Raw genomic sequence first — 69,331 nt, 5'->3', positions numbered from 1 at the left:
CTATATTAAGGGTTGGATCTGAAGGGCATCTTTTATTGGCTCCATCAAACCCATTCTCCTTATTGCTCATCTCATGGGTTCCAAGTTTTGGGGTCCTGCTAAGGGCTTTTCAACACTGATCTGATTTGTGCTTAGTTTTCCTTTTGGCCTCCCAGAGGTAACAGACTGCCAGCCAGCACTTCTGGCTTATCTTCTCTTTTGTCCACTTTCATTGCCAAATTCAAGGAAAATGTAGGTCCATATAGGTTTTCCATTCTAACTCCTCTTTTACATAAACATGTTCACTCTAGAAGGCCATCTCACCCTCAGATGCATACCTTATTACCTATAGTAGAAGCCATGCAACCATCACAATGGCTTGCTGGCAATCTCATTCCATTTGGGCTACTGTCAGCAACTACAATTCAGTCTCTAACCCTTCAAATATTCTCAGGCATCACTGTACAGAACCCACTTATCAAGCATGTATACCACTCCATGCCATATACATGCCCCCACCCCACCACATACACATACAGACACTCCACTTTTTGTGACTCTGCCTTAGTTAAATGGCGTACTACTCATAACAAGACCCATGCTACTGCCATCACTACATGAAGACTCACCACCACACACAAAGGGTGGCCATGCTGGGACTTCCCCTATAGGTATTCCCCCCCTCTCCGACCATTCAGCCTCAGCTGCATGCCTTTACTATCCATTGCTAGGACCATGCAATCATTCCTCCAAAACTCATCTTTAGTCCTGTTGTGCCCCATGTCAGGCATCAAGTGTTACAGGAAACTTTCACTGGAGAGATACAAGCACCACACCTTTTCACCAAAGACAGGGCACAGATGACAGATCAAAGCCACAAATGCACCAAAATCCAAGTTTGGTGGGCCAATGGGTTGATTGGGGTTACTTACAGAGCACAGGTGAGGAGTTACCTATAGGAGTATAGGACTCAAAGGCATTCACGTCACTGCAAAGTCCACCCCGTGCTAGTTGGCAACCCCATGGAAGCTGCATCATAGAATACCCTTTCTAATTAATCTATTTCCTACATTCTCTCACTTCTCCCAAGATGACTTGCAGCTGATGGGGAGGGAAAGGGATAAACAGTAGCTGGAATCCCAGGTGAGGGAGTCAGTAGGTCCACTATAGTAGCTGTAGACCTGTTGGAGCTTTCAGTGTCATCATCTGGGCTCCAATAATCTTGGGTATCCCTGCCTATCTGGTTCTACTACTTGTAGGACACATAGCCTGTCTCTTAGCTAGCTCTAGTTCATGACTGCATCTTTTTCTGCTGGTGTTCCACAGCCCTGGCATTTCCAACCACCTGAATCTCCACTGCAACTTAGGCTTTAACTTCACAGCTTCATGTACTAACCTCTCAGGGCCTCTTTTCAGGAAGTCTAACCCTGTGGTGCATGACCTTGCCTCAGCAACTTTCTTGAGCCACTAGAACCCTGTATCTTTTGCATTTTGCATGTCTGAAAATCCACATGGATGACACTGCTAAGTTCTGCTGCCATCTTAGAAATGTAGTCTGGCTCCCTTCTGCCACAGGTTCAATGGCCTCTGTACACCTTGGCAGCTAACCCTGGGCAAACACTTATCTAGGTGATTGGCTTCAAGTAAGAACCCTTTCAGTAACATTCTCAGTTCCTTTTTATAAGCCAGAGTCTTTGATGGGTACAGGCATGCCTTCAGGTTGCTTTTCCTATTACAGCATGAGACTTCTCTTTAATGGCAATAATCTCTCTGACAACAGATATGTTTTTCCCCCTCCTTCTCTCCAACTTTAAACTACATTATGCTCCTTCCCTTGCCAAATTACACATTTTTCATGTATTGCTGTTCTTTTAATATATTTTATTTATTTTGCAAGTAGAGAGAGAGAGAGATAGACAAGAAACAGAGAGAAAGAATTGGGCCCCTAGCTATTGCAAACAAACTCCAGATGCATGCACCACTTTGTGCATCTGGCTTTACATGGGTACTGAGGAATCAAACTTGGATCCTCAGGCTTCACAGGCAAGTGCCTTAATTGCTAAGCCATCTCTCCAGCCCGTGCATTTCTTCTCTTTCTCTCACACTGTAGCTCTGATTAAGTATAGTAATAAAGATGTTATGGCCTGGAGGTTATCATATCTTGAAATTTCTGCCATTTCATTCATTACTTTTTAAAATATTTTTTAATTTATTTATTAGGAGAGAGAGGTATGGACAGAGACTGAAAGAAAGAGCATATGGGCCTGAAAACCTTTTGCCACTGCAAATGAACTCCAAACACATGTGCCACTTTGTGCATCTGGCTTTACATGGGTACTGGGAAATTAAACCCAATCTTACAGGCTTTGAAAGCAAGCATCTTCAACTACTGAACTATGTCTCCAGCCCCATTTGATTAAGGATTACTAGAGTTTGGGGGCACAGGAAGAAAGCAGCCAGATTTTATTTGCCAGAATGTAACACTAAAGGCCTCTTGACCAATTCCCAATGTAGTCCATGTCCCCCTGGTAAAACTCATAAGCACAATCTTTACTGTCCACTTTTCTGGAAAGATTATGGTATTCCTTGTTCCCTCCAAAATGGCCCAGTAAGCTCTGCTTAGCATTTCAGGGGTTTCCTAGACTACAGCTCCAAACTCCCCCACTTCTCCTATGAACCAGTGTCAAAGGCCTATGAACCACATATAGCAACAACCCCACTCTTGGTTCAAATTTTCTGTTACTTTCCTCATTACGTAACAAAATATCTGACAAACAGCAACTTAAGGGAAAAAAGGTTTATTTTGGCTCAGTCTGAGCATGTAATGCATCATGCTGGATAAGGTACAGGTGGTAGGACTATGGGACAGCTTGGTCATATTGTATTCACCATCAGGAACCAAAAGAGAGTTGAATAAGTATGCTCTATTATCTTTTAAACAGTTTCAAACATGAAAGAGATAATTATGTAAGTTTTAGAATCCAACAAATCTGGCTTTGAATCCTAGTTTTATTTGCTAGTTATGGGTTGAAAGAAAGCTATTCAATGACTATAAATATTATATTTCTCATATTTGAAGTTTGAAGTTACACTTAATACATATATACTGTATGAGGATGGAACAATAAAATGCATATAGAGTTGCACTGAAATATATGAGTAGCTGGACATGGTGGTACACTTTTATAATCTCAGTGCTTGGGAGGTCAAGGCAGGAGAATCAGGAGCTCAAGATCATCTTCAGCCACACATTGAGTTGCAGGCCAGCCTGGCCTATATGAAACTTCTCTCAAACAAACTGAATAAATAATTACTAAATAGTAAGCTAGAAGTGGTGGCTCATGTCTGTAATCCTAGTCCTTGGGAGTCTGAGTTAGGAAGATTGTCATAAATTTGAGTCTAGATTGAGCTGTATAGCAAGTCCCAGGCCAGCCTGAGCTACAGTGTGATTCTCTTTGTCAAGAACAACAACACAGAAAATAAAATGAATAAAGAAATACATCTGTAGTAACAATTGCAGTCAAATGTACAGTTTTGTAGCTTTTTGGTTTTCTGGGGTTTTTTTTTTAGAGAATGAAATTGAGCTATGAAGAGAGTACTATGGATTAACTTTATTCACCTACATTTTAGCTAATAAGAATATTTAACAAATTTTTCTTTAGATAAAAAGACATTCTTCATATTCTTTAAAAAATTTAAATTTATTTTTACTTGTGTGTGTATGAGTGTATGAATACCACAGTCATCTACCACAAGTAAAATACCTAAAACCCACCCATGCATTGCTTCTCTTTGAGGACAAATGTGACTTCTACACAAAATCCTATGGTTTGCCTATATATGTCATTTCAGATCAAAAAATATTTTTTCAGATAAAAATTTTCATTTATTGCTGGGCGTGGTGGTGCACACCTTTAATCCCAGCATTCAGGAGGCAGAGGTAGGAGGGTCGCTGAGAGCTCAAGGCCACCTTGAGACTACATAGAGAATTCCAGTTCAGCCTGGGCTAGAGTGACACCCTACCTCGAAAAACAAAACAAACAAACAAAAAATTCATTTATTCTGAAATTTGTTGAGTGTGTAGATTTTATAAACCAAATACAGAGTAGTAGGATCAAATAGAGAAATTGTGTATCAATTGTCAAAATGTACAGGCCATTGTTCTAACAAATAGTGTCTTGAAATCCAAGTGTTAAACATCAGGAAAAATGAGTAATTAAAAGAGAAGACAGAACTACCTCTTGTCGTCTTTGGCACTAGAGTACAAATACTGGTGTTGCCATTGCAGGGCACTTTATGAAACAAAGGTCACTGGTAGCAAATGCAGTTCCCTGCGTGGCACTGGCATGCCTCTCCACCCTTCACATTTCCTAAACCATGCCTGGGGAAATAAGTGACTTCGCCAAGAAAAATAAATAACTCACTCATACCAAGCCATAAACCAGGCTGGATGTGCAACCAGAAAACCTTGGCAGGGAACGACTGACTGCACTTGCCCTGTCTTTGCCTCTTGTGTCTGTTGCCTTAATTGACTTTCTTGATAGCAACAGAGGCTGAGCACATAGGAAGGGTAAGGGTGACTGCTAAAAGGAACCTGGCACCGCACGCGGCCAAACAGCATTGCAGGTCAGTGAGAGCACGGGCGGACTCGACCTCCCTGAGCCCGCCGTCACCCCCTGAGTGCATGACTCAGGACTGAGTGCTTTGACTTTGGCGTGAACTTTGATGGCCTTCATGGACTTTTCACATCCAGTGGCACTGGTCATCACTGTCACCGCTGCTCTGCCGTTTGAGGGACAACGTCCAGATCCAAAGACAAGAAAAAGCCAAGGATAGAATTTTTGTTATAAATTATACATACTATGAATTTTGTGACCACAGAGTGCCTGATATGAATAAATTCAGTTGGAAGGAGCTATATCAGTTGAATATAGTTTAAACGGACTTATCATTCAGAAAAAAAAAATTATTTTGTTTTTCGAGGTAGGGTTTCCCTCTAGTCCAGGCTGACCTGGAATTCACTATGTAGCCTCAGGGTGGCCTCGAACTCACAGCAATCCTCGTACTTCTGCCTCCTGAGTGTTGGGATTAAAGGCGTGCACCACCACACCCAGCCAGAAAAATTTTTAAGAAGAATATAATCAGAATTATGGGGTTGAAGAAAATTACTTAATTCAGTGCCTTATTTCTATGTAAAATCTTAGAAATTTATCAAAGGCAAAGCCTATGTTAATTATACAGATAATATACTGGCAGGTCTGAATACTGGGGTGCTGAAACCAGTATGTGGCTTGTTCGATACTAATTTATTCTTACTATTATGAATGGCTCAGAGCAGTGTTGTTTAAGAGGGGACAGGGAGATCAGACAAGCAAGAGAGCAGGGACATGGCTGCCAGAGCACAGGGCTGTGCTGACTGATTGTCAGTTTACCCTGCCAGGGAAAGGAAGAAAAGCCAGAGACGCTCAGAGGAGCAGGAATGCTTCCATGAGCTGCTGCTATGGCCCTTGCTGCTACTTTTGAGTTACAAAGCTGCTTTTTAGGGTAAAGTGTTTAACCAATTCCTAGTTTCTTTACCCATAAAGTGAAATATAATAATAGTTCTTACCACATATTACATATATTTAAAACACTAAGATATGCAAAGTATCTAAAATAGTAACGATTAAGAGATAGACAAAAAAATATTAGGATAGGGGCTAGAGAGATGACTCAGTAGTTAAAGCACTTGCCTACAAAGCCTAAGCACCCAGGTGTGACTCCCCAGAGTCCACATAAGCCAGATGCACATGGTGGTACATGTCTGGAGTTTCTTTGCAGTGGCTAGAGACCATGACATGCCAATTCTCTCTCTCTCTCTCTCTCTCTCTCTCTAGTAAATAAATAAATTAAAAATTAAAAATATTTTTTAAAATACTAGAATAAGAATCTGAAAGAGCTGTGAGTTAGCCACACCTTTATTAACCAAAAAAGATAGAAATGTGCCCATCAGACCAGGGGACAATATTAAAAACTTGTCCAACCCTCTCCTAAGTTCCACTTACCTCCTGCATCTGATAAGTTCATTAAAGTCTCAGAAGCCTCTTCTGTTCACTCATAAGAAAGAAAAAGCCTATAACAATCTACCAACAAGTATGTGAACAAAGCCAAGCATGCCACACTCCAAGCTGACATTTCCTGTGATCTCTGGCTCTGGCTCTTCCAACACTTGGTCATAAGGAAATAAAAGAAAAGATTAAGGTCATTAATGAAAAAAGTGTCTTCACACTGTTATGGGGTCCAGTGTCGCACAAGTAAGACCATCGACTCACTGGAACGTGAGGCAAAGTTTTATTGGGTAAAAAAGGAAAGGAAAGAAAAAGAAAAAGCCTGGTGTTGCAGTCCGGTTCGCATTGCTGGTAGAAATCACCCAACCAAGAGCTGCTTCTGGGAAAAAGAGATTTATTTTGGCTTACAGGCTCAAGGGGAAGCTCCACAATGGCAGGGGAAAATGATGGCATGAGCAGAGGGTGGACATCACCCCCTGGCCAACATAAGGTGGACCACAGCAACAGGAGGGTGTGCCAAACATTGGCATGGGGAAACTGGCTATAAAGCCCATAAGCCCGTCGTCCCCAACAATACACTCCCTCCAGGAGGCATTAATTCCCAAATCTCCATCAGCTGGGAACCTAGCATTCAGAATACCTAAGTTTATGGGGGACACCTGAATCAAATCACCACATTCCGCCCCTGACCCCCATAAACTGATCATCATACATGATGTAAAATGCAGTGCATTCATCTCATTTTAAAAGTCCCATAGTTTTTATCAATCCCAATGATGTTCATACATCCCCATACTCCAAGATCTTTTAACTGAGCCATAATACCAAAAAATAACCTCAAAAAACCCATAATGGCACAGAATAAATACTCATACTGCAATAGATGGCATTGGGCATAGCAAAGAAACATTCAACCAATACAAGATTTAAAACAACCAGGGCAAACATCTATAGCTTCAAGTCCAACAACTCTAGCCAGTGACAAATCTTCAAGTCCAATAAGTCTAACCAGAAAAAGTCTCTGGCATTCCAATTTTGCCCCTCCAGCTAGGCTACTCACAGTCCTGGGAAACTTCATTGGGGCCGGCAGCTCCTTGGCAGCCATCTCCTGGTCCCGGCATCTCCACGGGGTCTCCACTGCAAGCCACGGTTCATCTTCATGGCCCCATGGGGGTCTCTATGCAGGCAACCAGCAAACCCGCTTCACACTGCCCATGGCCATTTCCAAAATACAAGACCATGTTGCAAACTCAATGGCCCTCTTTCCAGCATTTCTTATACTCCACGATACCAGGTAGGGTGCCAATTTGTTAATCCAGAGGGGAATAAAGCAGACTTTGAAGAAAAGGACACTCCTTGAGCACTCAGGCCCCTTCAAAAGAGTTGACATTCTTCCTGTTGCCCCAGCACAGATCAGCTCGCCCAGTCTCAAAGGTTGTAATCTTTCAGTTGCAGCTGAACAGGCAACAGTTCACCCAAAGATTTTTCCTTCTGTGCCATATTCCTCTGCTCACACCAGTTCATTTCTACACAAAGCAACCCTGCACAACTTCTCAGGACATGGGCACAAGAGCAAGCTTCTCACACAAACTGCTAGCCCAGTCCAGGCACAGCTCTTTCTCACCCTCATAAGCCAAACCTCACAGTCCATAGTTCTTACTGCATTCAGGTCTTAGAGCTCAGACCAGAATAGTCCATTAAGCTGTACTTACAGCATTGCAAGGCATCTCTTAAGCCAAGGTTACAAATCCTCCCACATTCCTCTTGAAAATCAGCTCCAAGCCGGCGTGGTGGCGCACGCCTTTAATCCCAGCACTCGGGAGGCAGAGGTAGGAGGATTGCCGTGAGTTCAAGGCCACCCTGAGACTACAGAGTTACTTCCAGGTCAGCCTGGACCAGAGTGAGACCCTACCTCAAAAAAACCAAAAAAAAAAAAAAAAAAAAAGAAAATCAGCTCCAAAAGGCCAAAGCCACACAGTCAGGTGTCTAGCAGCAACCCCACTCCTCAGTACCACTTTACTGTTGCAGTCCAGTTCACATTGCTGGTAGAAATCACCCAACCAAGAGCAGCTTCTGGGAAAAAGAGATTTATTTTGGCTTACAGACTCGAGGGGAAGCTCCACAATGGTAGGGGAAAATGATGGCATGAGCAGAGGGTGGACATCACCCCCTGGCCAACATAAGGTGGACCACAGCAACAGGAGGGCGTGCCGAACACTGGCATGGGGAAACTGGCTATAAAGCCCATAAGCCCGTAGTCCCCAACAATACACTCCCTCCAGGAGGCATTAATTCCCAAATCTCCATCAGCTGGGAACCTAGCATTCAGAACACCTAAGTTTATGGGGGACACCTGAATCAAACCACCACACCTGGTATACAAGGTCTGCATCCCAGAGGCAATATCAGGGGGGCAGCAGCCCTGAACGATTTGGAGTGTCAGCTTTTATTGGAAATAACCACATGATGTTAGAAAGAAAAAAAAAAAAACAGGATGGGAATTAAACCCTAAATCACAATTTACATGTGACAGTTACAGCCATAAAAATTAAAAAAAAAAAAAAGGAATTTGTAAATAAATCTGTTGGTCAGTTCAGTTACAGGAAGTCCCACCTGGGGGTGGGGGTGAGAGGTAGGCCTGTGACCAGGAGTCCCACTTAACACATTTGCTCAACAATGCAGGCCCAAGGAAAGGCTGTTCATCCCAGCAGAGCCTCTTGTTTACCAGCCATTAGCAGAGCCTCCTACAAGGAAGTGGCTTCTATTTTTCTCTAGGCTAGGTATAACGAAATGTAGAGAAATACAGTACTTTGCTCTCTTTACATCACTCCTAATTCGCCATGTCTGGCTGGGAGCAAGGTGGCCTCATGTTCACAATGGACACATATAGCCTTGACCTTAAGAAGTCAACACAGGGCTGTGTTTTGTCTTCCAGCCTGTGATTCTGGACAACTTCCAAACAAATTTCAAAGATCCAACATTTTTCCTAATAGATATCCTAAGTTCTTTCTGTTCCTTTTACCGAGTACCCACCAAACACACACCTATTAGGGTCACGTGCACATATGCAAGAACTATTTAATCAAAACACTAAGAGCTGTTAAATTATTACAGATGTCTGCTTACTGATCTTTCTGTCTGCCTGCCTGCCTCTAATCTTCTTATACAATTCATACCATCTTTTAATTTTTTTTTTAAGTTGAAACTTTGTGTGGATACATCAAGTATTGGTATCATTATTCCCCTCTTCCACTAGCCTTTGGCCAAAAGTAAGGCTATACCAATCAAAATCTCTCCAAATTAACAATGCTTATATCCCTTAACTGATCTTGATCTCACTCTCCATTGGAGAATCTGTTTTTCTTTTTCAGAAAGCAGCGAGAACAGAGGACAACCCAAATCTATCAACAGGACGATAGCTGACTCTGTGTCAGCAGATGAACCACCCCTAGCACAGCAGCTAGTGCCTACCATCTTCATCTAACTTCTGGACTATTACCAGGGTAGCATAGATATTTGTTTGCTATTTTTCTTCCTGCTTGCATTTTATAAGATACTGTCTAAACACTTTTGCAAACAGTACAAGGCTCTTCAAATTTGTTAAATACTCCGATTAATCAATGCTGATCTTTTGCCTAGAATATTTTCCCTCAGGGACTCTTGTGACTCCTACCAACTTCAATTGAAATGCTGCCTCCTTTATAAAAATGTCTTGCCTCTTAAATGTATGCTTAGCTGCTACTCCCAACCAGTTTTAAGTGGTCTTTCAATATGTATCTACTGTAATGATTGCCTCATTGTTGTATAGCTGTTGCTGACATGTCTATCTTCTCACTTTAACCACAGCAATGAGAACAGGACCCACTGCAAAGAAAATAGCAGAGTAAGTATTTTAGAATAAGTAAGTGATTCATTTTACCATCCCAATTTTCTTCCATTTCTCCATCTATTGCCTGAAAACCATTCTTCTGAGTTATTGTAATAAGCTCCAGTTGGTCTCCTAACCTCTGCTTTCTTCTTGAATTTATCATCCACACACCTGCCACAATCATATTGTAAGGTTAAAACATTTTTATCATGTAAGTTTCAATAGCTTTTATTGCCTCTGAAATAAAACACAATTTAGTCCTAGTTTACTCCGGAGCCATCTTCTGTTTCCCACCTCCATCCTATAATTGGCATCATCTAGATAGTCAGGCTATACCATTTGCAGCTCTTAAAATCAGGCCATGGTGTCACACTGTACGTCTACTCAGACCACTTCTGCTCACTCAGTCTTGCCCCACTCTTCCTCATTGTGCATTTGATTCAAAGCTGACGCCATTATAAAATTGCAGATTCTTTGATTCTCAAACAGGAAAGGGTTTTTTTTTGGGGGGGGAGGGTATGTGCGTGGTGCATAGCATATGTGGTATGGTGTATGTGCAGTGTATGCATGTCTATGCAGATGCATGCAGCCCATGCTCACAAGTGCAGAGGCTGGAGAACATCAGATGTCCTATTTTGCCAGTATTCTGTGGCATTGCATTTATCTTGACTGAGTCTCTCACTGAACTCAGAACTGCTTTTTTCACCCAGGCGGACTGGCCAATGAACCTCCACAAGTCTTCTGTCTCCACAGTTTCCCATGCCTGGGATTGCAGGTGTGTATGGTCACTTCTGTGATTTCACATGGGTGCTGGAAATCAAACTTAGCCTGTCTTAGGCCCTCTCAGGCTCTCATGCTTTGCAGCAAGCATTTTTACCCACTGAGCCATTCCCCATCTTGTGATTTTTCTATACCACACCCTAAACTAAACAATTCCATATCATAGTTGAGGCTGCAGTCGGACAACTGAGCACTAAACATTCTTCTTAAAGCATGACTCAGAATCCTGTAGAAACAGCCAGAAGTAAGACATGAGAAACCATACTTTCAGTATTAAGTCAGTCTTGGGACATGATTGGGTCTGACCTTTGAAAGTGTCAGGTTTTGTTTCTTCAAGTTTTGCAAAATAGCCTGGAAACAGGAATCAGAAGCATAAAATAAGACAAGAGCACACATTATTAAATATAAACAAAAATAGAAAGGAAAAGACATAAATTCATTTAAGTTGACCTCTAAATTGATTCTAACACTGTATTCTCATGAAAACAGTGCCAAGATGAGCAAACACCATGAAATGAGTTATGAGCAAATACAGTCTGTATTCAAGGAGGCAGAAAGGGTCTTGATTGGCTCAAATAATCAGAACCATTTTCCTGGAATGTTGCTATTGGTTCCAAGCAAATCACTTTGAAACAAATTCTTGGGATTCTCCAAATATACACAACTCCATTTGAATATTTCAGTTCAAAGCAATACTGTGTAAAAACCATCCCCCTTTCCATTTGGATATAATATGCTCATTCAAAGAATAAATACTCAGAAAATAAAGTGCATTAATAATGAGTCTTTAGGATCAAGAGCTGCAGAAATGACACACAGTTTGGCTTTTAAAAACTTTTTAGGGGCTAGAATTAAGGTTCCATTGGTAAAGTGTAAGAACCTGAGATTAGATTTACATCACCCACATATATGCCAGGCAGAAAGGGGTAGCTGCACGTGCCTATAATACCAGCACATGGGAGGGAGAAACAAAGGATCCTGGGCCCAGCTGGATAGATAGACTAGCCAAATCACTGAAATCTGGGTTAAAGTGAGATACCCCCACCTTTGTAACTAAGGTAGAGAGCAATCTAGAAAGATACCTGACATCAACTTCTGCCCACACATATGGGAACATGCATACATGCACCACACACAGGAACATACAAACACACACACACACACACAAAAGATCTTCAAGACAATTCTTTTTAGCCTATCTCATAACATATTACACATGAGAAGTAATATTTGCATGGTACATTGGGAAAAATACTTGAGTCTAGGGGCTGGAGAGATGGCTTAGGGGTTAAGGCATTTGCCTACAAAGCCAATGAATCTTGGTTCGATTCCCCAGTACCCACGTAAGCCAGATGCACAAGGGGGCACGTGCATCTGGAGTTCGTTTGCAGTGGCTGGAAGCCCTGGTGCACCCATTCTCTCTCTTCCTGTCTTTATCTCTCCCTCCCTCTTTCCCTCTCTCAAATAAATAAATAAAAATAAAATTTTTTTTAAAAATACTTGAGTCTAAAATTGATTAGCAGGAGCTCAACTTACCTGACAGCCTGCAGACTAAAGAGCTCAATAAATCCAAAAGATTGTCTGTAGCACATTCAGCTTTGGAAAATATGCTGGATAAGCTGATACATACTGGTAAGGAGAGCATTAAGCCCTGAAGGGTGGCTTTACACCACATTAGTTAACAGGGTCACTGTGACAGAATAGGCTCCAGGTATTCACAGGTCTCATACAGTGATGCTGTTCAGAATACATCACTTCTGACATGGTTGCAGTCATTTTAATGGACCCACAACTAATTGATATACCCTTTACTGGCAGTAGGCAGAAAAACTGATGGTCGCCTACGCATATCTGTACTGTGTTTCAACTGTTGTTTTTAAATGCAATTTGAGAAAAATAAAAGAAAAAGTCATTTATAATTATCTTAACCCATGGAGTAAAAAATGCTAAATGAAATGCCAAAAACTCTTACAATGAATGAGTGAATGCCAGGAATTAAGCAGGAATGTGAGACTCAAGAAATAAGAGAACTGAAGCAATCAGGCTCTGTACATCAAAATCACCTGGAACTTGCATCTTCAAATAAGAGTTCCATCAGTGACCACGGAAAGAATTTCCTGGAACAAGTAAAGAAATAACCCTCACAGAGGCAAATGGCAAGAACTGCCTTATCAGATGGTAAGACTGTGAGGGACATTTTTAGGACCTCCTTGGGACTGGCTCTCTCTAACTCTGACTGAGACAGGAAGATGTGTTAGTTTCATCTTTCAATGCTGTGACAACTACCTGACAAAAACAACTTAAGGAAGGTCAGGCTTATTTTGGCTTATGGTTTTGGGCACACAGTTACGTCCAGGAAGGCATAGCTCAGGCAGGTCATGTACCCACAGTCAGGAACAAGAGAGAGATGAACAGAGGTATTCTCTGGCTTCGTCCACATTCCCTCTTTATTTAGTATGGGATGCTAGTCCACATAAGGATGCTGCCAACATTCAGGGTGGGACTTTCTTCCTTTCTTTTCTAGAATTATCCTCACAGACACATGTGTGTTTCCTAGGTGGTTCCAAACAGAGTCTAGTTGACATTAAAAATGAAGGTGACCATCACAGGAGAGATTGAAACTTAGATTGTTTTAAAAATACTTATTAGATTAATATAGAGAGAAAATGGGTATGCAAAGGGCCTCTAGCCACTACAAACAAACTCCAGATGCATGTATCACCATATGCATCTGGCTTACATGGGTTTTGGAGACTTGAACCTAGGTCCTTTGGTCCTTGGTCCTTTTTGTAGGCAATCACCTAAACCACTAAGCCATCTCTGTAGCCCTGGAGCTTTTTAAATAGAGAAGTAATAGCATCCAATTGAACTTTTTTAAAAGGTTCTGACTACCTTGTGAGGATGGACTACAGAGAGGTACATGTAGCCATAGTAAACCAGTTATGAGTTTATTGCAACTTATCTCAGCAAGACAGATGGGTCAGGGCAAGAAGGTGGTGGGTCTGCTGACCAGACTTGCCAAGGAGTGTGAGAGAAAGAGGATACCAGGAGACGATGGTGTGGGCAGAAACAAGAAGAGATTTGAAGGCTGAAGCCTGAGGCATTTCCACATTAAGAGCTTGAGTTGCATAAGAGGAACTAGCAAAAAGGATCTCATCTAGTCTGAATGATTTAAATACACAGTATGTAAGTGTTTAAAAACCTCAGATTTTTATTTTTAATCCCAAACTTCTTCAGAGAAATTCAATATGATAGACTCAGTTTTTAGGTCATATCTCTACTTGGATGCTTTACAGACATCTCAAAGTTAACATTCAAATTTGAGTATCTGACATTACTCCCACCACCACCACCAAAATCTCTCAGAAACTTCAAGATCTTAGAGGACAGCATCCCCATTCTTTTCTTTTTTCTTTTTCTTTCTTTCTTTTTTTGCCTCAGTTCCCCAGACTTGGTTTGCCTCTCACACCCTCCATTCATTCCCCCTCACCAAGCAATAATATGGCTTTTGCCTTCCAAACTCTGACCATTTCTTACCACCCACAATGAACCAGCCACCACTACCTCTTCTTCCTGGCAACCAAACGTCTAACTGGGAGTGGTGGCTCACTGCCACTAACAAGCACATCAGGAGAGCATTACGCAGCATATCCTGAGCCAGAGAAATGACGAAACTTCAAACATGAAGTACGGTTTCCACTGAATGAACCTTCCTTCTGCATCATCCTAAGGTCAAACTCTTATCATTCAAACCATCTGTAATTGGGGACCATCTGCGTAGTTTCCCGTCTGCGGCTTAAATTTTCTATCCACTCATCCTGGTCTTAAATTTTGTGCTCAGTCAGGGGTGGTAGTAAGAGCTTGTAGTCCCAACACTTGAGAGGATGGCTCAAGTTCCAGACTAGCCAGGGCTTTAGATTTGTATGTAAGAGGAATAGATCTTCTCTGGGGAAAAAAAAAAAAAAAAAGTTTCAGTATTTTTGACTGTATACAAAAAAAGCACAGGCTGGCTAGAATTGTGAAAGGAAATGTGACAACTTTCTCGGCAAACATTGGGATTATGCAAACAAAGGGGAAAAAATGGTTTGCTTTGGCAATTTGGTTTTCTGTATATGTAGCTATTTCTTTTTTTTTTTTTAACTCTTTTATTTATTAATTTATTTGAGAGAGAGAAGGAAGGAGAGAAAGAGAGAAATGGAAACACCACGGCCTCCAGCCACTACAAATGAACTCCAGATGCATGCTCCCCCTTGTGCATCTGGCTCACATGGGTCCTGGAGAGTCGAACCATGATCCTCTGGCTTTGCAGGCAAATGCCTTAACCGCTAAGCCATCTTTCCAGCCATACGTTGCTATTTCTTTCCAATTTCCCAGCCCTATTGCTTTAGTGTCTGTCGTTGGCACATTACTGGTCATTGGATTTGGCTTACCACGTCTTCTTTCCTTCCCTTACTTTAAGGCATAATTTAAGCATTTAAGGAACCACTTAAGTAAGGGAAGGAAAGTTACAAAGGAAGACAGAGAATGGGAGTTCCCTACAACAAGGTTGTTTTGATGGAGTTTGATCTGATGCTCAGTGCTGGCAGTGGAGGCAGAGGGTGTGTGTGATGCAGGGAGGAAGGCCAGCTGAGCAGTGGAGGGCTCATGCTTCCATTTGTTTATGTTCCCGGCTTTAATAGCTGCGGTGTTTGCACAGCTGAAGGAAAGGAAAGCATGCTGAGAATAGAACCCCTAGGACCTCTGAAAGTTGGCAAATGAGGAAGGCATGAATTGGAAAAGAGCTACGAATGTTGTAAGTACAAAACATGTCAGCCAAAATAAACCTAGTCCTGGGGTTTTTAGGTTCCAAAGGAAAGCTACAAAAAGAACATTTGCTGTAATTACTCAGGTCATTCTCAACCCTATCTTTTTATGGATAAAAATGTTTGGTGGGGGGGATGGTTAGGAAAATCTAGATCTCTCCACGATATAGTGAAAATACAAAACCTTTGGGTCAGACATCTCCAACTCGCGATCAGGATGTTATACTTACTCCCAGAACCTCAGATCCCTGTCTTTGAAGCAGTCCATGTCAGGCAAACACTACTGTGGTGGTTGCTACCTACCATTCCTTGCACTACTCTCTGCTCTTGGGCCTATTTGTAGTAAGACCCATTTCAGACTCATCTATGTTTCCTGTGCCTTCCACAGGGACCTGTAGAGGGATCAACACAGCATTGTCTAGTATTCCATGTTTGTGGTGGCCAGTTAGATAGGTTATTTGTAATCTGCAACCTTCTCAGCACAGGAAAATAGCAACCGTGGAAGACACAAGAGACCAGTTAGTCATTAAAAGTGGGGGCTGGAGAGATGGCTTAGTGGTTAAGCCACTTGCATGAAAGACCCATGTTCAACTCTCCAGATCCCACATAAGCCAGATGCACAAAGGTGAGTCAAGCAAGGTCGCACATGTCCACTAGGTGGTGCAAGAGTCTGGAGTTCGATTGCAGTGGTTGAGGCCCTGGCGCACCAATACTCACTCTCTCTCTCTCTCTCTCTCTCTCTCTCTCTCTCTCTCTCTCTCTCTCCCTCCCTCCTTCCCTCTGTCTCTCTCACTGTCTCCAAAAAAAGGGGGAGCATTTTGCACAAATCAAAGCCAATGATCTTATGGACAGCCTTGCTAGAGGTGGGCTGCTGGCACAACGTGTTATTTTTTCACACAGTTCTTTCCCTCCAGGTACCGTGTTAACTTACTGTCCCAGTGGTCCCATGGGACTGTGGCAACAGCTGTCTTGTTCAGATTTTACTCAAGTCAGCCTAGAGCTGATCCTCGGTGGCCATAATGTGCCGTGTGCCCACCCAGCAGTTGGTTCCCACATCCTGCACCCTGCAAATCTGCCCTAATCCCAGACTGCCCACAGCCACCTAATATAGACGGTAAGTGAGACAAGCAGAAGCACAGCATGGAAACACAGTACTCAGTGAGAGCAAGATCAGGCAGGCCTTGTTTACAGTTGGCTGAAGTGCCCCAGTTTGCCCCTGGGTGAATAATGTCGCCTTTCACAGGCTTCATGGTGTGGGGCAGTAAGTCACCTTACTTCTTCTTTCCTTCTCTTCTAACTAATGAAGGAATTGGAAACACTGGCTCAGCAGTGGAAACAGTTTGGTTACAGGAACGTTCGTTCACAGTTCACAATGTTCAGTTTAGAATTCCATGCTTTTGTTGTTGTTGTTTGTTTGTTTTATTTTGTTTTTCTAAGAGCTAGGATGTAGCTCTGCTTTAGAACATTTGCCTACAATGCATTAGGCCCAGGTTCAATCCATAGTACTGCAAAACAAAGCAAATGTTCTTTAGAATCCCATGATTAGGCCTATTAGGAAAACAAATATCTTCTGTTTTTTGCATCATTGTTTTTCTCAAAATGCTTAAGATTTAGAACCTGAGGGAAAGACTTAAGCATGGCTGTTTCTATAGTCAGGAAGAGGCTCCAAGGATGGGAGCAATTTGTAGGATAAAGTAATAAAGGTAGGCACTGTGTCCCTTGAGTGAAGACATCTTTTCTAGTTTGAACAGTGTTGGGAGAGTACTGAGGTATGGAATATCCTGGGTCAAAGGAAGTGAGGCTGTGGACAAAAATCAACCATGATATGACAATTAGGGTGGTTTTCGTAATTTAGTTTAATAGCAATCCAGATTTCTCTGCAGATAAAATAGGAATATGTTAACTGTGATTTGACTTAATGTTTAGAGGCTTTCAGAATGGAACTTTGGCCAATGTTTTATGATAATCATAAGGTACTATATATGAAGGTCAGTATTTGTGTCATGCACTACATAGACAAGATGCATGCTCTGAAAACCAGGACAGTACTTAATTGTGCTTTTCCAGAGCAAAACAAACCCAGAAACCAGCTAGTAAAACCAGCACTGATCAGACAGTTTTAAATATATTTTAAAAATCAAACCAAGCTATTATAATAAAAAAAAAAACTTTTAAAATTTTCAAACATGTCTCATGTTGGAAAGTATTGCCTATTGAAATATTACTTGTGCCTTTATAACTGCATATAATATAAAATTGGAAGCAAGATAACCAAGGAGAGTCTGGAGAAATGGCTCAGCAGTTAAAGACACTTGCTTGCAAAGCCTGCTGACGCAGGTTCCATTCCCCAGTAACCATGTAAAGCCAGATGCAAAAAGTAACACATGTGTCTGGAGTTTGTAGTGGCAAGAGGCCCTGGTGCACCAGTACACCCCATGCTTTCTCTCTCTCTTCTTTTTTTTTTTTTTTGGTTTTTGAGGTAGGGTCTCACTCTAGCTCAGGCTGACCTGGAATTAATTATGTAGTCTCAGGGTGGCCTCAAACTCAAGGTGATCCTCCTACCTCTACCTCCCAAGTGCTGGGATTAAAGGCGTTCACCACCACGCCCGGCTCTTTTTTTTTTTTTTTTAACTATTCCTGTCTTTATCTCTCTATTTCTCTCTCATAAATAAATAAAAAAATATTTTTTATAAAGGTAACGAAGTAGGAATACTGGGCCTTCCCTAATCTATATTTATTTATTTATTTATTTTTACTAAATAACTCATTGACTCCTCTAATTTCTAAATTCTTTATATTACAGGAATAATAAGAGTAAAACGCAACAAATGTTCACTAATTTCTACATGTATAATGTCTATATAGTAGATACTATAATCTCCATTTTACAGATGAGAAAACTAAGAGTTTAAAAGACTTAACTAATAACACACTAAACTAAAGCAAGTGCTAAAGCCAGGAATAAAGAACAATTGAAGGATTTGTCTTGTTCTGTTTGAGACAAGGAAGGAACACTTCACAAGCAGACTAGGCTGGCCTACGACTTGCTATGTGAATGAGGATGGCTTCAACTCCTGATCCACTTGCCTCTACCTCCCACATGCTGGGATTATAGGTATGTGCCACCATATACCAGAACATTGAATGATATTGAAATGGAATTCAAATTCAATGGCTTTAACTACATGGTTTATTACTGATACCTAGTTAATAATATTAAGGCAAATATTTGCTTAGAAAAGCAAGTGCATTAGGTTAGCCGAGACTTATTGCATACTGCCTAAAATTTCAGTACCATTAGGCATTTATAATCTCCATTGGTGTCTGTATTCGTTACTTTTCTCATTAGTATGACTAAATACTTAATGGAAATCAACTTGAGGCAAGGTTTACTTTGGTTTATAGTTCCAGAGCATAGAGTCTACCATGCTCAGGATGTAGCTGCAGGTAGAGGAGATGGCTGGCCACGTTGCAGTCACAGTCAGGAAGCAGAAAGGGCTAAATGCTAGTGCTTAGTTCACTTTCCGCATATTTTAATTTTTAAATTTATTTATCTTGAGAGAGAGAGAAAGAAAGAAAGAAAGAGGGAAAGAGAGAGAGAGAGAATGGGCAAACCAGGGCCTCTAGCCACTGCAAACGAGCTCCAGACATATGCGCCACCTTATGCATCTGGCTTACGTGGGTCTTGGGAATCAAACCTGGGTCTTTTGGCTTTGCAAGCAAGTGTCTTGAACACTAAGCCACCTCTCCAGCCCAACTTTCCACTTTTTATTCAATCTAAGACCCCAGCCCATTGAATGGTGTTGCCCATAGCTAACATGAGTGTTCTCACTTCAATTAGCCAACTCTAGAAATTCCTCACAGACATTGTCTCCTAGATGATTCTAGATCCTGTCAATCATCAGTGTCCATCCACCTTTCTCCTAGCACATTTAATTCATTTATTTATTTGTGGTGCTAAGAATAGCACACAGTGCCTCACATCCATTAAGCAAATACTTTTCCATTGAGATACACTCCCGGTCTACTTCAATGTCATATAGTACAACTTCTTCCATTAATGACATCATCTTATGTCCAAGTGACTATTAATTTATTACAACTTCATTTGTTGCCAAGTATTTGACAAGAGGATAACTCTAAATCCATGTCAAACCTTTAAGGCATTCTACAATTAAACTCTAGACTGCTCACCTGTTCATTCATTCATTCATTCATTCAATTGACATAAAATACTAATATAACAGATACAGTTCTAAATTCTGATGATAAAGACAAAAATCAAGGTCTTCTGGAGTTCAAAGTGAAGAAAAAGATGTGGGGCTATAGAGATGGCTCACTTATTAAAGGCACTTGCTTGCAAAGCCTGACAACTTAGGTTTGATTGGCCAGTACCCACAAAAAGCCAGATGCAGTGGTACATGTACCTGGAATGAGTTAGCAGTGGCAGCAGACCCTGGCCTTCTCATTCTTTCTCTGTCATTCTCTCTTCTCTATCTGCTTGCAAATAAATAAATAAATATTAAAAAGAAATTAAAAAAGATGTGTCACCATATGCTTGAGCTGTAGACCACTGAGAAATCAAGCCGAGGCTGAGCTGGAAGCCTCCTCCCTGTTGGCTAGCTGTCATGATGCTGAAAGGAACCATGCAAGCTGTTTGGGGAGAAAGTCATCAATAGTATTATCCAGCAATCAACCCTACAAGCTTTATAGCTGGCCAGCCAGGACAAATGTACCAATAGGTGCGATAATGGCATGTCTGTTGTGGGGGAAAGAAGTTGTTCTCTGATTAGACTGCAGTGAATTCATGACTGTACTGAAACCTGAATCAAAATTGTATGTCTGGGGAAGTCACAAACCTTAGGGGAAAAACTACTATTATTGTCTGGCTATATGGATATATTATGCCAACCAAACTTCCCCCTAAATACTTACGTTTATGTTCATATGCTATTCTCACTTTTGGTTAGAGAAACTTCTCTTTTCAGATGGCAGTGACCACTGGAGAGACTCAAAATGCACCAAGGTGCTGAGAAGTGTCAGTGAAGCAAGTGTTCAGCACTAGGTGAGACATCTCTATCACAAACTCCAAGGCTTAGGGATCACTGAGGAAGAGTTGGCAGAAAGTACGTACAAGCCAAAGGAAGGGGAGGAATGCTTTGCAATATTGTCTTTCTGACACAAGTGGCTGCGGCATTCATGACCTCATAGTGGCTGATGCTACCTACACAAGAGCTTCATAACAGGAAGGAAAAAAGTGATGACATCAAAATAGAGGAGATGCTAGTTGGAAAGAAGAAGAGATTCAGTACAGGGGCCATAAGGGAGGGGGAGGAAAGGAGAGTAGTGGGAGGGGATTATGACCATGATGTATTGTCTGTATATATGGAAACTGTTAATGAAAAATGTAAGAGGGGAGATACAGAGATGACTCAGTGGTTAAGATATATGCCTGCAAAGTCTAAGGACCCAGGTTCGATTCCCCAGTACCCATTTACAGCCAGATGCACAAGGTGGCACATGCATCTGGAGTTTGTTTGCAGTGGCTAGAGGCTCTTCCCCCCACCCCTTTCTCTCTCAAACACTCTCTAAAATAAATAAATAATAAATACATAAGTAAAAATACTTTTTAGAAAAGAAAAGGTAAGTCAGATCTGTCCATGACTAAATATATAGTTCTGAATATAGAAAACTATGTTGCCATATTAAAAAACTGAGGCTTATAATGCAGAAGCCTGGTGACCAAAATGCAGGCGGTCTGTAGCTTGAACAGCCACCTGGGCCCCAGAGGTCAGCGCTGGTTGCAGTTAACTTCACGCTGCTGGCACATGGCACCTGGCCTGAGCCTGTGGGAGGAAAGAGTTCATTTTACATTTTATGGATAATGGAGCAAGAAGTTAGAAAATAAACGATAGCTGTATTATTGGGTCAGTAATACCCACCTTAGATTACTTACTTCTAAATTAAACTTACCAGTAAGAGAAAAATATGTCTATCTTTTTGTTTTGTTTTGTCTGTTTGTTTCAGTTAAGAGTATTTCCTATAACACTCATGTGTTTTAGTCTCAACTAATATCAAAACACAAAAATGAGTAAGGGACTGGAGAACGGCACAGTATAATGCTGTGGGCAGGAGGGAAGTTTTCAGGAGGACTTACCACTTTAGGCAAGCCCTGAGTGCGTGTAGGGCTCATCCATGTGGGGAAGAAAGCATGTTCCAGGATGCAGGAAACAGTAAAAGGGAAATCCTAGGGACAGAATATGCTGTTGCACTCACAGTCTACCAAGGAGGCCAACATGGCCAACCTTCCTAAACTGCATTAGTTACCTTCTCTTTGCTTTTACAAAATACCTGACAAGAATTAATTTAAGGGGGAAAGGGTTTACCTCAGTTTACGGTTCCAGGGTATAGTTCACCATGGCAGGGAAGGCATGGAGGCAGGAGCTTGAAGCAGCTGATCACACTGAATACAGTGAGGAAAAAGCAGAAGGCAATGACTGTTGGTTCTCAGCCAGCTCAATCCTTCTTATACCATCCAGGACGTGGCCCCATGGAATGGTCCCACCCAGTTAAGGTGGCCCTTCCTATCTGAATCAATCTAATCAAACTAATCCTTCCTTGATATGCCCAGAGGCTGCCCTAATCTAGATAATCCCTTAGGGTGATTCTAGGTCCTGTCAAAAATCAATAGAAACCATCACAGAACCTCTCATTCTATCATTTCCCCAGACTTCACCCTAGGCCTTGAGGAAACTGGACAGCTTTGTGGAAAATAGTCTCCATGAGATGGCTTCAAAAATGTGACCTAGGCCGGGCGTGGTGGCACACGCCTTTAATCCCAGCACTCGGGAGGCAGAGGTAGGAGGATCGCCATGAGTTCAAGGCCACCCTGAGACTCCTTAGTGAATTCCAGGTCAGCCTGGGCTACAGTGAGACCCTACCTCAAAAAAAAAAAAATGTGACCTATTGCCTGGTATGATGACACACGCCTTTAATCCCAGCACTTGGGAGGCAGAGGTAGGAGGATCACCGTGAGTTCGAGGCCACCCTGAGACTACATAGTGAATTCCAGGGCAGCCTGGGCTACAGTGAGACCCTATTTCAAAATAACAAAACAAAATGTGACATAGTGAAAGATAGAAGCTTTTATTTGGCCTCCTGGCTCAATACGTAATGGCTCATTTCACAATTCTCCCTGACCTTACTATTGAAATATGTGCAATGTGAAATATGTACAATTCTCTCACCCTTGCTAAAGGGTGACTATACTGATCATCTCATCACTGCTTCTTTTCTTCTTAAGCCTCCATATATATCTGTTCATACTGTGTGTTTTCATTATTAACAACCAATCATTCTTTTAATTCATGTCATTCCACTTAAGGTATAAAGGAAGAACAACATCTTTAAAAACTTTTGAAATCCATTTTGACCTCGTCTCTTCCAACAGAAGGTGTTCAATAAAACTTTCTGAATATACAATTAATTTTTCATTCATTTATCACACAAACAGAAACACAATAGGGAGAACCTAATCTTTCCCTGTTCTTCCCTTTTGCCAGGAAGATATGAGTAGCTAAAGTATTTGGTGCTATATATAGTTAGTTGATGTCAGCTGGATGCCAGTCTCTTCAGAAAAGCTCAGTCCCCTCTTTGAGTCAGAGCTAGGGACCATGCCGTCCCAAGTTCAAGGATAAAACCCATCGGGCCCAAGTGCCATCATATTCCACCTCCACAGCCTTTCTCCACAATTGGGATTTGTCCTTGCTGAAAAGTGCAGTCTAACAGTGAGGTGAGTAGACTGTTTCCTAAAATGTTTTATTAGTCAGTGGTCAAACAAGGTTCAGAGTTCTGAATCATAAATAACTGTTCTTTGTTTTAAAGGACAGCTGTGGATGCCACATTAAAATGTCACTACTAAAGGGTTCTGGCTGAATCTGGTGTCTTCTTCATTCTTACAGTTTGCTAGAATTGATGTGCTATGGTACTGGCACAAATGAAGGCCAGTAAAGAAACAATTGCAGATTAAAACTAAGCTATGGAAAAGAGAGAAGAGCAAGGAGACTAGCTCTTTCATTGCTCCTCACTGGCTAGTGACCATTGTACTAATACACAGATAAGGCCGGGCTGAAACTGTCATCGTCTGCTCACTGGGACATGGCCTGTTGATGAAAAACAGGCTCTGTCACCAGACAAGTAATGTGAATTAGTCTTTCAATGGGAAGCAATGGCAAATTCTTAATAAAGAATAAAGGTATTCTCTTTCAGAAAGGATGATTAATAAATACCAAATGAGTTTTACACGTTGCCTCAATAAAGTCCCTTTATTTTCCACAGGGAACAAAAGTCATGTTATCTCATAGTACCATGGTGAAGCAGAAGAAGCAGCAAGCATCTGCCATCATGAAGGAAATCCATGGAAATGGTATCGATAAAATCCTTCCTACCTTTAATGTAGCTCAACATGAATACAGAAACTTTCTCGTGTGAATATTCTGTAGTTTGCTTCCTTTAGATACATGTTCTGTCATAACAAACCTAGAGCTCTGTGAGGTGTAGAAAAGCCTATGGTAACTAAGCCTTTTGTAGTCATCCTTCCTCATAGGAAAGCTATTTTCAGCTGAACAACTGCTGTGAAAGGAATGAAGCAATCTGACAGCTGATGTACATTCTCTTGGTTTGCCTCTCATGTTATCAGTGAATGTGACTCTTTTTTTTGTTTGTTTTTGAACTAATATCATACTACTTTGTCTTTTTGTCCACATCACTTGTTCTATCTTAATTTCTTTTTTTTACCTTATTTTATGCAAAAAAATCAAAACATTTTCTTCCATCCTTTCAAAATCTTTATAAATAGCTGATTTGATAGGATTTCATAATCATTGTTTGTCTAACTCTGACACCAGTATTCACATTTAATAATAAATTTACTAATATATTTTGGGTGAAAAATATTTCATTTATCATTTATGGAAAAATAAAGTTCTTATGGTCTTTCCTGAATACAAAATTCTAATGTATTACAGATGCATGATCTTATTCCATTCCATCCTTTAGAAAGAAAACCTAGCAAATAACTCTAGAAAGCATGCCTCATATCTTATGTTTTGATTGTTACAAAGGAAAATCAATTTTGTTCATGATTAAAAGATAGCATCAGGGCTGGAGAGATGGCTTAGCGGTTAAGCGCTTGCCTGTGAAGCCTAAGGACCCTGGTTCGAGGCTCAGTTCCCCAGGTCCCACGTTAGCCAGATGCACAAGGGGGCGCACGCGTCTGGAGTTCGTTAGCAGAGGCTGGAAGCCCTGGCGCGCCCATTCTCTCTCTCTCTCCCTCTATCTGTCTTTCTCTCTGTCTGTCGCTCTCAAACAAATAAATAAAAAATAAATAAAAATAAAAAATAAGCAAAAGATAGCATCATTTTACAAGGTGACTATCCAATTTCTCTGAAGGGCTGATTTGAGCCATTGCAGATGTATTTGTAGGGCTTGTAGAATGCTTCCTTATTTCCCCTGCATTGACAGTGAGCACAGTTTTTCACCGTCGTTATGTTGAGAGCTAGAGGCATGAGACTTGCTGGGAACATCTGGAAACTGGGTTGAGAGGAGTGTTTATTGTCCCTTCCATAAAGAAGCCAAAAAAGCAGCGACTTTTACATGCCCACCATACCATGTCATAGTGAAGGGCTCTTGCTCTTCAGTTCTGTTTTCTGTTTTCTATGGCAACCCTGCTCTGGGTTCAACCTGGATTCTCATGTCTTTCTATCACACCAGATTTGTTTAAAATACAGTGAGAGTTATTCTGAACCAGACATCAGAGCTGTGCCAAAGCTAAATGCCCAGCTTCCTTCTTCTTTTAGATCTGAAGGCATCTTTGTGTTTCCTACATCAGGTAATTTACTTAAAATTCTCCGCATAGCTTTTCTGGTCAATCAGGTAAAAATCAGATAATCACTGAAGTTTGAGACTAAATTGGCTTTAAAACTAGACTTTTGGGGGTGGAGAGGTTGCTGAGTGGTTAAGGCACTTGCCTATGAAGATTAATGACTCAGGTTTGATTCCCTGGTACCCACATAAGCAATATGTACATGATGGCACATGCATCTGGAGTTTGTTTGCAGTGGCTAGAGGCCCTAGAGCACCCATTCTCTCTCTCTATGTGTCTTCTTTCTCTCTCAAATAAGTAAAAATAGAGCCGGACATGGTGGTGCACGCCTTTAATCCCAGCACTTAGGAGGCAGAGGTAGGAGGATCACCGTGAGTTCGAGGCCACCCTGAGACTCCATAGTGAATTCCAGGTCAGCCTGGGCTACAGTGAGACCCTACCTCGGAAAACAAAAAAAAATAAAAATAAAAATAAAAAATAAGTAAAAATAAAATAATAAGAAAAGAAAATTGAGAAATATTTTTTAAAAATCTAGGCTTTGGGTAAGTCACTTTCTAAGGGTATCATTATCATAAATAAATGAATCCATTTTATATATTCTCACTCTAAACTGTGAGGTAGGCTGTACTCTGTATTAGTCTTATCATAGACCTTTGAGAATAAAATCATGTTATTTTCATGTTTATGTGACTATTAAAATGTATGGAAGTTTTATTTTTAGAAACTATAAAAAATGCAATAGGGCTGGGCGTGGTGGCGCACGCCTTTAATCCCAGCACTCGGGAGGCAGAGGTAGGAGGATCGCTGTGAGTTCAAGGCCACCCTGAGACTACAGAGTTAATTCCAGGTCAGCCTGGACCAGAGTGAGACCCTACCTTGAAAAACCAAAAAAAAAAAAAAATGCAATAGGTCCAGGAGGGATACTACGAGCTCCTCCTAGGAAGTTCTGGCTGTGTGAATCCTTTCCTCCAGCAATGATGAGGTCCAGTTCCCTACAGAGCAGTCATATTCTCTGTGATGTCAAATATTTCAGGTAAACTGGATAATCACTCATACCAGATGAAACTGACGCAGCACCTTACAAAATGGTTCAAATGTTTAATGTCCTTCTCTTATTTATGGTGACACCTTACATGGAGTTGTACTCTTAGTGCCTGAATGGAGTATAGAGATATGGTGCTGAGGGCTGTCATTTCTAAGGATGCAGAAACGAGATATGGAGTTCTGAGACACAGCTTTTGAGATGAAGCTCTGAACTTTCAAACATGTTACAGTCATAAAGTTATGGATAATCTAAGGTAAAACGTGATTGTTGTGGTCTTAATTATGAAACTACTCAATAAAATTTTGACTGGATTATCCTTTATAAAATGGAAAAGACATTTTCAATCCCCTCTTGGTGCATAAGAATTGTTTGTAGCATTTTCAGATTAGTATCACCGGCCACAAACATTTAATCAGGAGGAGAAAAAAATGAGACAGTGAATGAATGAGCTTAGCCAGTCATCCTCTAAACACTGTAGTTCTTACAGAGGAGAGAGACTAAAGGTAGTGAGACTTTGAGGTGAATAGGGAAATAAAAAAGCCAAAAAGGGACAGATTTTCTTGTTCCATCAGAAGGAGAAACAACTTGAAAGTATTAGTGAACAAAAAAATCTGTTCAGGGCTGAGGAGATTGCTTACTGGGTAAAAGCTCTTTGTTTTCAAGCGTGATGGCTGCAGTTTGGGTCTTCAGAGCCCTCATAAAAAGCCAGGTGCAGTAGAGAGTGTCTATAATCCCAAACAAATGGGAGGGAGAGGCAGGAGAATCCCAGGACCTTGTGGACCAGCTAGCCTGTGTACACGGAGGTGAGCAGTAAATAGACCCTGTCTTGAATAAGATGGAGGGCTCCAACATTTGAAGTTGTCCCCTGACCTCCGCACACACATTGTAGCATACACATGCCTGCCCTCACGCATACAAACACAGACATACAGACAAAAAAGATTTTAAAAAATCTGCCTACTAGACTACCATGCTAGCTGGACAGAATGAGTTTTTGGAAAGTAAGTAACTCTAGTTTCTACTTTATTGCACCCTGGTTGTTGCTCATTAGTGACCCATTATGATATGGTGTCACATACCAGAAGCAAATATGTAACATGCCCACAAATAGTTGATAAAAAGTATCTCCTGTCACCTAGGCCATTGGCTTTCCAGATTGACCTCATCACCATATGGTAATTGTGACCACTGCTGTCATCTTTTTGGCAGTACTGGAGCTGATGGGGAAGCTGTCTTATGTTCACTTGTGGTTGTGACATAAACCGCTGTGCTTTGTACCATAGCATCCCAGGCGCAGTCAGCATCCGACAAGTGCTAGTGTACGATACTGACGAAGATACAGGGACTTTGCCATTATCAATGCATGAGTTGTGAAGCAGTAAAAGATGAACCACAAGGCCACATTCCCTTTTATCAGTCCTATACCATTTACCCTGAATCTGTACACATTTTTCAGCATGAATAGTAACCCTTGCTTATTCAGTAACTCATTTGAAACTTGATGACTAAAGGAAGAATAGGGAATGATAACAGGATAGAAATGATTGATAGAGGAAGAGATGAGAAGATCAGAATGGAGGAAGAATCAAGAACACTTGGCATCTGTTTTGATGGGAGGAAACAGAATTGGAATGAAAACAACCTCCAGGTGAACTGGAAACATGATGTTCCCTAACTTCAAAACCAGGTACTGCTGACAGCTCAGAATGAGAGCTTCACAAATAAGGACAGAGACCACAATGCCTCAGACCTGCAGTTTGCACTTTTCCCTGGACTACGGAAGGCTTCCTCCCCCCTCCTGTGCGTTATTTTTCTCCTGAAGGCTGGCGAACAGCTTTCCCCAGCACACTAAAAAGAACTGGGCAGATTATTTTTGTAATTTCAGGAAGAGTGTTTAGCTTTGTGGTCTGAAAACAGGAAGCCCTGGTCTAAATGGAGTGCTGCTGTTGATGTGGAAGCAGGTACTGGTCTCCAGAGTGGCCAAATTCCTCATCAAAACAGGGAGGCTAGTTCCCTGATGTGTCTAATAGTCCTTCTTCCAAAGTTGCTGGGCTTGCTGAATTCAAACAACACTCTATGTGTTTCTCTACTAGTAACAGAAATGATAATATTGACATAAATCACAAAGATGTTTGAAAACTTACAGAGTCCAAGATGAAACACTGCACAAACACAAAGAGCTTTTTTTTTTTTTTTTTTTTTTTTTTTTTACTTGTTCCTTCGATCAAATTGTCTACATCAAAACAAAGATTCCAGGGAGAACAATGTACCTCAAAACCTGGGGTAGAGGAGGACAATGCAATGTATACACACTTATGAGTTTTCCTTTTTGATTTAACTTTTCACATTAGCATTATCATAACCCCAAGAAGAAAAAAAACACAACAGAACTAGAAAGGTTTGCATATTTTACTATAATGTTTTATCACCTTATGTGACTTCATAAATTTTCTAGCGTCTAACCTTAACAAGTTTTTCAGAGAACTGGTACCAGAGAACTTGGCTGAATCATATTTGACACCAAGGTTGAAATTGTAGAGTCAAACTAGCAACTCTATTCCATCGTCCTGGCTTTCTTTGATGCCTTTTTCACTCGGGCATGCTCTCCTCTTTCATTCTCTAAGCAGCCCTCTGTGATTCTTTCAAATTATCTTAGTTTTTATGATTCAACATATTGGTAATCTCATTTCCTAAATGCTTTTAGATTTTCACAGCTCCTATGCCTCATAGTGTTTCCATTAATGACACTTAAAAAAAAAACTTTACATAATCTCATAACTCAGATTGACATAAACATGCATGTAATAGAAAAAGAAACATTCCTGGATAGGCCCCATCTTTATTTTTACCTAAGAATGATTTTCAGTAAACTTAGATTAATTGGAATCTTTCCAAGTGTTGTTTAAGATCACAGTATGAACTATGATGCTTTGTGTCACCTGTGGCATATAGCTTATGTTACATAAGCAAATATCTAATTGACTATTACTCTAGCCATAAAGACCAACTGCCTGCCTATAGATAGAGTCCTATGCAAATAGAGAATCTCTTTTTTTAACTTTGATTTTTTGTTTTGTTTTTCGAGGTAGGGTCTCACTCTAGCCCAGGCTGACCTGGAATTCACTATGTAGTCTCAGGGTGGCCTCGAACTCACAGCGATCCTCCTACCTCTGCCTCCTGAGGGCTGGGATTAAAGGCGTGTGCCACCATGCCCAGCTACAGAATCTCTTAATATAAAGGCAACACTAAAAAAAATATATATGCACAGCCACCTCTTCTCCCATAGTTTATCCTTTTTGTTAGAATTGCATTTGCCTATTAACCATGAAGAAACGGTACTAAAAGGTCTTTTCTCTTACTACAGTCATTTGTCAGTGGGCTGGATTCAGCATGGCTCCGACTACAGTTCTAGATCACTACAGATGACAGCAGTTGGAAAGTATGCCTAGCAATTTTATTTTCAATAGATGACCTAATGCCACAAAGACAACCTTCAAAGCCACGAGGGCAAGGATGTGTATCCTGGATAAGACATCTCATTTGTCAGGCATTCAGATTGAACATACTGTTAAGACCCTGTGCAGGGGTTTGCCATAAAGGGCAAGGGGCAGCTGAACTTGGAATAAATATGCTCATGAAAGTTTGAGTGATGGCAATGATGGCATATTAGATTCCCAGCTCACAGACGGCCCTGGAACCCATTCTTCCATGACATCAATCATAAACTTAACTATTTAAATGGCAGGGTAAGGAAACATTAGAGAATTTAGTTTGTCTTTGTTGTTTGTTTATGCAAAGTATGTTGACTTAATATATTCCTAACATTGTTGGATATGTCCAGTAGTATGCTAGTAAATATTTAACAACTGGCTCTTTCTCTGGGGAAAAATGTTTTGATTTGTAGTGTCCAACTTTTACAGTATAAATGCTCCTTCCATGGTCTACTTAAAGCTGCTGTCATAGAAGCACTAATGCAGAATGGGAAGAGCTATACTGCAATATGACATTATAAGTGCACTTCTAGAGCAAGGATATAATAAGTACTACACAATTCTCATAGTTTCTACACATAGCTACAATAGACATATATGAGCTCAAGGGCATAGGTAATAGTAAAAAGTTGCAAATGAATTATACAGTGATACTTTTGAGTAATTATTTCTTTGTTTTTAAATGTCATTTATGTAACTATTAAATTTATCCAACTTTTATTTTTAAACTCAGGGTCTCATTATTATAGCCCAGACTGGTCTCTTACTTATATTTCTCCTACTTCAACCTGCCAAATGCTGGAATTAAAGACCTATGCCTGGACAAATATATATATATATATATTCATGGCTGGGTATGGAACAAAGAAAAAGGCCTCACTCACATATGCTAAGTCAGTACTCTGCACTGAGGTACATCCACAGCTCTATGTAACTTTTTTTTTTTTTTTTTTTTTTTTTGAGATAGGAGTCCATGTAGACCCGGCTGGCTTACAAGTCCCTAAGTAGCAGAAGATTACCTTGAACTTCTGATCCTTTTGCATCTGTGTTATGAGTGCTGGGATTACCAGTATGCACCACAATGCCTGACTGCTTGACTAGTAACTTAATTTAAAAAAATATTTATGGGCTGGAGGGATGGCTTAGCAGTTAAGGCATTTGCCTGCAAAAGCCAAAGGACCCAGGTTTGATTCCCCAGGACAAGGTGGCACATGCGTCTGGAGTTCGTTTACAGTGGCTGGAGGCCCTGGTGTGCCCATTCTCTCCTGTCTTTCTGTCTGTCTGTCTGTCTCTCTGACTCTTTCAAATAAATAAATAAAACTTTAAGAAAATTTGTTTATTTATTTGAGAGAAAGAGAGAGAAAGAAAGAAAGGAGTACACCAGGACTCAAGAGGCATGTACCACTTTGTGCATATGGCTTTATGTGAGTACTAGAAAATCAAACCTGGACCATCATGTTTTGAAAGCAAGCAGTGCCTTTAACTGCTGATCCATGTCTTCAACACTACATCTTAATTTTCAAAATGGATTTGTTCACTGCGTAACTACTGTTAGTGCCTGTCAACCAGAACAAGTTCTAGTCCATGTCTGGATTTATCAGGCAGTGTTTCTCAGCCAAGACATCCAGAAGGTCCTGAGACAGTCACTCAAGGCAGTTATTGTGTGGTGTAGGAAAGAGAAAAGTCAGGATTAACAGACATGGATTGGAATGTAATGAATAAAAGGTTGAGAGCTAGTTAAGTTTTTGAGCACCTTTTCCTTTTGGGCTCTTGTTTCTTCTACCCAGTGGAAGAAAGTTAAATAACAGGGTATTGTATCTGCTGATTATTTCTTTATCTGCCCCTTCACAGAGGACAGGTGGTTCTAGTGGCCGTGGCTGCACATTTATCCTCATGGCAGTGTGTAGTTAGTACTTTGTGAAAGAGAAGTGACTATTTCTTATGAATCCAAAGGCGTTTGATCCAGGGATTAAAAAAACACACACATTTTTTGGAAGTGTCTCCTGTCCCTTTTCTTTTGGCAGACCTCATTATAGGACTTCTAGGCAAGCCTCCCTCTTCTTTCTATAATTATAACTTTAACTCACATTTTGGGCTTACATTAGTGTGAATACATAGAAAAAGAGAATAACTATATGAATTGGCATGATTTTAGTTGAAAAAACAGAAAATTAAAAAACAATTAGCTTAAACAATAAAGGAAATTTACTGGTTTGCATATCTCCAAGGTCCAGAAGGGAACTATAAGATCTGCTCCAAAGGATTATACATAAACTTAGGATCTGATCTCTCTACTAATTACCTCAGCTTTATCCCAAAACTGGCTCTGTCATTCGAAAAAAAAATTGTTAGCAAGGTCCTAGTCATATTTTTTATAGCTCAAAGGAAAACAGAACATCTTAGTTAGCACGGAAAAGCACTTCTGCTCACTCACTAGCCCAGGCCAGTTGCACATACTTCCCCTGAGCCAATCCAGTGATCAATTCCAGTCCAACACATGGCAAAAGACTATTTTAAGTCTCAGGGCCAATTGATAGAATTGACTTAAGTGACACTGTTATTTTAGAAACCATGTTGGAGTCATTAATACTGAAGGCTGTTAGAAAGAGGAAAATGAGTTGAACATTTTCTTACATTTTTGTTTGAAGATCCCTAAATTAAACTTGAAATTTTGAACTTATTTGCGTCACAATAGTAGCTTAGAATGATTCAAATTTTTCTAATTGGTGGGAGAAAGAGGGAGAAGTTGCATTTATATTCTGGTTTCCTTATGGAAAGATTTTGTAGTTTTAATTGAGAGGAGGACTCCATTGCTATGAAGATCATCACCTCTTCAAGTGCCCTACCACTGAGCTACATCCATGGCCCTACATAACTTTTTTTTTAAAGACAGGATTTCACTATGCAACCCAAGCTGACCTCACACTCACTTTGTAACCCAGACTGGCCATGAACTCGTGACTGCCCTGGCCTCTGTCTTCCGGGTGCTAGGTTTATAGGCATGTACCAACACTTGCAGCTGAAAATAACACTGACTACTAAACTTCTATATTTAAGACACAAGTGACAGAAAGATTAAAATATAAAGAAAATCCAAACCATAAAATGAATGTGATTCATGTTATATGAATATAAAGGAAGCATGAGTATAATTATACACAGAGATTTTAGGACAGGGATTCACAGAGATGGCATTGGAGCTTGTTGAGAAAGGTGACTATTCAATACTTGTCATCTGCCTCTTTTATAAAGGCTGTTTGGTGCTGGATAAAGAATGAATAATATTTCTACCAAGACTGGAAAAATGGAATATCCAGGTGGTATATGTTTTAGCAATGGGCTCAACTTTAGCTGTTATGTAAAAATGTGGGGAGCAAAGCAGAGCTTAATGATACAATTATAAAGCAGTGTTGTTTGAAAACTCACTAAATATGAAATACCTAAACTGCATTAATAGTAATGAAAGCTTACTCCCCCCTCTTATTAATAGACATTATTATTATTAGTTGGACATTAGAAATGAGGAAACTAAAGTAAAGTTTAGACATCAATAACATACCTATGATTATGCAGTGAGAAATGCAGAGCTAGAATTTAACCTCAAGCCATCTGTCTAAATAGCCCACATCTCAATGACCACTGTAACTTATGACAGGAAGCAAATCATGGAATTTTTAAAAACACTAAAACATGCTTACTGTAAGGTTTTCATGCATGTGAATATTGTTTCACAGATGTGGATGGCATGGACTTGGGCAAAAAAGTCAGCATCCCCAGAGACATCATGTTGGAAGAATTATCCCATCTCAGTAATCGTGGTGCCAGACTGTTTAAGATGCGTCAAAGAAGATCTGATAAATACACATTTGAAAACTTCCAGTATGAATCTAAAGCACAGATAAACGTAGGTATAACCTGACCATGAAGTCTCTATGAACGGGCAGCATACCCAAGTTAGTGTGTGTCCACTAGGTTCTCAAACAAGTTGCTTCACATAATTTCAGTTGATTGTTACTTTTCATGATAATGAATGGTTTACATGGGTAAGCAAAAGAAGCATTATATATGGTATCAACTTTTAGCTCAATAAGGCCATTGTGAGCTGTGGCTTTGGCACTGAGGAACCGGTCTGTTCTGCTAGGAGGAGGGAGCGGAGAAGTGTTACTAAAAGTTTCCGAGTCTTATCATCACCAGTGAAATGTTTGTGATGGAAATACTTCCAAAGCACATAGTGCTCCACAAAGTAAGGATAAGCATTGTATTCACTGGATACATCCTGGCCCCCAAAATGCTGGGAACTGCAGACTATAGAGTCTCCTCTCAAAGGATTTATTCCTCAGGGTATAGGGAGATCTGGTGCATAAGGATGCCAAAACCAGTGTGGACCTAACTCACTGGGAAAACATCTCCTTAACTGAAGGCCAGTAGAAAACAAAACTTAATCTACTAAATTACATTTGCAGCTGAGCATGGGGGCACACACCTTTAATCCCAGCACTCAGGAAGCAGAGCTAAGAGGACCACCTACAAGTTCAAAGCCAGCCAAGTCTACACAGTTCCTGGCCAGTAAGGGCTACAGTGGAACCTTGTCTTAAAAAATAAGTAAAATTATATATAATTTATATATTATATGTGTTAATAGTGTGCTTACTTGAATTATAGAGAAGGAGGTTCATAATAGGAAGATAACCAGCTTTGGAAAAAAAAAATGGCTTATCGACTGATTGATTGATTGATTGATTGATTGAAACACAGTGTCACCCATCAGCCTAGGCTGACCTCCAGTTTGTGGCAATCATCCTGCCTCTGCCTTTCCAGTGTGGAATTATAGGAGTGGGTCACCATCTCTGGAAGTGAAAATGGCTTTAAAATCAAGCACTAGGGGGCAGGAGTGGTGGCGCACGCCTTTAACCCCAACACTTGGGAGGCAGAAGTAGGAGGATCCACATGAATTCAAGGCCACCCTGAGACCACAAAGTGAATTCCAGATCCGCCTGAACTAGAGCGAGACCCTACCTTGAAAAACAAAACAAATAAATAAAATAAAATAAATCAAGCATTAGGCATGAAGATTCAAAAGAGAATACTGTACTGGTCCTGAGTTTGAAGATGATGTAGATTATGACAACTATGTTTTATTTACAAAAGGTTTCTCTTTATTGTGATGAAAGGTCAGTAAACTGATTTACAAATTTAAATATGAAAGCCAACCAGGTGCCTGCCTAAGTTGTTCTAAATGGATATCTCAATTCTGTCCAGCAAACCAATTTTCCCAAGATCGTCTATCAGTAGTATTAAAAGAAACTATTGAAAGTAAATCCGTACCCACAAACAACAAAAATTTTATTACTTCCTAAATTTCTATATTCTTTGTTATACCTATTATAGTTTGATAAAAAATTTTGAGAGCTGAGGATGTAGTCTAGTGGTAGAATCCTTGCCTAGTCTGTATGAGACCTTGTGTTCAATCCCTAGCATTGCAAAACATCCATAAATCTAGTTATAATCATGAATTCCGTTAGACATAAAACCATACTCATCTACAGTATTTACATTTGTGAAGGATAGTTTTTCACTTGAAGTCATGGATAAATACATGTTATGTTACTCTATAATTATGCACAATATCCTCTTATCAGAAAATATCTGTGGTTAATACAGTATGAGCCTAAAATAATCCTTCCTCCATCTGACAGTCTGATTATGTAATCACATTCATTAAGTAATGGCAGCAAAGAAACCACTTTATAAAATAATGTGAAATAAGGTGGCTTAAGGAATGTCTTACAAAATCATCTGCAAGTCTAGACATCCAAGCAAATAAATAATAGCAGTTTTCATAACTTCCACTTACATTTCTACCAGCAGTACCATAATATCAGTTCTGAGGAAGACACAGTGAGATTAAAATGTCCTTATAAATATAACACATTCTCTCATCACTGCTATCTTAAATTGTTAACGATAGTCATATATCTGTCAGGTGTTATGGTTATCCACAAAATGTATAAAGATATTCCTTAATAAGCATACTAAAATAAATACAGATAAATAACTCAGAGTACTAAATAAGAATAAAGTATGTAATGAATCTTATATTGATTACATCAGTACTTTGAGGTCTGATGTAAGTTACACCCTCTTCTTTAGAGGTGGGAAAAGTAGTATTCCAAGAAGCATGCTGATTTGACTTAAGCAACAAGTTAATAAAGGAGACTAAAACCCACTCTTAACTTCTACGCCACTGGAACCAACACTGTCATGGTGTAAAGGAAACTCTGGCCTGGGAGCCAGGGGATAAGGTTTTAGTCTTGGCTCTCACTCCAACCATGGGATTTGGAGTTAATTTTGAGGTTTTCTTGCCTTTCTGAATTTCTTATTTATAAAATATGGATTTGCACTCAAATGCTCTCTGAGGTGTCTTCTGACTTACACAGTTGGTATATTCTGTGATCTTAACTTCTAAATAGCAAATGCCTGCCCAAAAGAACTTTTCTGTGGAAGATGCCATAAATGTTGACATAGTGGCTTTGTCAAGGTGCTAGACCCCATTTTGGAGCACTGTTCATTGATAGGAATTTTTAAATGTCTGTTCCACCAATTCACTTACATTTTTGGCAAATATTTATTGAGGGCCTACGGTGTTCTACATACAGTGCTAGGAATTCAAAGATGATTAAATATAGCCTTTGTCTCATAATGATAAGAGCAAATAACTCTGAAAGAGAGAACCATTATTTCCTTACAGTCTAGCTCTTGAATCATCTTTATATGTTTTATACCCCCTTACCTGTATGCGTCAATTATATCTTCTGGAGCATGCTTTTGCTTTTACTGCTTCCCTTGAGCTGTAGATATTGTTTAAATAATGATTTAAATTAGCTGCATATTTCCTATTTTATTATAATGCTTAAGATATCAAACTGATAAAAGCCTGAGCTAAATCCCCAGCAAAATCAATGAATACCATTAGTTCAAATATTACATGTTGTTTAATTTTACTATTATTTTTTTCAAGATTGGATCTCATGTCACTCAGGCTGGTCTTGAACTCACCACATGGCAGAAGCTGGCCTGATCCTCCTGCCTTCACCTCCCAAGTGCTTAGATTACAGATGTTCACCACCCAAACAAAAATTATAAGTGCAACTTTGAGCTCACCCTACTACATAGTTAATCCCAGGTCAGCTTGGACTAGAGTGAAACCCTTTCCCCAACAACTCCCAAAAAAGAATGAGGACACATTGTGTGCTATATGAGTCAATTCTGAAGGCCTGGATGATGAATGGATTTGTGCCCCAGACAAAAGACAAACAAGAAATGGATATAAAAAATACACATTAAAATGAAAATAAAATGGAAGAGAAATTAATGATATTTAAAATTCTCTTCTATAAGTCATTGCAAATAGATACTGAACTCCTTGAAATCTTGAGAAATCTTAAATAACTGGATAAAGGGAAAGTGTACATTGTAAGGTGATTCGAACTAAAACCAAACAAACTATTTGGGAGTGTGAATATGTACTTATTTTATTGAAAATAAGTTCTATATACTTTATACAAAGTTTACAACAAACCACAAAAGCTCTACTTTTATTTCTATTGATATTTCTGCAGAAATAATATGCTGTATGTTTATATTTAACTTACATGTTTAGAACCTGTAAGACACTATTTTAGTTTATATTTTCCTTTGGGTTGACCTCACTAAACTAAAAAGAAACACATTTTCATTTGTCTCTCCACGTTTTCTGAAGGGAAGCACAGATGATGTTGGGACACTATAATTTAGGGCTTATGGCAAAACTAAAATAAGTCATGCATGAACATTATGAGGCTTTGTTTGGGTGCTTCCCAGTGATGATAGAGGGATGGGGCACTTCCTGGTACTGAGGAACCAGAAGAGTTGATTTTCCTGCTCATCACTAATCCCCAGGAAAATGTTCTAGAAGGCTATGCTCATCAGTCCTAAAATGAATGTAGGTTGGATGATTTGCATGTGTGGCTGAAATGCATTTCTTGGATCCATTCTAGGAACTTAGAAAAAAGTTAATTATTTATTGAGCAGGGTATGTGGTAGTGGTGGGAAATTGGAATCTGTAAATGTGGCAGGCATAAGAGGTAACATGCATTAGAATAGTATAAGATCTTGATTACTCGGTTTGAGTCTAAATGTTACCCAATAGGTAGTAAGAAAGGATTTCTAAAGAGTAGAGTCCTGCCATACTCATAAGTGTTAGTGCTCCCTGGCTAAGAGAACAGAAGGGTAGATGTCTCCCTGAAAAAAGTAGGTGTAATAGGGTGTGCACATGCAGACTAAAGTGAAAAAAATGATATCTTATGTGGCACATTTATACAATGGAGGTCTACTCAGCGGTAAAGAAAAATGAAGTTATGAAATTTGCAGAAAAATGGATGGATCTGGAAAGGATTATACTAAGTGAGGTAACCCAGGCCCAGAAAGCCAAGCGCCACATGTTCTCCCTCATATGGGGATCCTAGCTACAGATGATTGGGCTTCTTCGTGAGAAGGAAAATACTTAGTAGCAGAGGCCAGTAAGTTAAAAAGGAGATATAAAGGGAAGAGAAAGGAAGGGAGGAGGATACTTAATAGGTTGGTATTGTATATATGTAAGTACAATGATTGAGATGGGGAGGTAATATAATGAAGATGGAATTTCAAAGAGGAAAGTGCGGGGGGGGTGGGTATTACCATGGGATACTTTTTATAATTATGGAAAATGTTAATAAAAATTGTGAAAATAAAAAAAACTTTAAAAAAATATATCTTAGGGCTGGAGAGATGGCTTAGCGGTTAAGCGCTTGCCTGTGAAGTCTAAGGACCCTGGTTCAAGGCTCAATTCCCCAGGACCCACGTTAGCCAGATGCACAAGGGGGCACACACGTCTGGAGTTCGTTTGCAGTGGCTGGAAGCCCTGGCGCGCCCATTCTCTCTCTCTCTCTCTGCCTCTTTCTCTCTTTGTCCCTCTCAAGTAAATAAATAAAAATGAACAAAAAAATGATATCTTAGATACTACTACTTAGATACTACTGTAACAGATTATAGTAAAAAAAATTCAACTGGATTTTGTGATTTCTTCATTTAAAATTCAACAAACATTCACTGAGTACTTAGGTTATATAAGACACTACACAAAACTTTGTTTCAAAACGAACAAGGCAAGCTAGACTTCTCTATTATCAAGGGGATAACTATTCAGTAAGTAAAACAGCAACTAACTAAAGGGTGGCTGGCAACATCAGAGAAAGAGTGGCTTGAAAGTCAGGGCAGACCTGATCTGGTGATGAATGAAGGGGGGGGCACTGACCTGGAGAACATCTATGATGACAGAATCAAAGGAATGACACTGCACTGAGACGGCGAACTCACACGTGGTTTAGTTTGAAGCATAGCTTACATCTTCAAAACCTGATGAGACACATTTAACCACTCAATGCTTAATAAAGAATAAACACAGGGTGGGCGTGGTGGCGCATGCCTTTAATCCCAGCACTCAGGAGGCAGATTTAGGAGGATTGCCGAGAGTTCAAGGCCACCCTGAGAGTACAGAGTTAATTCCAGGTCAGCCTGGACCAGAGTGAGACCCTACCTTGAAAACCAAAAACAAAAACAAAAACAAAAACAAAACAAAACAAAAAAAAGAATAAACATAATAGTTTGCAATTAATGGTTAAGCCTTTAAAAATTTTTAAGTTTTAATATTTTTTTCTGTAAATCTGAACCTTGAGTAGGGTGGCTATGAAAAAAGTATTTCCCAAAGTATCTTAAGTTCTCCCAAAGAGTCAGTCCTTCTTAAAAGGATATTGGGGGCTGGAGAGACGGTCCAGTGGTTAAGGCACTTGCCTGCAGAGAAAAGTCAGATGCGCAAAATGGGACATGCATCTGGAATTCCTGTGCAGAGGCTACAGGCACTGGTGAACCCATTCTCTCCTCCTCTTCCTCCTCCCCCTCCTCCTCCTCCTCCATCCCCTCCTCCTCCTCCCCCTCCCTCCCTCTCCTTCTTCTCTTATTTCCCTCTCTCCTTCTCCTTGCAAATAAATAAGCAAAAATATTTTAAGGGCTATTTGTAAATGTACACATTCCTGGAAAGTTAGTTCAAGTCAGGTTATCCTTTTTTACAATGCAATTTGCTTCTGATAATTTCATTTTATCATGGTCATTTGCACTAAATAATGGACTATGACACAGAACAAAGGGTTAACTTAGACTACTGATCTGAAAAAGACATCTTGATAGGCTACAAAAATTAACATGAACACTGGGAGAGTGACTGTGGATGAAGCCAGAAAATAAAGATAAATTTTATTTCCTTTGTAACTTTATCAGATGAGACTCTTATTCTATGGTCTTTGTTTCTGGTATTTCAGGACAAAATGAACTTTTTTCTTTTTTTTTTTTTGTTTTTCAAGGTAGGGTCTCACTCAAGCTCAGGTTGACCTGGAATTCACTCTGCATTCTCAGAGTGGCCTCAAACTCAGTGATCCTCCTACCTCTGCCTCCTAAGTGCTGGGATTAAAGGCGTGCGCCACCACACCCGGCTAAAATGGACTATTATTATCAAACTTCTATAAAGTTAAATAAATGTCAAAGAAATAAGGGTATATTTCACAAAAAGCCTAACAAATAAATATACAAATGATGAAACATTAGTAAATATTTCCTATACATTACAAAGAGAAAAAGAATTTAACATTGGTCTCTGCATGCTATGTTTTTTCACGAACGTTTTTTCTTCTGAATTTGGTCTTATGTAATTATTTTTTAAAGTACACATTTTAATATGTAACGGAGACAATATTTTAAGTATAAGCCCTATCTGTATTTTATATTTATTAGAATAAGATCCATTATAATGCATATTTTTTCTTTCTTAAAATATAAATTGAATGTTTTGTAAGGTGATATATTGTTGCCACAGAATAAATCCTTAATTATAACGAACTTAAAATATAAATGTCTCACTGGGCATGGTGGCACATGCCCTTAATACCAGCAGCACTGGGGAGGCAGAGGTAGGACTATCTCCATGAGTTTGAGGCCACCCTAAGACTACATAGTGAATTCCAGGTCAGCCTGAGCTACAGTGAGACCCTACCTCAAAAAAAAAAAAAAAAAAAAGAAAGAAACAAACAAACAAAACAAAAGACATATATATAAATGTCTCTTTTCAGCATCTTATTTTCTTAAGTCACAGTCTGTCTTGTGTAAATCCATACAAATTATCCATACATGCAGTTTTGTGGTTGTTTGAGGGGTGGCATGTATGACAGCTATTCAAATTTCATACCAAATTCTAAAACTTTCTACATAATAAAGAATCTAAACCCTAACTACAGAATACAATGGTGATGTGAGAATCCCTAGGACAAATGTTTAGCCAATGTGCTCTATACTACTAGATTTGTAAAGATTTAAAACCTAAATACATGTTTCTTATCATGGTGTTGTGATTAGAAAAGTGAACAATTGGCACGAAACATTGGATACAGGGTCTGATATACAATAAGGCTCAATTAATCTTGACTTGTCATTAGCAGATGATCTTAAGTTACATTGGTAAAGTTCTTCCTTATACTGTGTAACATTATTACCATATAAATAGCTGAGGCCTTATGCAACAATATGGTGGCATGCATCAAGTTCCAGGTATGAAAATGGAGTCATGAGTATATTAATGGGTATAACATTTTAGATTTTTTTGTGTGTGTGAAATACAGCACAACATTGCTATGCAGAATGGGAAACTAGATGGAAGCAATCTGGAAGGTGGTTCACAGCAAGCCCCCTTAACTCCTCCCAATACCCCAGATCCACGAAGCCCTCCAAATCCAGAGAACATTGCACCAGGTAACTAACCTCCAACAAATACAATAGTAAACTGCTTTGTATTTAAAAACATGCCTCATTCAAAGCCTTAACTAAGTGGTATTTAAATGATACCACTTATCTTATGAAATATCAATTTTGTAGATAAGGTACATGTAAACCATCAGATTTAAAGGAACAATGTCAAATACTGATAGTAATATGTTCTTTCAAATAACTGAATAAAAAAGCTGGGCGTGGTGGCGCACGCCTTTAATCCCAGCACTCGGGAGGCAGAGGTAGGAGGATCGCCATGAGTTTAAGGCCACCCTGAGACTCCATAGTGAATTCCAGGTCAGTCTGGGCCAGAGTGAGACCCTACCTCGAAAAACCAAAAAAAAAAAAAAAGATACACATATCATTTGAGAGCAAGTAGTTTATATACCCTTAAGAGGTATAATTGCTAATACTTAGTGACTTGTGGGGTTGAATGTGAGGGTAGCAGTAACATTTGCTAAGATAATCAATGTAGACCAAGGAGCAGGGTATATTAGAAAATAGCAGCACTTGGGTGTACACAGTTTTTAAAAGTACAAGTGCAATATCCACTTGGAAAAATCTAATAAATTGTTTCATAGATGGTCTTAGAGAATAAAAAGACAAAAGTTGAACTTACAGTACATTGGTCACAAAGCTATTGAAATAAATGGAATTTTCTACTCAGAGTGCGTAGTATAAGGGAAGACCTTTGGATAACACCAACATTTAAATAGCAACTAGAGAGAGGATGCCTACCAAAATAAATTAGATACTCAAGAAAGTCAGCAAAAAATAATCACCAGTAATACCTAGAGATAGTTATTATTTTTTTCTTTTTTGAAGATAAACATTTTTGTGTAAAGAGACCATAGTCATGGTTTGAGAGAAGAAAATCAAAAGCATCTTACAGCTAGGAAAAAAAGATCAAGGGCCGAGTGTAGTAGTGTATGCCTTTCATCTCAGCACTTGGGAGGCAAAGGAAGGAGAATAGCTGTGAGTTGGAGGCCAGTCTGAGACTGCACAGTGAATTCCAGGTCAGGCTGGGCTAGAACAAGACCCTACCTCGAAAAAAACAATACATATACACATTTATATACATATTTTTTTCCTGGGTGGTGTGGTAGAGTAGATGCAAAATAAACAGTGTGTGTGTGAAGACTATCTCAGGGTAGTAAGAACAAAAGCAGAAAGAAAAGTAAGAAATCTTCCGAAAAAAAAGTAAGAGTTGGATATATTGAGGAGTAAGAATGGGGTCTTAATCATGGAGTGGGAACCTGTGACCTTATCTAAACATTCCACTTCCCACTCAGCCACTTGAGATAGGTAAGACCCAAATGGCAACTCTAAAGAGTAAACTTAGAAAGGGAGCAGATTTTGTCTTCATTGTTTCTTCCTTGAAGCCCAGGCTTCTCAATATTCACTTTAAAATTAATTCATTATGGAGTCAAAAGCAAAGTAATATAATACACAAGTTTGAAAAATATAAATAAACATTTCACCTGGCTAAGTACATATTAAGGTAGTCAAGGAAAATATAAGACAAAATATGTCTTCTTTTTAAAATTCCCTAAGCTTGAAAGAGTGGCCTAACATTTCTCAACATTACTTTTGGATGGGCCATAGAAAGGATAAGTCTTCATAAATTTGTCCCAGCAAGAAACATTAAATTGGTAAAATGTGGTATTTGGTAATTCTAGGACACTGTTTATTCACTCTTACTCTATTTTTCCAAAGGATATTCTGGGCCACTGAAGGAAATTCCTCCTGAGCGATTCAACACCACAGCTGTGCCCAAGTACTACCAGTCTCCTTGGGAACAGGCCATGGGCAGTGATCCGGAGCTCTTAGAAGCTTTGTACCCTAAACTTTTCAAGCCAGAAGGAAAGGCAGAGCTGCCTGATTACAGGAGCTTTAACAGGTAAGTTGGTTATGTAGGGTAGCATTGCTACATGTATTATTAAGATAGTACCACCATGACTAGACAGTCAAATCCTCTGGTAGAAAACACACACACACACAACATCATTCCTTCTGAGACTATACTATAAGTATAAAAACAGGATATTTACTAAATCTGGGTGAGACTCATTTTTATTTTATTGCTAATAGTTTTAAACTAGGTCCTTTTTAGTACAAAAATTAAGGAAATGATTCCAAAACAACCTGTTATAACTTTAAGATTACCTCTCATACTTTAAAATTGTTATGTTTATAATAATTTTTTAATTCAACAATTGATGTTAGTTTATGTGTTGCCTCAAGTGACAATGTTGTACAATAATTTCAGAAATAATTTCCTCATGGAGACATGAGACTTACTGTCTATCTTCAGGTTACAATTTACTTTCTGAAAGCCACAGGACAGATTAAAGATAAATTAGAAACTTGATGGCCCATGATTCCAACACATGTATAAACCAGAAATTTTAAGCTGGGCGTGGTGGCACACACCTTTTATCCCAGCACTCAGGAGGCAGAGGTAGGAGGATTACAGTGAGTTCGAGGCCACCCTGAGGCTACATAGGGAATTCCAGGTCCACCTGGGCTAGAGTGAGACCCTACCTCGAAAAACAAACAAACAAACAAAAATTGCTACCAAGAACATGTCCAAATAATAGCTGTCTCATAGTTTATATAGTGGAAATCTACCTTTCCATGTAACTCATTTCTCAATAATTTCCATGGGGATTTTAGATAAAATATCTACAATGGCCCTTAGTCTGTTCTTTGACCAGTTGGCTTCATTCTAGGATAAATTATCTCCATTATGCTGCCTCACACTTACAAAATAACAAGAAAACAAGCCTATGAATGGAGCCTACCTGAAATATGAGGGAATACATAGTTTGAGGCCTTGTCTATTATATGCATTGCTTTCGAAGTTTACCAAATAACAATTAAATAGTGTAATCATATCTTTGATTTAAGTGCTTGCTAAGGGAATGACACTGTAAAAAGTCAAATAGATAAGATTTTTGTGTTGGAAGAACTTCATAAGACTAATCAGAAAAGTTTGTTTAAACAAATACTTTCAGAAAACTTTGTTTAAACACTTTAAAAATGACTGAAAAGCTACCAAGATAGTGGATTCTTGAAGTCAAGATATTGAATAAAAGGGAAATTTAGATTCTAAACCCAACATTTGGCACCACTTTTCCACCAGAGGCACTTGATCTATGGTTAAAATCCAAGGCTGAAAAGCTGGCAAAACCTTGCAGCAGTTCCAAGCATTGGGAGACTGAAGATAGAAGTATGGGGGCTTCAAGAGGGAGGAGCCTGATGAATATCCCAGGCTGCCAGTGGGAATCGTAATGGGCAGCCCTGTGGAGTAAATTGCTGCCAACACACTAAGCGCAGGCTGGTAAAGGCCCCCTCCTCTCAGCCAAGTGGCTGCCAGCACAAAGGTGAAGTCTTCTGAAGGAAAATAGTCCCACTGGAGATCAAATCATCTCCACAGTTTTCATTTCTGTAGACTTTTTTAATTAAAAAAAAAACTTTATTTATATATTTATTTATTTGAGAGAGCACGAGAGAGAAAGAGGCCAACAGAAAGAGAGAGAATGGGCACTTGGGCACTTCAGGGCCTCCAGCCACTACAAAGAACTCCAGGTGCATTTGCCACCTTGTGCATCTGGTTTACGTGGGTCCTAGGGAATCCAATCAAGGTCCTTTGGCGTGGCAGGCAAATGCTTTAACCACTAAGCATCTCTTCAGCCCTCTGTCGATGTTTTATTATGGCAGAATATGCAGTACAAAATTTCCCACCTTATCCATTTGGAACAAACAGCTCAGTGGCGTTAACCAGGCTCGCAGCGTGTGCGCCTATCACCACCAACTGCAGGACACGTTTCCCTGTGAAACTAAAACGGCATGCATGAAAGGACTACTCTTCCTCCTTCTGTTCCCTAGCCTCTGACAACCACCATCCTGTTTTCTGTCTCTATAATTTTTACTACTCTAAATATTCATAAGTGAAATACAGTATGTCTTTTTGAAGTTTCATATATTGTCCTCTAGTTTAAAATTAATTTTGTAAGTTTGTGTTACCATAATGTTTACATTATTGAGTATTGCCAGAGGCCAGAGTGGTGGTGGTTGGGAAAGAACATGTCTAAGACTCTGGAATAGCTGCTAGTATGTGCAGCTACTCCACGGTTTTGGTTTGATATACGTTATGAGCATAGTGAGTTTTCTGTGCTTATATTGCACCAAATGATAGTGATATTTTAATTAAATACATGAATATTAGCTACAGCTGGATAGAATAGGTAACAAGATACAGATAAATATTCCCTCTGAAGCAAAGAGGCAAAAGAAAAGATTCAAAATGCAAGAGGATAGTCGCAGACCACATGCAGCAGTTATGCAATATCAGACTTATGTAACGGGAGTTCAGAAAGGAATAAAAGAGAAACAACATGGGGAGAATTGATGACAAATGATATCATGCCTCAGGCTCGAGAAGTACTACACACCCATTAAGAGTAAACCAAAGACAATAAGGAAATCTTTTTTCTTTTTGAAATATTTTATTTTTATTTATTTATGAGCGTGGACAGGCAGGGAGGCTGAATGGGCATACCAGGGAATTTAAGCTACTGCAAATGAACTCCATGTGCCACCATGTGCATCTGGCTTATGTGGGTTCTAGGGAATCAAACCTGGGTCCTTATGCTTTGGAGGCAAGCACCTAAACAACTAAGCCATCTCTGCAGCCCAATAAGGAAATCTTAAAGCCAAGGAACAAAAGATAAAATTATCTTCAAAAAAGTAAAAGGACAGTGAATTTCCTAACTAAAATTATGGAAGACAATAATATAATACCTTTATAATAATAATATAAACACCAACCTATAATTCTATATATACTAAAAATATTCTTTAAAGGTGAAAGGAAAACTTACATACACATTTTCAGAAACAGATGTTTGCTGAGCCCTACTATACAATCAAACAAGAACAATAAATGAAAGGACAAACAGAGAAATTGAGCCCTCATTATTCACAAATGACAAGATGATGTCCACAGGAAATTTAAAAGAAGCTACAGTAAGGTCATTGGAATTAGTAAGTAAATGTGGCAAAAACACAGAATCAACATAAACATCACTGGTATTTTTACACACCCAACACAAATAACCAGAAAGTAAATAATATTTGTGACTTTTTTGTTTTGTTTTCGAGGTAGGGTTTCACTCTTGGCCAGGCTGACCTGGAATTCACTGTGTAGTCTCAAGGTAGCCTTGAACTCACAGTGATCCTCCTACCTCTGCTTCCCAACTGCTGGGATTAAAGATATACATGTATGTACCACTATACCTAGTTTATTAGTGACTTTTACCTTATAATTTGTGTACTTTTCCTTATATGTCATGTATTTGAATAAAACTTTATTTTTAAAAAGTCAAATAGGGTTAGAAAGATGACTCAGTTGTTAAGGGTTTGCCTGCAAAGCCTAACAACTAGGGTTCAGTTCCCCAGAACCCATGTAAAGCCAGATGCACAAAGTGGCACATGTATCTGGAGTTCATTTGCAGTGGATAGAGGACCTACCTTCTGTCTCCCTCTCACACACTCTCTCTCATGTCTCTTCTCTTTCTGTATGCAAGTAAATAAGTAATGTTTAAAGTCATATAGACAAAAATCACACCAGTAAATATCTGGGCTGTACTAAAATAAATACCACAAACACCATTTTTTTAAAATTAGTTCAGAACTCAGCCCAGTAATTTAGAAGAGTATTTAAATAATTTCCAGGTATATAATGGATTATTTTCCTTATTATAGCATAACACAATTTTATTTTATCAAACTGCTAATTCTATGAGAACCCAATTTGATCAAGAATTTAGTTCCTCAAACAATATTATGTATATATCTTTTATATAAGTGTCATTTTGTTATGTATATTAAACTATTCAAATATGTTACTACATTGAAACTTTATCCTAATATATCCTTATTTTTGCAAAAACAAATCAGAAGAAAGAGAGAGACAGAAAGGGAGAGAAAAAGAGAAGGAAATAGGGAGAGAGGAAGAGAGAGATGTAGTTTCCAGGTATCCTAAATTCATTGCAAAAAGTAAAGTACAACTATTTGGTATTCCCATGTTCTTATACATAATAGTTAGCTATTTATGAAGCATGGAAGGGCACAATTTCTGATAGCATTCACTAGTGATAATAACTGAATGAAAATTGACTCAAAATGGTTAATTGAGTCTACTCAAATTATATGCTTCACTCAAATACTTGGAATATGTGAGAAAAAAAATAACCTGGAAGCAAGGAGTTTCATGGCTTTCCTTCAAACTGCTGTATATCTTGAGTGTAGCATTTAACTTCTTATCCTAATTGTCTCATCTGTAGAATATACTTAATGAATTAAGTACCTCTAACTATTTCCCATCTGCCAGTTATTTTGTAGAATACTTTCTTTTAAATTTCTATGCAAGCATTTTCCGTTACAGAATTATTAGTAATTATTCTGAGGGCATTATAGATTCTTGTAGAAAAATTAGTAATTATTATGAATACATTATAGATCCAGTGTTATTAGTTTTACAAATGTGACCAAATCATTGGCCAAAGTAAATAAGAAAGCGTCTATTAACTGAATTTGAATGATAGAGGCTTATTATTCACCACATAGATGACATAATAAGAAACCATGAACCAAGACCTATTTCTAAAGAGCTAATATCATGTGATCCATAGAGATGGAATTATTATATTTCAATAGACTACTTCAGATCTTTCTTTTGTAAGTTTTTTTCACTAGCATTAACTAAACCTTGAAACTGTTTCTACAGATTAAACATCTTACATCTCACTTTGGATGTTAATAGACTCTTTAATTTTTGTGTAGAGGGGAAAAAAAAGAAAAAACAGGATGCAGCCTGAGTGGTGCCAAAGAAAAGAAAACAAAACTTTGTTTCCCAAATAGCAATCTTTCCTGGATCAGCGGTTGGAGGTAGAAGATGGGTGATGGAATGGAAGGGAATATTTTCATATATGAGAAAAGAAAATGACCCAAAGATTCATAGGAAAAACCACAATGAAACTGGCTTAACAGGGGAAAAAAAAACAGTGCACTAAATGCCAAACCCAAACAGTGGGTATGGATACAGAGAAACTTTCCTTGTGTGACTTAATTCATAAAATGAATTTTGAAACAAGTAAATTTTATTTCTGTACTTAATGATTATGAACTCACTTGACCAACTTCAGCTTAACTTAAGAAATATTCGACTCTAGCCTCTTGACACTCTTCTAAAATCCCAGTAATGGGTGTAAAACCTGAGTAATTACACAGACTGCTATGTAAAAGGGCCATGCTTGGCTTAGGTCTCTGCTATTCCTGTCTTAAAATATTAAAGTGTGTGTGTGTGTATGTGTGTGTGTGTGTGTGTGTGTGTGTGTGTTGCTGGAGACTGAACTGAGGGCCTTGCATGTACCCTACCACTGAGCCACATGTTTGACTCTGTCTGTGAGCTCACTGGGGGTTAAAATCTGCTGCAATTCTTTCTTTTCTGATTCCCTAGTACAAAATCACATGTCTAGACATGTTAAAAAATCAGTAAGTAGCTACATGAATAATGGGTGAATCAGCACATGAACAAACTACTAACATACTTACAAGTTGTTAAAATGATAAAACATTGCCTTGGACATATTAAATACCAAAGAACAAGTTTTCTTTTGTGCTGAATCAAATTTGAATCATGAAGACTCTGCCATCAAATCAGATAGCAGAACATGAGCCATGCCACATGTGGTGGCACATGCCGTTAATCCCAGCACTTGGGAGGCAGAGGAAGGAGGATCACCATGAGTTTGAGGCTAACCTGTGATTACACAGTCAATTCTGTCAGTCTGGGCTAGAATGAGACTTTACCTTTCAAAACAAAAACATGAACCATGAATCAGCTAGTTCTGTTATGAATGCAAGAGTAACCCGGTTTGATATGATATAGACACAACCAAGTGAATTGAGAATCCTAAACACACTGGCTTACAAAGTGGTCTGACAGGGCATGGAGTATGTAGTTCAGAGCTAGAACACCTGCCTAGAATGTGCCAGAAGATGAGTTTGATCCTCTAACACAGCAAAAATAAATGAGTAAGTAAGCAAATAAATAAATGTATTTTAAAAAGTAATCTGAGGAAGCATAATATTCCTTAAAATTACTTTGTGATTATACAGTTAGACTAGTAAATAAGAAGCCAGAGTTCTGCGAGTCTGGCTGCCCAAGTTCAAATTCTGGCTCCACAACTTAACAGGTGGGAAACTTATTGTTGAACATTTAGCATGTGTGCCTGTTTTAATGGGGTGTAAGTAGAACATTCAAGGTTGCTATGAAGATTTAATGAGATCAGCATGTAAAACCTCGGTACTCACTGTGGCCACAGGGCACTAGCACAGGACTTACCTGGAGAACTATTGGAAATGCAGAAGTGGGTTGGAGAGATGGCTTAGCTGTGAAGGCACTTGTCTACGAAGCCTAAAGACCCATGTTCAACTCTCCAGATCCCACCCAAGCCAGATGTACAAAGGTGAGGCAAGCGCAAGGTTGCACATGCCCACTAGGTGGCAGAAGCGTCTGGAGTTCAATTGCAGTGGCTGAGGCCCTGGCGCACCACTTCTCTCTCTGTCTGTCTCTCTCTCTCTCTCTTTATCTCTCTCTCTCTTTCTGTGTGTGTGTGTGTGTGTGTGTGTGTGTGTGTGTGTGTGTGTGTGTGTGTGTGTCGCTCTCTCTCTCTAAGTGAAAAAAAAATTAATTAAAAGAAAAAGAAATTCAGAATCTTGAGGCCCGCCCTGGACTGACTGAATCATCATTGTGCTTTAACAAGAGCCCATAGTGATGCTTGAACCAATAGTTTGAGAAACCCTATCCACAGTGTATACAGTATCCACTCAATAAATACTAGCTGTCAATATCACTATGCCCTCTGAAACTTAATCATAAAGTGATCAACTTCTATGTTGATCTAAATTCTTCTTTTTGAGTTGATGTCTCTTATTTCTAGAATAATGGTTTTAACCCCTGGATGGGAATCTGTACTAACATGATAGCTGAAATTCTCTGTGAGACTGACATTACTGAACCAGTCTACATCTTCCACAGCAATTTGGAAGGAAGGAGAAATTGTAAGATCAACCATATTGAGTGATGCAACAGAAAATACTTTAAAATATATTTTATTTTTATTTATTTGAGAGAGAGAGACAGAGAGAGAGAGAAATGGGCATGTCAAGGCCTTAACTCCAGTTATATGTGTCACCTTGTGCACTTGCATATCTGGCTTACATGAGCCCTGGGGACTCGAAACTGGGTCCCTTGGCTTTGCATGCAGTGCCTTAAATGCTAAGCCATCTTTCCAGCATCCCACCCTGTCCAAATAATAATGGATAACTTATTTTTCTTCTTTTTCCACAGGCAGGACTTTCTGAGTATAGATTTCTTTTCTTATATTGACATCATTTAGTCTTATGAATTCCTTTTTTTATTATTAAGAACATTTTTTTGTGTGTGTAGAAACATCATGTGTTGGCACCATCTTTTCCCTTGTCCCTGCCTCCATTCTGCTTCTCCATCAACTGCTGCAGCTCCAGGCTAGTGAAGGCCATCTGTCTATCTTTTCACAAGCTAAATATGGCTAGGGAAAAATACCTAGTTTTGCTGACTTGTCTCACCTTAAATTAAGGACCACAAGTCTCCACATTCTCAGGAGATCCAAGAACATTCTCTAGCCAATTCTCTTTCCACCGGTCTTCTAAGAGACAATCTATGCTTCTCCTCTCCCTCGAAATAGGCAATAGTGCTTCTCTTCTCTCTCAGTTGGTGCTATTGCTCTACTCATGTGTTAGGTCTGAGAAAGTGAAAGCAAGGTGGAATTGACCCACCTCATCTTCCCATTGCCAACTGAGAGCACATGTATGTTCAGGAGTTTCTCCTAGGAGAGCTGATGAGTTGCTTGACCTGTTAAAGTGAGCCCCGTAGCTTGTATATTTACTCCCATTCTCTTCTCAGCCACAGCTATTTCCTATTTATTTATCTCTTCTCTTGCCTGCATCATTTTTTTTCTATTGTGTTATTATTGTCAGTATACAGACACTAAAATGCTGTTTAACTTAAATCCAAGCTCCCCCTTATTTCCACACTGTTCTTTTTATTTTATTTATTTACTTGCTTGAGAGAGAGTGAGAGAAAGCTAGACAGAGAGAGAGAGAGCACATCTGGCTTTATGTGGGTACTGGAGAATTGAACTTGAGTTCTTTGGCTTTGCAGGTTAAGCACCTTAACCACTCAGCCACCTCTCCAACCCTCCACACTGTTCTTGACAGTAAAAAGAGCCTCCGTGGTCATCAGTATTCACTGTCTCTATTTCCTCATTCTCCTTCTCTTGAACTCATTTCAATCAGGGTGACATCAAACCATTCCACTTAAAGAGCTTTTTCTCCTGTCACCACGTTTGGTAGTAGATTCCTTGTTATCAGTATATCCAACTCCATAGCAGTATGTAGTAATATGGCACATCATTCCCTCTTCTAAAAAACTAACTGCGGAGCTTGGTGATGATGCATGCTTATAATTCCAGTACTTAAGAGGCTAAAGAAAGAGGAATGTTAGCCAGGTGTGGTGGCTCATGCCTTTAATCCCAGCACTTGGGAGGCAGAGGTAGGAGGATTGCCGTGAGTTCGAGGCCACCCTGAGACTCCTTAGTGAATTCCAGGTCAGCCTGGACTAGAGTGAGACCCTACCTCAAAAAAAAAAAAAAAAAAAAAAAGAGGAATGTCATGAGTTCAGGATTTAGTGAGACCATGTTCCACTGTGCTCTCCCCACCCAAAACAAGCCCATTGCAGCCAATAGTCTACCTATTATTCAGACCACATCTTTCTTGCAATATACTCAGCAATCTATTCTTTTTCTTATAAAAATATTTTACTTATTTATTTGAGAGAGAGAAAGAGGCAGATAGAGAGATAATGGGTGCATCAGGGCCTCCAGCCACTGACAGCAAACTCCAGACACATGTATTACCTTGTGCAGCTGGCTTACATGGGTACTGGGGAATCAAATCTAGGTCCATAGGCTTTGTGGGATAGTGCCTTAACTACTAAGATATCTCCCCAGCCCAACAATCTATTCTTTAAAAAATATAGAAATTAAAGAAACAAACAAATAAGCAAACAATCCTGTTTTGTGGCTTGTATATCACAAAGTCAGTAGAATCCCTCCTCCACAGCCTTCATTACTAGCTCCTGACACCTCCCTTTTCGAACTCTGAATGCTGGGCGCTCTTTCTCTCTCTCTCTCTTTCTTGTCTCTCTCTCCCTCCCTCCTTTTATCTCCTCCCTCCTTCTCCACTGCTACTCATCTGGGCTGGGATTATATGCAGTTCCTAGGTATGAAATAGGATGTACTTACTAGTGACATGCCAAATGACACGCCCGCTTGTGATCTTTTCCCTGAGCTTCAGCATTCCACTGAAAGCACTTCAGAAATTTAAAAAAAAAAAAAAAAAAAAAAAAAAATCTCAAAATGTAACTCCTGATTTCCAGGTTAAACCAGCTCCTTTCCCAACCTGTGTCATCAAGTAAACAAGCTAAGACTTATTCTGAATTCCATTCTCTCACTGTGCTCTAAACCATTAGCAAAATCCTATTAGCCTCACCTTCATAATATCTTCACTGGAAGTGTGTTTGCCTAGCATGCATGTGGCCCTCTATTAAACACCAACACCCCAGAAAACAAACAAACAAAATTCTCATGCCACTGAAGATATTTTGAAACAAAAAAGCGACCATAAAACCCTTTCACTTCCTGTTTTCTGAGGCTGTGCCAACATGCATCATCACTGGCAACAAACATGTTGATCTCTCACCATTGATTGATAAAAGATGTAAGATTTGAAACTTAAAATGCTTACACTCCACTCCCCACAGTGAGTGTTTAACTCAGGTCTTTCCAGTGAACTGAGTTTTCTCTAAATTGCCAGCCTGGGGCTGGAGAAATGGCTTAGCGGTTAAGCGCTTGCCTGTGAAGCCTAAGGACCCCGGTTCGAGGCTTGGTTCCCCAGGTCCCACGTTAGCCAGATGCACAAGGGGGCGCACGCGTCTGGAGTTCGTTTGCAGAGGCTGGAGGCCCTGGCGCGCCCATTCTCTCTCTCTCCTTCTATCTGTCTTTCTCTCTGTGTCTGTCGCTCTCAAATAAATAAAAACAATTTAAATTGCCAGCCTGGTAGGAGACGAGATCATGTGAAGAAGAAAGTAGAAACAAGAGGCAACTTCTGATTTACAATAAAGTTGCACAGACCGAGAAGATAGAATGCAAAGACAATATGGCTTTCCTTTTGACAAACCAATACTGATTAAGGATGAAAGATACCAACTAAAGCACCTCAAAATTAATGGCCTCAAATCTGTAGTACCCTCTGTGTATCTTAAAATGTTTATTTCTTTATTATTTATTTTTATTTATTTGAGAGAGAGAAACAGGCAGGTAGTGAGAGAAAATGGGCATGCCAGGGTCTCCAGCCACTGCAAATGAACTCCAGAAACTTGCATCCTCTTGTGTATCTGGTTTATATGAGTTCTGGGGAATCAAACCTGGGTCCTTTGGCTTTGCAGGCAAGTGCCTTAACAGCTAAGCCATCTTTCTAGCCCCCACTGTATAATTTAATGCTTCTATTAATTTAATAGAAGGTACAAACTTGACTTAAGATATTTAAGAAATAGCAGAGTGATAGAGCTATAAAGAAAATTATATCCCACCGAGGCCTTTAAACAATGTTCCTCCTATTGGAAAATCTCTATAAAGTTTCACCCGTTCCTATAATCCAAATGTTTGTGAAGATCTTTTAGCTACATTATACAAGTATGTTGTAATTAGTATAACATATATGAAAAATAATCCTTTCCTTTTGGGGTTCAGTCAGGTAAGAAATAAAGCAGATAAACAATGCATATGATGTAACATGGAAGATAGTTACATAGTAGGTGAAAATGGGATCTATGTAAACATTGGGGAGAATAGCTATGGAAGACAGAAAAAAATATTCAAGATTTTAAATGTTAAAAAAAGAAAACTTAAAGAGGGTTTAGACCATGTTAAGAATTGGTGAGCTCTAAGCAGAGAAAGAAAACAGGAAGTGAGTCGAGGCAATGATGTTGGGGCCATAAGTGGGAAGAGCAAGCAGTTGATTCATTTATCAGGAGCAAGATGTGCAAGCAAGTGAACAGGGTATCCTCTCCACGACTGGCTCTCCACTGGATGTCGACGTCATGTCTGTATCGGCACACCAGTGAAAACCTCTTTGTCTTGCACTAGCCACATACTAATACACTAAATCTAAATATTGTCCTTGATTTCACCATTGCTCACAATTTTTATCCAACTTATGAGCAAATCCTGATAATTATACCTCAGAAACATTTCTTTAAAACTATGCATTCTTTCATCTTCACAGAAAACATCTGAAATTGACACCTCCATTTTACACATGAGTTACTATAATATATCCCCACCTTTTCCTCTTATAATCTGATCATAGAGCAACAACAGCTAGAATTACCCTTATAAAATTTAATCAGGTTATATCATTCCCCTCCTAACACTCAACAATGGTTTCCCTTCATAAAGAAGGAAATTAATATTTCTTACTTAAACAAAAACCTTATACAATCTACTCTCTCCACCTCTTGTTCCCACTGGTCCTTTGCCATATCTTAAGGACCAAGTCATTTATAGAAGACAACACAGGAATTTAACTACAGGAGGTTTGGCTGGGATAGCTGGAGGGAAGTGGAAAACTAAAAGGTCACAAGAGGGTTGGAGAGATGGCTCAGTGGTTAAGAACTCTTCCTGGACAAACATGAGAACCTGAGAAGGTATGAGACATGACTGAAATTCAATCTTCAGGACCCACAAAAGCAGCTGGGCACTGCCATAGACATATGTAACCCCACAGGGAAACAGAGAGGGTTGGGGTGGAACCAGCAAGCTCTGGGATCAAGTAAGAAACACTGGCCTAAATAAGAACACGTGGAAGAGTGCTGGAGTGGTATGCCTTATGTTCTGTTCCACTCACAGCAGCACAAGCACCTAGGGTACATCCATGTACATAAACCACACCCCCACACACGCATGCACACATGCAAAAAAAAGGCCACAAAGTATTAAATAGGAGAACCATCAAAGCACATACACAAAAAAATGCTTCAGATGAGCTTAGGGCACAAGGAACAGACTGGTCCAAACCCATGAGTATATACAAAAGCCTTTACAGTAGTTTGTCATCAAATATCTGTTTTACTGTAAAAGCATGGCCTTTCAGTGAAAATGCTTGTCTCAGAGGCCTCAAACTGAAAAACACATTAAGAATATAAGACTAGGTAATAACATGCACGTAACGTAAATTACATCGTTTTGTGTATTTTGACAGATAAAATTAAATATTAAATATTTTTTACTTTTCTTCTCAATTTCCACAGGGTTGCCACCCCATTTGGAGGTTTTGAAAAAGCATCAAAAATGGTTAAATTCAAAGTTCCAGATTTTGAGTTACTACTGCTAACAGATCCTAGGTTTATGGCCTTTGCCAATCCCCTCTCAGGCAGACGGTCCTTTAATAGGACTCCAAAGGGCTGGATATCTGAGAATATTCCTGTAGTGATAACAACTGAACCTCCAGAGGACACCACTGTGCCAGAATCAGAAGACCTCTGAAAATAACGTTGGACACGACACCCGGTGTATACAAGTCACTTTCACTATCTCACTGGCAACTTTCATTTTACGGCATTAAATTTCAACCTCAGCTCAATGAACTAATGAACAATTAAATTCTTATTTACAAAATTTTTAACTGTCTTGTATTCATTTCTAACTCTATTTTCAATTGTTTATGTATTTGAGTGAGAAAGAAAGAGGCATAGAGAAAGGGAGAGAGTAAGAGAAAGAGAGAGAGAAGGAGGGAGAGAGAATGAACACACCAGGGTCTCTAGCCACTGCAAATGAACTTCAGACACATGCACCATCATCTGGCTTATGTGGGTACTGGGGATTTGACCCTAAGTCCTTAGACTTTGCAGGTAAGCACCTTGACTATTAAGCCATCTCTCCAGCCCTCAATTGTTTTAAATAATCTAGCTTTTCCATCATGAAAGTTCAGACAAAAGTTTTCTTGGTATCCTTTAACATAAGTTATTCCAGAAAATTTAAGTAGAATCTAGAATCAAGATACAACATAAGATACATAGGCTCATTCATAGCTGCATTCCAAGAGATGAAGATTCTGTGAGATAATTTGCAAATGTTATTGCCTCTGTGGTGACTATGATAAAATGATATATCTGAATGAGGTCTTTTCATTACTCATTAGTAGAATTATAAAATACTATTTATTTTTTATTTTTTCAAACTATCAGACAATTATTCTTGAGTTAAACTGGTTATTAAGTACATTTAATATTAAAAAGACAGGGAGACAGTTACTCAAGGGAATCTCATACTAATGTTACCTCAATGACAAGTATCTTCAAAATCCAGTAATGTGTCAGTTAAGCTCAATTTTACATATGTATTTTTTTGAAAACATTATTTCAATAACCTCAAAATTGTTAAATTATATCTTCAATATCATTTGTCAACCACTGAATGCAGTAGAGGTACTAAATATGTCTGTTATAGAAACTACTCCCCAGTATCACCAAAGAATATTTTAAAATAGGAGATTCTTAGATGAATACTTTTTCTTAAGACTGGTAGAAAATGAACAAATAACCTTGTGTTCACTATTGTATTTCTTCCTTTCCTGGAAATGTCTACTCATGCTCAGCTGATCCCTCCAGAAATACCAAAATTTCACTCTGGTTGCCATGTAACTTAGAATTGAAAAGGAATTTTAAATGTGTTTTTCATTGACCTGAAAAAACAGCAATATCTTTCAGAGTCAGAAAAAAACATATATAATATAGGCTCTTTAAAAGAGTAGAGCGATTGTAGAGGCAAAAGACAATGGTGGTCTTTGATTGACCAGCTTTTACCTCTACTTTCTTTAGTCATTTCTCAGTATTTACCGTCTTTGAAGGGAACGCATGAGAGGACTTGACAATGAAAGTACTTGTTAGTTATTACAAAAGTAAGCCAAATATAGACAATATTTTAGTCAAAATGACTACTGTATGAATTTTATGTTACATTTTCTGAATAAACCTATTTGTAATTTATTAATGCTTTAGCAGCTTGGAAAAAAGAGGAAGCCAATTAAAAAGTCTAATGTGAGCAAAATGTCCAGTTGTAAGCATGAAAAGAACATCCTGAACTTTTCAACCCTGGGCACAGCTGTACCCACAGACTTATTAATTCTGGAATTTCCTCAGTCTGCTGCTTATGCAAGATAAAAAGTACACGGCATCATTGTAGTTTTTCAGCCACAGCTCCTCTGTCTTGAGCTTAGGAAAGTCTTCCTTTGAATACCCTTTTTTTCTGACCAGTGTTTCACTCTCCAAATGCCCTGCACTGCAGGAGCACTTTTCTGTGAAAGGGGGAGTGTGGGCTTCTGCACTAGAACAGCAAGGGAAATCTAATCCAAGCTAACTAATCAGAGCATTCTGTGAACATTCAAAACATTTCATTTTTTGGACAGCTACAATGATTTTTTAATGAACTTTAACAACAATAAAAACTAAATTGGGCAAAGTTTTCCAGTAGCTAACATGAAATGTTAGATTCTAAGAAGCATGTGTTACTATTTGAATTGCAATTTCAACCAGGGTATAAACTTCCCCTGGCTTCTCAATGCAATGGGATTCCAATGGGAAGATTTGGTACATACAGAAAAAAAAACAGAGGCATAAGACAACTACTCTTAAGAATTTATAAAATGTGGTATAGCACACACCTATGATCCTAGCACTGGGGGTAAAGGTAAGAGAATGAGAAGTTCAAGGTCATCCTCAGCTCCAGAGAGGACTCATGGCTAGTCTGGGCTACATAAGACTTTGTCTCAAATACACACACACATATATGTATGTATGTATATAATGTATTGGTTTTTCAAGGTAGGGTTTCACTCTAGCCCAGGATGATGTGGACTTCACAATGTAGTCCCAGGGTGGACTCGAAATCACAGTGATCCTCCTACCTCTGCCTCCCGAGTGCTGAGATTAAAGGCATGCTCCACCACTCCCGGCTCTCAAAATTAATTTTTTAAAAAAGTCTACAGTTCAAGCTGAGCGTGGTGGCACATGTCTTTAATCCCAGCACTCAGGAGGCAGAGGTAGGAGGATTGCCATGAGTTTGAGGCCACCCTAAGATTATATCGTGAATTCCATGTCAGCAGGAGCTAGAGTGAAACCCTACTTCAGAAAAAATAAAATAAAATAAAGAAAGAAAAAGTTTAAGTTCAGATCCAAGTAAGCATGTATGCTTTATTCAAAATTTTGTAATATTTTGAAACCCACTGCATGGTGACTTAGGTAGTGATATTTCTGGAAATAGCTCTGGAAAAGTCAGAAAAGATAATAGAAAAGTTAGGTGTGATAGTGCATACCAAATCTTCCCATTGGAAAAAAAACAGGCATAAGACAATTACTGTTAAGAGTTTATAAAATGTGGCATAACACACACCTATGATCCTAGCACTGGGGTAAAGGTAGGAGAATCAGAGGTCAAGGTCATCCTCAGCTCTAGGAGTACTTGAGGCTAGCTTGGGCTACATAAGACTTTGTCTCAAATACATTTTTTTTTAAATTTTATAGTTCAGATCCAAGTAAGCATGTGTACATTATTCAAAATGTTGTAATATTTTGAAACCCATTGCAATGGTGACTTAGGCAGTGATATTTCTCGAAATAACACTGGGAAAGTCAGAAGAATAAAAGATAATAGAAAATCTGGGTATGGTAGTGCATGTCTTTAAACCCAGCACTTGGGAGGCACAGGTAGGAGGATCACCATGAGTTGGAGGCCACCCTGAGACTACATAGTGAATTCCAGGTCAGCCTGGGCTACAGTGAGACCCTACCTTGAAAAACCAACAAACAAAGAAAAGATAATAGATCAAATTTTATTTATTTTAAAACTGCTCACTAAATAATTAGTCTAAAAACTACTAGCTCACTAACAAAATAAACATAAAAGAGAGGGGCCACAGTGAAATAGAACACAAGGAAATAGAATCAAGGCTGTAAAACATGCTATTGTTTCACACACACACACACACACACACACACACTGTCATGACATGAATTGCCATGCAAATAGATAGTCATTATGTATTTTTTGGAGATGGAGCACCATGTATACCAGGCTTGACACAATATCCACCCAAGGATAACATTGAGCTTTGGATCCTCTGCCTCTACCTCCTGCATATTGCGACTGCAGGTGTGCATTGCCACACCTACTTTTGTGGTGCTGAGCATAAAACCCAGAGCTTCATGCATGGTAGGCAAGCACTCTACCCACTGAGCTATATCCATAACCTTGTTTCATTTCCTTTGTCACTCACACCTAATAAATGAAAGTAGTTGCATATAAGGTTCCCGACTCAGAGTAAGAAACATGCATTCTAATCTATTACAAATCAGTGATATAACCTGAAGCAATGCCCAACACTCTTTAAATAACCTTTTTCTCCAACTCTCCAGCTCAATGTTTTCTTTAACTCACTGAATCAAATGGTACTTTCTTCTTAGGATCTTCCTGTCCACCCTTACTGAACAGGTCAAAGCCTGTTCTTCAAGCTCTTTCAATGATTATATATTTCTTACAGCACTTTTTACTCCCTAAGAGAATGTGTCAGGCCAGATCTTCTGTTTTCATGACTTTGAGAAGAAACTTACTACAATTAATTCATGTGATACTCACATGTCATTGCATGCTGATGCCAAGATAGGATTAAATGTGAAAGGGTATTATTAGGAGAAATGTCTATGGTGGAGAAAGAAAATGGAAAGGGAATTAAGGAAAAAAAAAAAACCAGAATAGGCAGTAGCCCTGAAGTGAGTGCGTGTGGAAGTGTTCTACGCTGCATAGCAATCTCAGGAACACTTAGCAAGGCTGTCAGGACTCTTTGAGACAGCCACCTGTCAGAGGAGTTTGTGTCAACCAGAAACAACCTGCTATACTGCCACTGCCTATATCAGTCACTTCTCAGAGCAGCACTCAGCATTGGTACTGATCTCAAACATAAAACCAACTGTGAATATGGACCGTATTTATTTAAGAAATTACAGTATGTTTCCTCTTGAAGTCATTTAAAGTTATGAAGCAATGTTGGAGTTTATTAAAAAACAGTTTTAACACAGATTTAAGTACAAATATTAGTGGAGAAAGAGAGATGCCTATAAAAAGGATAATACACACCAAGTGTGAGTATGGACTTCTCAAGAGAGAGTTGAGCCTAAAAATTCAAAATACCATACTTTTGTATGTTAGTTATGGATTTCTTTTTTTTTTTTTTTCTTGTTGCTGTGGCAAAGCGACTGAAATAATCACCTTAAGGGAGGAAAGACTGATTTTGCTCATGGTTTCAAAGTGTCAGTCAGTCCCTAGTCCTTGGCTCTGTGGATTGTGGCCCACTGTGAGGCAGATCATCATGGCATCAGGAACATGTGGCAGAAGCCATTCACCTCATGTTGTACAAGAAGTTGAGGGGAAAGGGAAGAAGGAGAGAGGAAAGGGATGGAAGAAGAGAGGGAGATAATCAGACTCGACTTTCAAAAGCATGCTCTCAGTGATCTATTTTTTTTTTCAGGTAAACCCCACCACCTAGTATACACTGCCTTCCAAAACAGCATCCCAAACCACCAAGCATTCACTACATGAACCTGTGGGGAGACATTTCATTTTCAAACCATAATACCTTGGTACTTCTTTAAAGAGCTTATTAAACTTTTGACAACCAGGAAAAATTATGTTTTAAGATGTATATATGTGTACATGCCCATCAATTATGGTCACAATTATTAGAATATATTATATCCTACTATTTATACACTTCTATATCCTGAGGTTTACTTAAGTGCATTGTTAGCATAGCAAAATGACATAAAAAGCTTATATATAGTAATGAGCAAAGACTACATTATCATTTGCCAAATATGACCTACCAGTATTATGATACAACATAATGAAACACTCTGGTTTAATAGCAATTTGCTTGAAATCAAAGAACTTTAAAAATAGATGCTAATTTGGAAGAATTTATATCAATATTTGTCTCATGTTTAGAGTTGAAACAACATTAGATAAGTTAAGTAACTAGCCCAATTTCATATTGTAGGATTACAATTAGGACCCTAGCACCCTTCACTTCTGAAGTAGATCCCTTCCAGTATCTTATTCTCCATCCTGTCTTGGTGGTGAATGTGATTAACCTCATGGACACAATCCCCTTATCTTCTGCTAACATACTGTAAATGCCTTCACACTTAGGTTGATAGATATAGCCATAGAAAATTGTGCATCATGTTTATGAACCATCGAGAAATAAGACTGAATGGCTAATGTTACTAAAATATAGAGTCAAAGAATAAAGTCCTTTTTTTCAGTGCTAGGAAGTTTCCATTGTATCAGTAAAAATAATGCATGATGATGTCAAAATGCTATGGACTGGATGTGGCTTGAGTGCGACTTTCAAAGCCAATGTTCTGGAATTTTGGTCTTCATTGTGACAATGTTAAGGTGGGACTTTTAAGTGCTGGGCCCAAGTGGAAATTGATTAGATGACTGAAAGCATCTTCTTGAAAAGAGAGCCAGGGGGATAGCTCAGTGGGTAAAATGCTTGTGGTGCGTTGTCTAGCCGAAATGGTGAGCTCCAGGTTCAGCGAGATTTTATCTCAAAAAGAAAGGGGAAGAGTGACTAAGAATTACAAATGATGTTAACTTCTGGCCTAGGCACACACATGCATGCATACATACATGCACACATGCATATACACATGTACATGTACCACATCCACGTACACAGTGAAAAGAGAAGTGATTAATGAAGTTCTCATGGAATACCAGTTAGCTTCAAAAAAACCAGATAGAAAAGGAATAGGTCTGGGTCCTGAATCTCCATTGCTTTCTACCACATGGTCTTTCTGGGTCTGTTCCTACCATATGCCATCCGCTATCAGCCCTGACCACAAGACAAAGACAAATAGAAAAATGTCTGTTTTTTTTTACTTTTAACTTCCAAAACTATGAATTAAATAAACCTGTTTAATTTTCCTGTAAAGTACCCAGCCTAAGAAATTTTATTATGTAAAGAAAAAATGGACTAATACACAAACTACAATAGCTATTTTTGTCTAACTATGTTTTTGTTCATTCTAAATTATAAAAAAATAGAGCATATATCTCTGCTCAATAAAAGCTGCTTATCCACATCTTTCAAATTATAGCTATCTTCTAGAAAGGGGTCTAGAAATCAATTGGTTGATTCTGATCATAACTTTTTAAATAAAGTTTTTAACATTTACTTATTTATTATTAGAGAGAGAGATAATGGGCACATCAGGGCCTCTAGCCACTGCAAATGAACTCCAGATACATGTGTCACCATGTGGATCTGGCTTATGTGGGTTCTGGGGAATCGAACTTGAGCCCCTAGGCTTTTCAGACAAGCACCTTCACCTCTAAGCCATCTCCCCAGCCCCTGATCATAACTTTTTAATGAAATAGAATAAAATATCAGAATATCTCTCTTGTAGTCAAGGTGCTATTTCATGAAACTTGAAATTCAGTTTTAAGTGTGTTCATAAGCAATGAATATCAACACAAAACATTCTTCACACTCTAGTTGAAACTTAAAATGCTTCAGAGCTACTTCTCTAATGCCAGCAGCTGTTTGAAATTTAGATGTTTGCACTGTTTTAATAATTTAGATAGCTTCTAACATATTAAAATTAATCTAATTTGAAAAGAAAGGCATTAGCAATAAAGGAATGTGACCATTGCACTGTCAAAAAGTAATTATTTGAAATATTAGAATAAAATACTTAAAGAAATTAAATCAGAAAACATTAATTTTGAAATGTACAAAAGGACTTTAATGCATATGCCCGAGATATAATTTACCAAGAGTTCATGTTTTGGTTTTTTTTAGTACCATTGAGGTTCACATTCTTACAAGTAAGAAGGTGAAAGACTTGATAACACAAACAGCTAAGAGTTAAAGATAAATTCAGTGCTATAGTAATTGTTTGCCTTTATAGATATTTATAACTCGTAGAAATACTTCTATTACCAAATATTTTCCAATAATTACTTTTCTAAAAATTATTTCCTTTATCTCTTTTGGCTGTGAAGTGAATTTTAACAAGGAAGTTCAACTTGCAAACACTGGTGACCTGAATATTTTTGTCATCTTTACAAAGAAATGTGTTCAGGGCAACTCCCTCTGGGTTTGGTATTCTAGGCTGATATGCTCTGTGTCACTTTACTGTTGTATTTCTTAATTTTTTTTCAAATAAAATATTTGTTTTTATTTTTTCTCAATTTTTATTAAAATTTTCCATGATTATAAAAAATATCCCATGGTAAACCCTCCTTTCCCCCGTTTGAAATTCCATTCTCCATCATATCCCTTCCCCATCTCAATCAGTCTCACTTTTATTTTGATGTCATAATCTTTTCGTCCTCTTATGATGGTCTTGTGTAGGTAGTGTCAGTCACTAAGAGGTCATGGATATCCAGGCCATTTTATGTCCGGAGGGAGTCCTACCCTTCCATTCTTCCCGCCACCTCTTCCGCATTAGACCCTGAGCCTTGGAAGGTATGATCGAGATGTTACTCAGTACTCAAGTCACTTCTTTCCAGCACTATGATACCTTCTGAGTCATCCCAAGGTCACTGCCATCTGAAAAGAGAAGATTCTCTACCCAAAGTGAGAGTAGCATTAATATAAGGGTATGAATATTAAGAGAAGTACTTACTGGGCAGTTTGATAAGCATAATATATACATTTACCCATACACCAGCAGATGTTACACCCCTAGGGCTCATGACTACCCCTGTTTTAAGTTTTCAGTATCAGGGATGTATTCCCTCCCATGGAGTGGGCCACCAGTCCAAACAGAGGGCAGTTGCTTCTACCATGATAGATGTGTCACTATTGCATCCGTTGGCTCATTTGGCCTGGCTGGCCAAGTATAAGGCTTGCAGCATCCACTGTTGAGTATCTTCACTGGTGGTATCTCTTTCCCCCATTGCACTCATATAGAATGGCTTCTTCCAGCTTTCTGTCAGCTGGTTTACATGGAGGAGGTTATCAGCTCAGTTCCAGCAGGATTTCTCAGTGGCTTTGCAGCCCAAGTATGTGGAGTCTTCAGCAATAGGGTCTTACCATCTATTACTGGTGGGAAACCAAGGGCCTCGGCAATGGCCTATAATGTTTTGGGGGGCATCAGGGACCTCCCTGGCCAACAACTCACTGGAAGGTATCCCATCCCTGGCACTGAAAATTTTTTAGCAATGATCTTCAGCTCCTGAGTGTTCCATTGTCTAAAACCAGTGGATTCCATATGATTTATTTATATCCTCTTAGATTTTGATTGGCCCTTCCTCCACCTTTCCTTTACTCAATCTCTTCCCCTGACCTCACTTTGGGCCTTTTCACCCCTGTTAATCTATTCTTCTACTTACATATATACAATACCAACCTATTAAGTACCCTCCTCCCTTTCTTTCTCTTCCCTTCATATCTCTGTTTTAGCTTACTGGCCTCTGCTACTGAGTTTTTTTCTTCTCACACAGAAGCCCAATCATCTGTAGCTAGGATCCACATATGAGAGAGAACATGTGGTGCTTGGCTTTCTGGGCCTGGGTTACCTCACTTAGTATAATCCTTTGCAGATCCATTCATTTTCCTGCAGATTTCATAACTTCATTTTTCTTTACTGCCGAGTAGACCTCCATTGTATAAATGTGCCATATCTTCATTATCCACTCATCAGTTGAGGGACATCTAGGCTGGGTCCATTTCCCAGCTATTATGAATTGAGTGGCAATAAACATGGCTGAGCACATACTTCTAAGGAAATGTGATGAGTCCTTAGGATATATGCCCAGGAGCGCTATAGCTGGGTCATATGGTAGGTCAATTTTCAGCTGTCTTAGGAACCTCCACAGTGATTTCCACAATGGCTGGACCAGAATACATTCCCACCAACAGTGTAGAATACTGTTGTATTTCTTAAGAAACTACTTTGCAAACAAGTCAACCAAAGATAAAGTGGAGCTGGGCCGGGTGTGGTACCACTTGGGAGGCAGAGTTAGGAAGGTGATTGGAAGCCAACTTGAGACTACATAGTGAATTCCAGGTCAGCCTGGACTACAGCGAGACCCTGCTTTTAAAATACCAAAAAAATGGGCTGGAGAGATGGCTTAGCGGTTAAGCGCTTGCCTGTGAAGCCTAAGGACCCCGGTTCGAGGCTCGGTTCCCCAGGTCCCACGTTAGCCAGATGCACAAGGGGGCGCACGTGTCTGGAGTTCGTTTGCAGAGGCTGGAAGCCCTGGCGCACCCATTCTCTCTCTCTCCCTCTATCTGTCTTTCTCTCTGTGTCTGTCGCTCTCAAATAAATAAATAATAATAAAAATTTTTAAAAAAATACCAAAAAAATATTTATATAAAATGTGTGTGTATAGATGTGTTTGTGCATGTGTATGCATGACACATGTGTCAAGGCACAACTATGGAGGTCAGAGGGCAACTTTTAGATCAGTTTTTCTCATTGACCTTATCTGAGGCAAGACTTCTCACTCTCAATCTTCCTCTGCTGTGGGTTTTTTTTGCTGTGCTCACTGCCAAGAGCTTCCAGGAAATTCTCCTGTCTACACTTCCCACCTTGCCATCAGCATGCTAGGATTGTCCTGGCATTTCACATGGGCTCTGGGTAAGGACTGAATGTACGTACTGGGGCTTGAGCAGTGAGTGCTTTAACCACCAACTCATCTGCTCAGTCATTATTTTTTCTTTTGGATTACAAAATATTATCATAATTTTTTAAAATATTTTTGTTTATTTATTTGAGATTGACAGAGAGAAAGAGGCAGATAGAGAGAGAGAGAGAGAATGGGCGCGCCAGGGCCTCCAGCCACTGCAAACGAACTCCAGATGCGTGCGCCCCCTTGTGCATCTGGCTAACGTAGGTCCTGGGGAATCGAGCCTCAAACTGGGGTTCTTAGGCTTCACAGGCAAGTGCTTAACCACTAAGCCATCTCTCCAGCCCTCATAATTTTTTTAAACATCACGCAGGTAAACGCCCACAGGGGCTAGCAACTTATTATGCCTGTAAAGTGCAATCCAGTTAAGAGTTAGATAAGCCATTTAACACAGTGAAGAAAACTGAGACTTCCAGAGGTTTAATACCAGCCCAAGATCGCACAAATGGCTCAGTTAGGATTTTCACTGTTACTGAACAAAGGTAAACGTTGTTTTAATGCTGCTCTTGGGGGTGTTAATTAAAGCAATACATGGAATGCTAGAAACCCAGTCTTTTTCAGTATTTTTCTCCATGATGTAGTTGAACACAAAGAATAAACTAATTTTGGCTATCTAAAAATCTAGGAAGAAGTTGGAGAGGTGGAGCCAGAAGGACAGGAGTTCAAGACCATCCTAAACTAAAATTCTTGGAGTACAGCATTAGGGTTCAGGGGAAAAAAATCTAACAATCTTGGGATAATCATGAATTTTATCAGTTATGGAATAAAATTTTCAAACCTAAAAGCAAGTTTAAAAGAAATGAGAGACATAGATGATGATGCAGCTTATACCCTGAGGCAACTCTAAGAACACTATGATTTGGGATACCTAGCTTCATAGCAATTCATATACATTTAAAAATCAAATAAAAATTAAGCAGATTGAGGCTGGGTGTAGTGTTACACACCTTTAATCCCAGCACTCAGGAGGCAGAGGTAGGAGGATCACCATGAGTTTGAGGTCACCCAGAGACTACAGAGTGAATTCCAGGACAGCCTGTGCCACAGGAAACCCTACTTCAACATAGCCAAAACAAAAAATGAAGCATAATAAATATAAAATTTATTGCCTACCAAAGTCTACAGGTATAAATTATTTACAAATAATCATATATAAACTACCCTGATTAAAACACACACACACACACACACAAAAAAAAAAAACAATTGTCTGAAATGAAGGATATACTTTCTATAAACCAGTCAAGCCTTAGCTGCAAAAACCAGGTTATTTTTTGGAACCACATTTCTTCTAGAAGTTGAAAACAAAAGTATACTATATTCAAATGAGTGGCATATGTAGCTTGTTATTGCATTTGCCAAGGACATGTTGATAAGACCCTTGCCAGTAGATAAATGAGAGCCTCCTAATGGAGTAGCCTCCTTTAGATGAAGGCTACTTGTGGGGAAAAGGCATTTTAGATTACAGATAGAAAAATGTTTTTCTATTACTGAGAATTTAAAAATCTTCCTCACTTCTGTTTTTACAACAAAGCCAAACTGAAGTGTAAGCTATATGCTAGTGCATATTTCTGGATTATTTTTTATTAACTCTCATCCTTTACATTCTATGATTACTATAATTTCTTACAGCTCTGGTTCTTTCTTTCCCCTTTATATTTGACCACCACTTTATGCTAGAATTCACTTCAAGTATCTTTTTTTTTTTTAATTTTTTTAAAGTTAATTTATTTGAGAGCAACAGACACAGAGAGAAAGACAGATAGAGGGAGACAGAGAATGGGCGTGCCAGGGCTTCCAGCCTTTGCAAACAAACTCCAGACGCGTGTGCCCCCTTGTGCATCTGGCTAACGTGGGACCCGGGGAACTGAGCCTCGAACCGGGGTCCTTAGGCTTCACAGGCAAGCGCTTAACTGCTAAGCCATCTCTCCAGCCCCACTTCAAGTATCTTATAGACTGAGGTGAAGTAAAATAAATAAATTAACTTAATATCCAGTAGTCCTTCAAAAACCAGGGCCTGCAAAGCCTAACAATCCAGGTTTGATTCCTCAGTACCCACATAAAACCAGATGCACAAAGTGGCACTTGCATCTGGAGTTAATTTGTAGTGGTTAGAGGCCCTGACGTGCACATATTCTCTCATTCTCTCTCTCTTTCTCTGCTTGCAAGTTAATTAATTTTTAAAAATTGAGAAAGTATACTTTTAGCTTAAACAAAAATGAAGCATTTTCAATATTAAATATTGTCTAATGGGAATGGATAATAGATTTTCATTGCTGCAAAGGATTATACATAAAGGACTACAAAAATAAGAGCAGTGGGTGAAAATTACTGGAAGAAGGACTGCAACTCATGATGATGAAAATGTCTTAACTGTTAAAGAAGTCTTAAAAGGAAATTATGGGCTGTCTCACAAAGCATCAGGTTTTCTCTCACTGTTACCATGCCAGGAGGGGATGAATGAATAGGAGGCTAGACCAGATGAAATATAAAGCCTTTTGTAACTTGGAGATTAAAATAGCAGACATATTGCAGAAAGACAAACAATATATGGATTCTTATAGCATCACGTTATCATTGATGACACAGTATTGGTAATCATAATAGCAGCAATAATGGCCATA

At 39.1% G+C, this 69,331-nt stretch overlaps 1 protein-coding gene across 1 annotated transcript; it reads left to right on the top strand.

The window, feature by feature from the left end:
* Positions 1-23,825: 23,825 nt before the first annotated feature.
* Myoz2 (myozenin 2) lies at positions 23,826-56,627 on the top strand. Its single transcript, XM_004658548.3, has 5 exons — positions 23,826-23,901; positions 33,630-33,799; positions 41,637-41,766; positions 43,498-43,681; positions 56,261-56,627. Exons 1-5 carry the CDS (start codon positions 23,826-23,828, stop codon positions 56,493-56,495), a joined length of 795 nt encoding a protein of 264 aa, XP_004658605.1. The 3' UTR covers positions 56,496-56,627.
* The last annotated feature ends 12,704 nt before the right edge of the window (positions 56,628-69,331 follow it).

The sequence above is a fragment of the Jaculus jaculus genome, chromosome 2 (assembly GCF_020740685.1).
Source record: "Jaculus jaculus isolate mJacJac1 chromosome 2, mJacJac1.mat.Y.cur, whole genome shotgun sequence".
NCBI classification, from domain to species: Eukaryota; Metazoa; Chordata; class Mammalia; order Rodentia; family Dipodidae; genus Jaculus; species Jaculus jaculus.
The sequence above is the reverse complement of the archived record's forward strand: the minus strand, read 5'-3'. Positions and strand labels throughout refer to the sequence as shown.

Bases quoted from the DNA above. Each gene is read 5' to 3' on its own strand.
- Myoz2 (XM_004658548.3), top strand. From the start codon at position 23,826: ATGTTATCTCATAGTACCATGGTGAAGCAGAAGAAGCAGCAAGCATCT. The intron at 23,902-33,629 runs GTATCGATAAAA...ATTGTTTCACAG, and splicing joins GAAGGAAATCCATGGAAATG to ATGTGGATGGCATGGACTTG. The intron at 43,682-56,260 runs GTAAGTTGGTTA...CAATTTCCACAG, and splicing joins GATTACAGGAGCTTTAACAG to GGTTGCCACCCCATTTGGAG.